The sequence below is a fragment of the Chelmon rostratus genome, chromosome 22 (assembly GCF_017976325.1).
Source record: "Chelmon rostratus isolate fCheRos1 chromosome 22, fCheRos1.pri, whole genome shotgun sequence".
Classification (NCBI taxonomy): domain Eukaryota; kingdom Metazoa; phylum Chordata; class Actinopteri; order Chaetodontiformes; family Chaetodontidae; genus Chelmon; species Chelmon rostratus.
The window spans coordinates 4,778,156-4,832,319 of NC_055679.1; the positions used below are offsets into that span (position 1 = coordinate 4,778,156).

The 54,164-nt window shown below is 41.9% G+C and overlaps 2 protein-coding genes across 3 annotated transcripts in view; both read right to left on the reverse strand.

Moving 5' to 3' along the window:
* The window catches only part of scaf11 (SR-related CTD-associated factor 11), a 17,035-nt gene extending 9,298 nt beyond the window's left edge, over window positions 1-7,737 (reverse strand). The window contains exons 1-9 of the mRNA XM_041964310.1: window positions 7,570-7,737; window positions 3,022-3,067; window positions 2,777-2,922; window positions 2,254-2,337; window positions 1,696-1,775; window positions 1,416-1,495; window positions 1,290-1,327; window positions 1,094-1,164; window positions 498-623 (exon numbers count right to left, since the gene is read on the reverse strand). Coding sequence (XP_041820244.1) covers window positions 498-623; window positions 1,094-1,164; window positions 1,290-1,327; window positions 1,416-1,495; window positions 1,696-1,775; window positions 2,254-2,337; window positions 2,777-2,922; window positions 3,022-3,040 — 644 coding nt within the window. The 5' untranslated portion in view covers window positions 3,041-3,067; window positions 7,570-7,737. The remainder of the gene's footprint in view (window positions 1-497; window positions 624-1,093; window positions 1,165-1,289; window positions 1,328-1,415; window positions 1,496-1,695; window positions 1,776-2,253; window positions 2,338-2,776; window positions 2,923-3,021; window positions 3,068-7,569) is intronic.
* Window positions 7,738-11,391: 3,654 nt separating this feature from the next.
* On the reverse strand, window positions 11,392-47,123 carry arid2 (AT rich interactive domain 2 (ARID, RFX-like)). Of its 2 annotated transcripts, XM_041963992.1 has the most exons (22): window positions 46,997-47,089; window positions 46,670-46,855; window positions 46,454-46,547; window positions 45,437-45,534; window positions 35,050-35,183; window positions 28,126-28,344; window positions 27,527-27,594; window positions 26,479-26,548; window positions 25,679-25,929; window positions 23,706-23,802; window positions 23,394-23,603; window positions 22,471-22,635; window positions 20,803-20,881; window positions 20,500-20,634; window positions 19,750-19,973; window positions 16,268-18,699; window positions 13,275-13,429; window positions 13,043-13,181; window positions 12,820-12,905; window positions 12,415-12,538; window positions 11,959-12,050; window positions 11,392-11,743 (listed from the first exon to the last, which is right to left on the reverse strand). In XM_041963992.1, the coding sequence occupies exons 2-22, from the start codon at window positions 46,759-46,761 to the stop codon at window positions 11,632-11,634; spliced, it is 5,076 nt and encodes a 1,691-aa protein (XP_041819926.1). In that variant the 5' UTR covers window positions 46,762-46,855; window positions 46,997-47,089; the 3' UTR covers window positions 11,392-11,631. The 2 variants fall into 2 exon arrangements, with proteins under 2 accessions (XP_041819926.1, XP_041819925.1); XM_041963991.1 differs by having other exon boundaries at window positions 46,670-47,123.
* Between the last annotated feature and the right edge of the window lie 7,041 nt (window positions 47,124-54,164).

Genomic DNA, 54,164 nt, shown 5'->3' on the forward strand with positions numbered 1-54,164 from the left:
TCATAGTGTGAAAATACCTAATGCTCACACACCAAAGTCATGTTTTGTTGGATATTTATTGCAATGTATGACAACTGCACAATGACAGCATTTCAAATCCATTGTGACCTCAATCAAAATAATATGTGCTACTTGGTGCAAGCATAACTACAGTCTGCTTCTTTGGGCTGAACCAAAGCATAAAAGTTCCTGTGACTTAAACTGAGAATAACTGACCTGTCTGTGCTCCAACACACAACGACTGAACTGAATGTGTGCAACAATACAGCCTTCATTTTCAAGTAAAGTATATTTTCCTGCAAGTGGTGCAACTCATATGTGAATGTATATATACTGTATGTTTGAACTTGATAGTGGAATAAAGACACAGGATGCTATATTGCACCTCTGTGCCCTTTTTTGCTTCCAACTTGTTTGAATGTGACCTTGGAAGTGTTATTTACAACAGCAACAGGGGCAGACAAAGCAGTATTCGTGCACAGTTGGGATTTCATTACCTTGAGGTGCCGTTAGCAGGGATGGGAGCAGCAGGAGAAAGCCACGGACAAGCTTGTGCCTGGGGTTTGCACTGGTTGAACCCGGTGTCATACGGTATGTCCTCTGTCACCCAAACAAGCTCTGAACTGCAGGAGGATGACAACAAGATGAGATTTATTTATGAAGCACTGCAAAATGTTAAAACTGAACTACTCACACCATACCTGTAAAAATACAGTCTACACATATCTTACATCCATCCTAGACAAGATGCTGAATGTTTACTCTGGCTACTTAAATCAAATGATGGGAAATACAATTAGTAGAAGCCTGTGGGGGAAAAAAATCAATATGCAATCTGTAATATGTTCAAATTAAAAATTGCGATCAACCATTTGAAGTAATTTGCCTTGTACTCCAGCAGGGGGCTTTCTTCAACTACACTGTCCTGCTGACTGGATGCTCACTCAGTATTTTGAGTTTCTGTAATTTTCTTTGATAAGATAAAAGCAGAGTGACTACTAGGACTAGGAAACAGAACCAGTGTGTTACTGTATTCGTCATAATTCTTCGCGGTAAAACATCATAAAACATCAAAGAAGGAAGCGTGACTTACATGTCCTGAGTCGATGTCGTTAATGAGACACATGAAGACGGTGACCATGTACAGCACTCTGTTCCTCTCACCTGGAGACGACACATTAAACATGGATGAGACTAAACACTGAAGAACACTGAGTTAACATTCCACCAAATGCTGAAACGAGACCATGGGACGACGTAGAGAAAAAACAAAAACAAATGAAAAGCACCTTTTTTCTGCTCAGTGACAAGGGGTCATCATCGTTACCTGGAAAACATTTGCAGACAGTTAGATCTTGCTGACAAAATGTGAGAGGCTCGTGCATTACCCTGGAGGAAGAGGGGTTTCAACGTACATTTCCTCACAAGTCCTTTTGTCTTGGCGTCTGCTGTCTGCTCCACCTTCTGTCGTCTCAACCTTCTTGCCGGCTTACTTCTGAAAAGAAAACGACACCTAAATTGTTCTCATGCAGTCAAAGAAAATCAAGATAATATCATGAAATTGGATCACTTTTCCCTGATTAATGACTGATCAAGAAGATATCATTTAATGATTTCTGTTATCTACAAAGTCATTTGAGACTGGTTTCAGTGCTAACCTTCTGATACAAATAAAAAAAACTGTCTCAAACTCACTTTAAACAGACTTTTTGTTCAGGTTTTCTACAACAGCAGCTTTCAGCTTCAGGTTGAGTCGCCCGCTTCCTCACAGGAACCTTAAGACAACAATGACAGGAGGACATTTAATTCTGGGGTGAAATATTACATTTTGTCTGACATAAAGGTCAGTCGAGGCTTTCTATGCTTAACAGACAGCGGACCCGGCTGGGGCACAGAAACAGAGTGTGAACAATCTTCGACTGGTAGCTGTAGCTTTCAAGCCAAGGCATTCAGCATTCAACGCAAACTGACATTTGCAGGTAGATTTCAAGCCGTTTGCTCCAAAGTGCAAACCAGTCAACTGGCAAATGTTGTTTAAAATGTAACGTTTTGATTGGCTTTATGTAAAGAGGCTCTGCCTACAGGGACAGATAAACAGGATGCAGACAGGTATACACACAGTCAGGGTACATCCACTTTCCAGAGCACGCAGTTTAGCTGAACTTTATATATACAGCTTTTGAGATTACTGTGTTGGATTACCAGCAACAGCATCCAATGGCATCTTCTGAAAGGCAGCACAGACTGACTGACCTGTACGCAGCTGAGATTCCCGTCCCATCTGTAAACATTCGTGAAAGGTCTTCTGTCCACCGGGCAGGAGGGAGCCAGCTGCAGCTTCAAAATGAATTCAAGAAACATTGTCAAGATTCAACTTTAAAAAGCATGCAACATAAAAAAAAACAGTTCACACTGGTCTAAATGCTTTACAAGCTTTTCCACTCTGAGATGAATATATGCTTGGGGGGATACTTCATGCTATTTTTGGATTTGATCAAAAGGATCAAATTTAATAATGCTTTTTTGGCACAAGGCCAATATCAGTAATTGGTGTGAATAGTTCACTACATTGGCTGAATCTCAAAAATAAACACTTGTTAATTGGGATGTTAGAATGAAAATAGAGTGTGTCTGTAGAAACTTTATAAGCCACCTAGAAAAGTTCTGACAGTCACACTCATTTAGATTGTGCTCTTCAGTCCAATTTGGATCAAAACCAATTCCCTACTGCTGATATCACCATTTCACAAGTACGTTATGAAGCACTGAGCGTCACCTCTGCCCATGTGAGGAGGCATCTCAGGCAGAAGACGTGGCAGCAGCTGTCGGGCACGGCGAGCTCGCCTCCGGCCAGGCGGCTCAGGCAGATCGGACACCTCTCCGCCTCCTCAGCATCCGTCCCGTCAGGCGGGCCCTGGCCACCTAAACGCACGGGAGAGGAGAGACACACGCGCACCTCAGACCCAGCGTGAAGAGGAAAAAAAGAAGCTCTAAGATAAAGGTTTTCAATGTGGGTCTCACCACTTCCAGCTCCAGTCATGTCCACCCCAGACTGTCTTGATCACCACTACAACACAGAGGATAAGAGAAAGTTAACTACTTATTTATTTTGTTTAGCCCACAGGGATATTACACGAAAATCTCATTATCTCAACACCAAGACATGAAAGAAAATACCCTAAAAGACAAATTTGTTTGAGTGATTTGGGAACCTGTTACACACCTGACTGGTGTGTTTACATTTCCAAGAGGGCTAAATGTTTAATGGCAATAACACCATGGTACTGCATGGCATTGGCACCACTCACAGTGCATCCGGAGAGTATTCACAGCGCTTCACTCTTTCCACTATTGTAATGTTACAGCCTTTGTACAGTTTATTCCCTGATATTATTACAACGTGAAAAAGTGTTATTGAAAATGTTAGCAAATTAGTGAAAAATAAAAAACTAACAAATGTACACAAGTATTCACAGCCTTTGCTCAATACTCTGTTGATCCACCTTTGGCAGCAATTACAACCTCAAGTCTTTTTTGAATATGATGCCACGAGCTTGGCACACTTTTCTTTGGGCAGCTTCACCTATTCCTCTTTGCAGCACCTCTCAAGCTCCATCAGGATGGATGGGAAGCGTGGGTGCACAGCCGTTTTCAGATTTCTCCAGAGATGTTCAATTGGACTCAAGTCTGGGCTCTGGCCAGGCCACTCCAGGACAGAGTTGTCCTGAAGCCACTCCTTTGATAGCTTGGCTGTGTGCTGAGGGTCGTTGTCCTGCTAAAAGGTGAACCGTTGCCCCAGTCTGAGGTCAAGAGCGCTCTGGAGTAGGTTTTCATCTGGGATGTCTCTGCACATCGCTGCATTCATCTTTCCCTCTATCCTGACAAGTCTCCCAGTTCCTGCTGCTGAAAAACATCCCCACAGTGTGATGCTGCCACCACCATGCTTCAGTGTAGTTATGGTATTGGCCTGGTGATGAGCAGCCCCTGTTTTCTTTCAAACCTGACGGCTGGCATTTACACCAAAGAGTTTAATCTTTGTCTTATTAGACCAGAGAATTTTGTTTCTCAAGGTCTGAGACTCCTTCGGGTGCATTGTGGCAAACTCCAGGCAGGCTGCCTTGTGCTTTTTAGTCAGGAGTGGCGTCCGTCTGGCCCCTCTACCATACCGGCATGATTGGTGGATTGCTGCAGAGATGGTTGTCCTTCTCGAAGGTTATCCTCTCTCCACAGAGGAACGCTGTAGCTCTGACAGAGTGACCATCAGGCTTTCGGTCACCTCCCTGACTAGGGCCCTTCTCTCCCGACCGCTCAGTTTAGACGGCTGTCAGGCTCCAGGAAGAGTCTTGGTGGTTCTGAACTTCTTTATCTTACGGATGATGGAGGCCACTGTGCTCATTGGGACCTTCAAAGACAGACATTTTTCTGTACCCTTCCCCAGATTTGTGCCTCAAGACAATCCTGTCTTGGAGATCTACAGACAATTAATCTGACTTCATGCTTGGTTTGTTCTCTGACATGCGCTGTCAAGTGTGGGACCTTTATATAGAACGGCGTGTGCCTTTCCAAATCATGTCCAATCAACTGAATTTACCACAGGTGGACTCCAATTAAGCTGTAGGAACATCTCAAGGATGATCAGTGGAAACAGGATGCACCTGAGCTCAATTTTGAGCTTCATGGCAAAGGCTGTGAATACTAATGCACATGTGATTTCTTAGTTTTTTATTTTTAATAAATTTGTAAAAATCTCAAATTCATCTCAAATCTCATGTTGTCATTATGGGGTATTGTGTGGAGAATTTTCAGGAAATAATTTAATCCATTTTAGAATAAGGCTGTAACATAACCAAATGTGGAAAAAGTGAAGCACGGTGAATACTTTCTGGGAGCACTGTACAAGCTTTTACAAAGCAATGGCATGAGTAGGCCTGTATTAAACAGGAGAGGTTGCACCACAATGAGTGCACTTACAGGAGTGACATGATACCACAGAACATATTAAAAAAAACAAACAAAAAGAAAACCACAGCTGTCGCCTGCACAGAGACATAAAAATGCTAAAAATTGGTTGGCAACACTTTGGCAGCTGGGCAGCCAGCCCAAGTAAAGTCTAAGTACAGTTGTGTGTGTGTGAGTGTTTGAGAGAGAGAGAGAGAGAGAGAGAGAGAGAGAGGCAGTTCAGAAAAGCATAATCAATCAATAAGTCAATATGTGGCACACTGCGTCCAATGGCAATCACAGAATTTGGAGGAAAAAAAAACAAATCTGGAAAAAAAGTGAATGAAGGTATGGAAAACCCTGCACCTTAGCGCATCTTAGCACTGACTTATTATAAATCTGCACCACCTCCAAATTTACTTTGTGTTCTGTTTGAACATAGACAACATCAAGTATCATAGACACGTTTTGGGATTCATGCATATTGATGAATTAAGTCTGCAATATTCTATACCAAAACTCTGTATCCTCATATTTGGCAATTTGACAATTTTCAATTGAAACGACCTTCAGCGCCGTACAATGCGACATATATAACATTTTTTTTTAAAAAAAAAGCAAAATAAGGACCTGGTCTGTGCAATTAATGTAATCACTGCAATAGCACCTGTGTGATGCCACTTTGCAATACATGTGTGTGAGACAGTCTGTGATTTATGCTGTATGATTATTTTTTATTTTTATAGGTTAATATAAATGACACATTGACATAAAGTTACATAGATTTGTTCTACTCATTTGAAGCATGATATGTGGATGATATGTCATATCTTTGTCTGAAAACATTATGGTTTGGATGGTGGCTTGTATGCAACATTAATGTCTTTTGCTAGTCACATCCCCGTTTAAGTGATGAACTGCACTACTTGTGGTTGTTTTTAGAAATGGCAACAACCATTTTATAGTTGCGCTACAATTTTGTGGCCTGAGTTACAAAACATTGTATAACCCGAGTTACTGACAAGTTTGTACTGAGCATTAACAAGAGAAAGACTGTGTGTGTTTGATTGTTGAAGCTCTGACCCAGAATTGAACCAAAGGGGCTGTTTGGGTGCCTGTAGTTTGTTTTGGTGCATTTAAAGTGTGTGTGTGTGTGTGTGTGTGTAGTGTGAGGCAGAAAGAATTAAAAATTGATTACCATATATGACTTCACATTACATTAATACTTTTTAATGGGGAAAATGTTTATCAGTCGTTTTCTTTTAAGCAAGACATGTGTTACACACAAATGTGCAATTACAAAGTGAGAGGCTGGTAAAATTTAAAAATCACCACCAAAAGAAAAGTTCATTTCCAACACTGAAGACAAATTTAAGGTTGTTGCAGAAAGCATTAGTAATCTTTCTCCATAACACACATCTAGCAAAGCAATCTCCAATGCAAATAATTATCCAACAGTGGTGAAATAAACAAATGACGACTATTTGAATATTTCAGAGAAACATGCTATTAGATTTTCATAAATATATAACATATACCTTGTTTTTAGAGAATTGTGACCGAGATATGTAGTGACCAAACAATTTACAGTTGAATAACAAACTTCTTCGTGCTCTCTTGTGGACAAAGTGTGCAGTGCTATGTAGTGCTACTAAGTAATAAAGTTTCTAAAATTAAATATTCCTGTGATGTTCCTATGCTGATACAACAAGTGTGCTGAGGTCATTTTTAGCCAGTATTATTGGCCTGGTCCGTTTATCAGTGGGGTTGTTGTGATGGGAATTTTCACTGCTTGAGATATTTATAAATTCAATTATTAATAGATTACACAAAAAATGTATTACACATGTATCGATAGACAAATCATTGCTAGTTACAGCCAGAATTTAAACTTTAAACCTTGTAATAATTAAGTTCACCTAGGAAGTGAAAGTGAAATATCATTCCGTTTGATTCTGAGTCACTCTGTTTAGCTACAACAGGGACACAAACCCAACGCAAAACACCTCGTTCAGCTTCGGTTCAAAGTAATTTTTGAACAAATCGAACGACAGAGTTCTGGGGGTGGGGGGGTTTAATTTCTAAACACTTAAAATGCAGCAAGTCAACACAGGCCATTATCCAATAGCCACTAGCTTTGACTTGGACATTTAACGCTGTCGTTTAATTTGGAAATCAAGCCTATGTTAACTTACATTAACTGGGGTGATTGATGAAGCCAACTACATAACAGTTGAGTTGACAGGCAGGTACTTGTGAAAGCTTGCTGCTGTTTTGAACCAGCACGGCCTGACTCACGAAGACACAAAATTAGCACCAACTTGATCAACCAGTGCCAACACGACGGTGACAACATGGTTGCTGTTGGTTAGCCAGACAGCTACTGCTAGCTAAAAACACAGCTACCTCAGAGCTAGCTAGTTGTTGTTAGCACAGCAGCAAACATGGCTAAATAGTGTCTAATATTAGCCACTATGATTACACTGAAGGTCATAAGTTAGCTAGCTAGCAGCGAGCGGATTTAGCAGAAAGCTAACCTGCTAGCTGCTTTGAACAACAGCACCTGCTTACGTCGCTTTTAGCTTCTTAGCAGTTAGCTCTAGTTAGCTAGCGGTAAGTGTCGTTACTCACCTTTAAGTGCTGCTGCGGCTGGTTTGCACCGAGTCAACCGTTTTTAGCGTCCAAATTCCTGCTTTGAAATGCTGACGAATCGCACTCTTCGGGGATTGTTTTTGGCTAAAAACGGAGCGTAGCTTTCAGAAAGTCCCAGCCACATGTCTCGCGGTCTGGCTTAGAGTTTTAGCAGCTGGCGCCTCCTACTGGAACCGCCGAGCATTACAGAGCCGAGTGGCTTTATCCCCGTGGTGCATTTACATGAAAAAACAGCAACAGGTGGTAAAGAAGCCCTAAACTAGATTCAACTTCCACTTCATTTAAGTCATGTGGACAGAATTGACATGCTTTGCTTATTGACTCCTATATTAAATCAAATATGTATGAACCAAGTAGCTATTAGGTTAGTTTCAAGTGAATACAAGTGATGCCAATATAAAACACCTTCTGTATCAAATGTGAGATCCACATCCAAGTCTATCCAGTCATATGATAACAGTACAATAGCACTACTGTCTATTGGCACACAGAAGTTGGTAAATCAGTATTAACCTACTGATTACAGTCCTACACAAGACATGACAAGGTATGTTCTTTCATTTTACCCAAGGAAGAATGTAGTTTGTAGTGTGTCTATGAGAAATTACTTAACTTACTTAAATTACTGTGCTGACACTTACTGTGTCAGCACAGCACTTACAGTAGAAAACAAAAATTAAGTGAAGTCAGTTTGGCAAATTGACATATGTATTCAGCAACATGAGTCTTCACTGCCCTCCAGTGGTCACAGAGGAGAACTGCAACACTACAAACATTTGTCGCTAACATAGTGTTAATGTCATTCAAATTGTGATTAATATCAATATGCCCAAGTAAAAGCGCTCAGAAATACAAAGCTGATTGTGTGCTCAAGGACCTCTCATGGTTGTAGTAATCTGAGGAATATGAACCCAATCGGCCAGATGGTGGTGCAGTTTTGGAAAGGCCTCGACGTGAAACACACAAGTTCGACTTAGTGCTCTATAAAAAAGCCTCTTGGACCATAAATTTCCACCTTTCTTGGATTTTTCCAGTTTGCACCATTGAAAAAACAGTAATGCAGTGGATAGAATTCCCTCACTTTAAGTGTGCATGCTCTGAGGCCAAGTATAAACCAAAATCTGTAGAGCAATATTGATTGGTGCAAGTGGCCTTGGCCTATCACACATTCGCTCATAACTCAAGATGCCTTTGCCCAATCATGATTTAACTCACTGGATACATCCTGTGCTATCTCCTGAATATACAAGCTGAGTTTGATTCAAATCAGACGACGGGGAGACAAACGGCGAAACTTTGTGAGTGCAATTATTGAAATGCTACAGGCTCTGCGGTGGTGAAACAACAACCGATGACGATCATAGGTCTCACTCCTTATTCACAGAAATAAATTAGCTGAATGCAGAAACACCACAACAATGAGCGCCAAGCAACAAATATGGAAGCAAAAATAAACCAGAGCTCCAGGATCTCACATTACGCGTTAAGCACTAACAAAATGTAACACTGTACAGTCTTTTGGTGAATCCAGCAAGTTCACAGTAATGTAAAATTAAACACAAAGTACGTTTTGGGAGCTGTGGGAAGTGGAGCGCTCAGCAAAGTCATTAACAATTCAATTATGTTGAAAGGAAGGAACCACAGGAAAGGAAAATGTCCAGTGGTTAAACAGAACAAAAGGACGAGCTTGCCAGCAAATTGAGCTTGTTAGGTTATATCAGACGAGAGGGCTGTTTGAAGTCCCAACTACCGACCATGAAAACGGAGCGCTGAATATTAAAAACACTGGCATCTGTTCAGACGCCTCACATTTAGCACACAACCAAGGGAGTAGTGATGAATCCAGGAAAATACTCACTTGGCGTTCTCCACACCAGTGCTTCTCCAACCGTTTTTGTCAGACCGCCTTGTTAGATTACGTGAAGCACCCCTTCATTCACATTTTATTCTAAAGCTGATGTTGCTGTTGATTATAGAAATGTGGTTGTTAGTACAGTCATGTCTTACGATTGAACTGTCAGTGCTTGCGTCAGTTTGGTCAAGAGTGTACAGCCGCCACTTGGTAGGTGGAAGTTTCACAGTTATCCATTATTTTTAGCCAACAACAGACCTCCAACTGTTCACTGATTGCATTTAGCCAAATTCAGTATGATAATTGTAAAGCCACTGGTCTTAGCCATTTCAAACATTTATCCACTGCTTTAAGCTAACTATTTCAACTGTTTATTCATGTCTTTTAGCCATCAACAGTATTATGACTGTTCATTACTTTTAGTTAAAAAAAAAATTTTTCCAAATAAGATGAGCTACACACCATTCTTTCCATGAACCTCATGGAATACAAGCAGCCCTGATTAGGAATCAGTGCTGTAAATTGACTGCTGCTTGCGCTTTGATAGACAGGAAAGTGGGAGAAATTGGTGGGGGAAGAAACCAAGAAATAAGCATAAAAACCAAAAACAAAATGTTCAGTGTTTTATTTAAAAACTATAAACAGTCACCAAAGTAAATAAAGCCAATCTCTAACAGACTGTTAGGTCTATGTATAGTCACACATCCTACTGACACCGCAGAAATGAGGATGGTTGGGTCGCCCCGCTCAGATGCTAATACGACAGGCAGTCATAAATGTTACACAACACACGGTAGAGAGGACAGTCTGAGGACGTGAGCCGGAATGTGGCATGGTATTAAGAATGAAAAAATAGTACAATAAAACTCCACACTATATTAAGATAGAAAAAAGTAGTGAAGAAAATATCATACCTGCACGTAAAGCAAAGAACACAGGAGAAAACCTGTATAAAAACTCCATGTATTTAAACCAATTTACAAATACAAAAAAATTTTGGTACGCGCACTGTGCCCGTACAATGACAAAACGCTTACAGTGGATATATGTTACTTGTGTGTTTGTGTGTGTGTGTGTGTGTGTGTGTGTGTGTGTGTTGAGGGAAGGGTGTGTGAGGGAAGAGGGAGGGAAGAGAATACCTTCAATATTTTTTTTTCTTCTACAAAATGACATGAGATATATTATTCCATACTCTTTCAGCCAGCAAAATGAGTTCTACAAGGTATTATAATACAAAAAATGTCACAGTTCCACAAAAAACTGTTTTTCCCCCTCCCTAAGCTTTACAGCATCAGTACCTTTGCAGAATTATTTACAGGTTTTTAAGTACATTCATCCACTGCTGAGTATAGAATCACATTAGATACAAGTGACCAGGGATCATAAAAAAGCAAAAAAAAAAAACAAAACAAACAAAAAAAAAAACATACTACTTTATTCAATCCTACCAAAGTAATGCTTCTATTACTCCACAGAGCAAGTTCTCCAGTGGCTGCATCGGCATGAAAGAGGATCTTCTTTATATATATTCACAACATATTTACAAGATTCTTTTTCATTAATTGTAATGGTATTCATTTCAATAATAAATAAGTGAAAATATATTGACTCAAGTAAGAAAACCAAGCTACCAAGTTTCTAAAGAAAAAAAAATTCTCTGCGCCAGTTGCCAGCTGAGTCCTCCTCCGCCCAACCCTGTGGGATACCTATAATAGCCCCGCCCCCCCTCCACGCCCACCCGTACTCTTCAGTCGACCGCCACTCACTCCAACGCACACATCTGTTCACGGGACGAAGAGAAGAATAAAAATAACAAAAAACTTAAACAAAATGTGCTCGTGTTTGGGGTTTCGTCGGTTGAGTCCCTTGGGGAAGCAGTCTTAAAGAGCTCCCCCTTGTGGGCAGCTGGTGGAAGACCCCGTGGCAGTTTTTTTTTTTTTTTTTTTTCCTTTTTCTGTGTGTGTGGGGGGGGGGTTGGGGAAGGGCGGGGGTATGAACACAGGTTGGCGAGGAAGGAGGTGAGGGATGAGAGGGGGGTTGAGGGTGCCAGGCGCGGCAGACGGAGGGTCTCTGTTCTGGTTCCCGACCTCTGCTCCCCCTGCAGACCCGCTACGGCTCACTGGTGGCTTCCTCCTCTCGTCTCAGGAGAGGACGGGGGTGGTGGGGTTTGAGAGGTTGTCCTTTTGGCGTTAAGCCTGGAGCGAGCGCGTCAGTTCGTAAAGGCATTTGGCGAGCGTGGTGGAAACCTCCATGTTACTTAGCGCGAGCACAGAGAGGTGCGTCTCATGCCTTTTTACCAACCTGAGAGACAAGGGAGCAAACACAAAGTTGATCAATGATCAATAACCGACAGCATGTCTGTTGTATTGGACTGCATGACACAGTCAGGTGTTTTTTTGTGTTTATCCATACTCGTGGAATATTCAGGACACCTTTCTGGTCTCAAGGCAAAGCAACAAACAGCAGCGAAACCAGAAAGTGCGCTCAGCGCTCCACAAAACCAACAGGATACTTACATGCGACCACAGTCAGAGTGCTTGGCGATGTTCTTTAACGTTAAGGCAGCAGTTAGTCGTATGTGTTTAGTCACTGGTCCCTCTTTCTCATCCTAGGAGAGGAAAGAAACATATATTCATGGGCTTTTATAGATGATCGAGGTTCAGTAGGAGTGGCAGTTAAAGACATACAGACAGGTAACGACGATGTATCACTCCTACCACTACAATGAGCGGTCTAAACCTGCAGAAATGTGTCTAATGAGATCATTTTGATCACATTCCAACCAAATGAAGACCTGAAAATTCTTTTGTCCCTGCATTTCAAGTCAACCCTGACCCCGTTTTTAAAAGCTTCAGTGAAGCTTAAGTTCACCTCTGCCAAACAAGAGCTTTATCAGTCATGCAAGTGTGTGTGTGTTTGATTTGTGGAAAATCAGGGAGAAATGTGGTATTGGTCAGTCTCATTCTACTCACAGTGAAGTCCCTGAAGACCAGGTTTCGAGAGCCTCTGCGAAGGGCCATGAGAGCTGCGCTCGGATGATTAACGATTGCTTTCGGTGCTCGCGGTGCCGGAGTACTGCCTGCTGCTGGCGGAGTCCTTTACAACACAACACGCACACACACACACACACAATACATCAGTGTCATTAGTCAAATACCACCGTCAGTATACTGATCAGTGCACTGATGGAGGGAAAATTCTTTTATCTAATATTTAAACTACATTTTGTTATCATGCCCATGTTGACACAGTGGACCCAAATGAAATCAGCTGGTCAACAGTTAAAAAAAAGTAGTTCTAGCACAAACAGGTATGAGTTGTATCAGTGTTTCATGCATCAATCATGTATAAGGATTAATAAAGAAAGGTGTATGTACTGGGAAGAAGTCTGATTGGGACTTTGCGCCTGCTGCTCCTCTAGCTTGAGTCCAGCCAGCAAAGCTTCTCGAGAACAGTGCTTATCCTGGGAAAGGAAGCACAGAACAAGACAAATCGTTTACAGTACTTCATTGGTTTTTGTTTAACGTTGAGAAGGAAATATTGATCTTTTTTAAAAAAGTCTTTCAGCACCAGGCACAGAAAAAGTGGAGGGAGTCTCACCTGTAGATGCGTAATGAAGGACAGTCTCTGCCGGGGGAAAGGTTCACATCCCTCCCAAAGACAATGACCTCCATACACAGCTTTTCCACCGTGCTGCGTTGCTGCGTGGTAAAACACCTGAGATGGCGTTTCGAACCACCTGCAGAAGAAACAGGAAGAAATCAGCAGAAGCTCGACAGCGATTCAGCTTAGGATAATTCTGAACAAGCGACAGCCTGTCTCCGACACGTACCGTTTACAGGACTGCCACAGACACTTGAAGTTCTGCCCTGCTTTCCTGCTTTGCTCTGGCGGTGCTGCGGGGGTTTGCTGTGCTGGGAGGTGAGGGCTGTGGTTACCTGCCAGTGCAGGCTGGGATACAGGGGGCGGGGACGGGGTGACGGTAGGCTGTGGAAGAGTTTGAAAAGTCCAAAATGTTAATAGAAGATAAATGAAAACACCATCAAGTGATGGCCCTCATTCCATTAAAAGATATTCACCGTTCCTGACAGATCAAGTTCTTAACAGGTTCAGATGAGTCAACACTTTTTGCTTATAAAAACAGAAGTAATTTAAGGAGACAGAATCACAAACAATTTTACATATTCACCAGTTGCAATTGTCATTTTTACCCAAAAATGAGTTACTAAATTTAGAATTTATACACAGATGAAAAAAGACACATCAGCATGGGTGTAATAATGTTGTTGTTGGTTTTTTTTTTGTTTTTTTTTTGGAATAATCACACCAACAGGACAGTTGTAAGTGAACACCTGTGAGAATCTGTAGAACAGAACCCAAAACTGAACTTGCACTACAGTGCATACAAAATCAAACATGCACATAGTACATTAAAGGAATGATGTGGGTTGCAGTTCTTTCTTAAATCGTCATGAGAAAGGTCTTGTTGGCTGAGATGTAACCCAGGCCTAGCTACTGGCAGAAGTTGCTCTCTCAGCTGCTTTGCTCTAGGAGGTGGGTATCAGTGAGAGCCACATGGTCTTAACTGGTCTCACCTTCTTAACCTCCATCAACTCATCACACCCAACCCCTTCCAGCCAACATGACAAGTGATGGTCCATAAGTACATATTTGTTGTTCCTGAGTTTGATATTGGATGAAAAAATGTTTTTCTTGCCCATCTTTGTTCTTAGAATCACTTTTCACACGCGTGTGACTGATTTAAAAAATTCAAACTTTTACGGTGAATATTAATGTGCCCTACAGGAGTACAGAATTACATAAATGCTCCTAAACAGAGTGCAATTTGAATACCAAACAAGCCCAGTTTCCTAACTGCACAACATTTGTAAGTTATTGTCAGATTTTAGTCTGTGGCCTGACTCTAAAGTACTACACCTCGAGTACACCATGTGCCACTTCAGTTCAGTTACATAACTGTATTTCAGAATCAAATACTGGATCCATATTAAAAACATACCCTGTGAAGTTCCTGACCATGAGTGGCTCTGCAGAGCAGGGTTTTGATGAGTTGCCCATGTTCTACCAGCAGGGCCATGAGGATACACAGTATAATGTTTTAGCCATAACTCTCATTTTAGTGTCTTTAATGGAATCTCACAGACCTGAAGTGAAAAATCTTAGGGATTGCCACACTGACAAAAAACAAATGTATTGCTGTTAGCCGTTCTTAGTGCTATAATGCCACTGGCCCTTCCTGGATTTTGTTGTGGATTTTGTAGCCTCCCTGTTGGCAGTTTAATTTAATCCTATTCCAAAGCTGAGGACATCCCCAACACATTAATGGTACCATGTGAAACCTTCAGAAAAGCATTGATATTGATGATACTGGTGGCCATTAGGTGAACTACAGCCAACTTCCTGTTTTTTCAGACTTTCTTGCACTCTGTAGGTATCAACAAGCATCAATCTGGGCATGGGCCAACATGACGTGACATACACAAGGCTAAACACTGAACTGAACAATGAATGCTGGAAAACAAATTATTCAATTGAATCAGATTTATAACAGTATTATCTGTAATGTTCCTATATTTTATTTTGACCATTGGTTCCACGATGCTAACTAGCTTGCTGAAGAAACCGACACCAGATCCTTGCCGCATAGCTAAGTTACAGGAAGCTCACTAACCTTAACTTTGGTTAGGTTACAGTTAACGAGTTGGCCTGCTCTGCCTTGCATCGCTCTTAGCTAGTAGAGTATAATCGTAAGTTAAACACCTTTGCTTTGTACCATTATTACATAATATATTGTCAGCTAAAATTAACACCATTTGTCATAATACATAAAGTAGTATAATGTATCACATTAGCTGGTAAAGCAGGCTAACAAACTCATTCACTCAGATAGTACTTTGCTTGCAAGCAGGCTAGCGAGCGAGTGAGGAAGCAAATTAAGGATAGCCAGCGAGCTTTAACTGTGGACTTTGTGTTGGACTCACATTAGCAGACTCCATTTCTAAACCAAATTTTAACTTGTGTGTCACAATGTTGGTTTTGTGGGGGATCGGAAAAGACTCAAGGCACTCAGGAGTGCCCATAAACGTTATATCCTTTCTCCTACTCATCTTAAGTACTTATAGATATCAGTCTACAGGCTGTTAGAGGCAGCTGAAAAAGTCAGGGAAGGTCTCATTTTTTAAGTTACGTTACAATTGTTCACACATTTGCAATACAAAGAAATTAATACATGAAAATTTGCTTTGGATTCTTAAATATTGTACCTTCAAGACAAAGGGAGGCACTGTATGGAAAATGTAAAAGGCAGGTTCTGCTCTTTCTTGGTGAAAAAATCTTAAGTCATAGCATCTTCTATCAAGTAAAGTACCCTACATAAAAAATGAGCGTAATTGCTGTATGTCAACTCCATAGATCAAGAACACAAACTACAGCTTACAGATAAAAGTACCAGAAGAACGCAAAAAAAAAAAAAAAAAAACAGCTTAGCATATGTTTTGCAGTAGAAGATGCCCTCAACCTGTCTGCTAGACTGTGAAGGGAACATAGAAAGTGTTCTGGTGAAACTAAATAAATCTGTTTGTTTACAATGAACATGCCACAGAATACCCTTATCCAAAAAGGTAGGTGGTAAATTAGACAAACACACAAGGCACAGACACCTTAGTAATGCAAATACTCACCCCTTACGTGTCTGTGACAGACACGCAAGACACATTCTGTCACAGACCTGACATCAAGTCACACAACGAGAAGACATTGTGGATAAATGTGGCTTACTGTGAGACTAACCCTATAATGACTCACCGTTGAGCCAGCTGCCTGTGTGGGTGAGCAGTTCCTCTGCTGAGTGGCATTCTCTATTGCTACTTTGGCTACTGTGCTTGGGTCTGTTCCTGCTGGCACTGCCACCATGGTGGCACTGCTGCCGGCATTGTTGGGGTCACTGATGGTGATGATCCGCACTCCCACTTTATTGGGGATCCCCGAGGATGCTGCCGCTGCACTGCGGTCCTCGTTCTCAGCCGATCTCTTGAGACCTCGAGCCTCAGAGGCCACTCCATTTGCAGGAGAGGCAGCAAGACTCTGGGAGGTAAGAGTAACAGTGGAGGGGAGGGTGGAATTGGGGAGCAGTTGCTGTCTTAGCACAGGCACAGAGTGGCCCGGCCCCACAGGTCCATTTGTTAATTCCGAGGGAGGCTTGTTGCCTGCTGTCTGGGGTCCGTTGGCCAGGCGCTCAGCCTGTTGGGCTTTGGCAGTGTCCTGCTGGGGGGGAGGAGGACTAGGGAGAGGGGGGTCTGACCCGTGACTCTTCTCAGAGGGACCCACCTCCCCGTTCCCCAAGTACTGTTTGGAAGCAATGTGATTTGGAATGTTTTTGTTAAAGTTGCCACCACTGTCACTCCGATCAAAGTCACACACCCCATTGACCAGAGTCTTTTTGGGGTCGGGGTTGCCCTCCAGAGGGGTGTTCAGACTGGGTGAGAGGGCCTGCTTCCCATTAGCAGGGTGACTCTCCGTAGCCGGGCCATTGAGTGCCCCCTGGCTGTTCCCTGAGTGGTATGGAGGTAGATTAGACTCCATGCACTTCCGACCATTTAGCAGCTTTGCACCTGCCGCAACATCGCCATTACTGGTTTTGCCATTGGAGGAGTCTCCTTCTGCCAAAGAGGAGTTCTCCATCACCTCTATCTTTCTCTCATGGATGTGCAGCCCCGTCGCATCCTTGGCCTCCTCCTCCTTTTGACAAATTATTTTGTCCCCTCTGAGAGGAGCTGGCAGTGGTGGCGGTGGAGCTGCTGGGGCATGGTGGGGCACTGTTCCAGTAGAGAATGGAGGAGGAGGAACCCCCGGAGCCACAGCACCCTGGCTGACAGCGGCAACAGCAGCAGTAGAGGTGGTGAAACCAGTGTTGGGGACCACGGTAAATGTGACTTGTCCAGCTGACGCAGGGCCCTGGATGATGGTAGCTGCCCCTGGGCTACTTGTGGAAATTAGCTGGCCTGGCAAGAGTTGGACCGTCTGGAGGGCTGGGGCTCCTGCAGCAGGAAGCTGACCAGGAACCAGCTGGACATTGAGCTGCTGGGGCTGAGGAGAGGGATTCTGGGTACTGTAGCTTGTCTGGTAGATGACTTGTGGACTCTGGGCTATCGTGCTGTTGGGAAGGGGCACCTGTGGAGCGGGTAGGATTAGCTTCCCTCCCGGAGTAGAAGGCCCTCGCTTTGGAAGCAGTAGCTGTTTGATCAAGCTGGACTCAGTGGAGGTAGGCTGAGGGGGAGGAGTCTGGGAAATTATTTGGAGCGGTGGCTGCTGTTGATGCTGTTGATGCCGTTTCATGGACAGTGTGTGGCTGACAGTTTGACTGGACTGGACCTGGGCGCTGGAGTGAGATGCTGGAGGTGGGCAGGGGCTAGAAGCAGCTCCAGGCTGCCCTGCTATCTGGACAGTCTGGGCACCGGGAATGGCGGAGGGGTTGGCAAGAACAATCTGGTGTATGGCAGGGGTGTAGGCTGGGCTCTGTTGAGGGCTGGGACTGACTATTACGACACTCTGGGGCTGCTGTTGAGGCTGAGGCTGCTGGTTGGGAGTTGCTATCGTGGCTCCTGGTCCACCTGACTGGTTTGGCGCTGGTTTGGGAGCGATATTCTGAAATGTGACGCGTGACCCTTGGGAATTGGGCACACCCGCAATACTCAATGCCTGAGCACCCCCAACCTGGATGGAAGGAGAGGGTGTCGATGCCGCAGTAACACACTGAGGCTCCACCTGGGGAGCTCCACCCTGAGGCCCACACAGGGGAGGGGTTTGAGCCAGGGGTGGGTGCTGGGTGATCGGTGGGCACACACCTTGTACCCTGGCGGTGAGGATGTGGCCCTGTGGTACCTGCTGAAATAGTGTGACAGGCGTCCCCGTGGGGAGCATTGGGGAGTGTTGCTGTTGTTGCTGAGTTGCAGGTTGAGCAGCAAGGTTCTGAGGACTGTGGTTCTGGGTGGCCGGCGCCGATGTCGGAATCTGGACCACTGGAACAGGGCGAACCTGTTGCTGCTGCACTGCTGCCAGAGGATTTGGTGGTAACTGCAGAGGCACCTGTGGGGGCACCAGGTGACGGGAAACAGTCGGGTGGCTTGCATGGGGAGGTTCCTGTGTAGACAAGGCCATGGATGGGGCGGCACCAGTGGAGCTGGGGCCCAGGGCACGGACAAACTGGGGTGCAAGACTGGGATGCCCGGGAGGTAAGCCTGGTCACACATTAAACACACAAACACAGACACAAAGAACAGCTTAGGTCCAAGATACAACTTAATCCTCAGTTTTCTCTGTTGATGTGATGGAATGTACAGCATGTGTCAACGGAGCTTTAACAGTAACAGAAGGGGCCAATAACCAGGATTATCTAAGGGTAGCACATCATGTAAGCTGGATACAGTTTTGCGTTTTAAACCCTGCTCAACACTTGCCAACATGATAGGCACGGGAGCCAAAAACATTGGAATATGACATGTTCTAAAAACAGAGAGAAGCTGGAGATTCACTGCTGTGCCAGTGACGCTTAATTGAAGACAAGAAAAATGGCAAGTCCAGCATCTCCCTGAACAAACCACACATGGTCAGCTAGGTTGACTTTGTTCAACAATACAAGCTATAATGACCACAATGTTCACATGAGTCTAATGTTTTTCTAATCATGTTTTTGATTTGGGATGCAGCAAAGAGAAAACACCTTTCAAGTGTTAAGTGTTACCTTGCTTAATTTCAGAATTATTTCAATTTCATAGACACAAAACACAAATAACATCACTGCCAAGTATCCTTTGTGTTCAGTTATATAAATAAGTGCAGTTAGATATCTTAAAAGCTTTCCTTTCAATTTCCCTAATAAGCTTCAAGTAACTTCTTTTCCTGCAAACATTTTCTCAAGATGTTTGTAATTAGTTCAGCCATCTTGGTCTCAGTGGTACCAGCTCCGCTCTCTCTGCATGACTGCCAGCATCCCTGTTCACAGTACCACTTTTCTGAAGTGCCTCTTCTTTTCCTCCATAGCTCTTTAGCTTCTGACATGGCCCTTGTCTCGCAGGTGTATTAATTGCAAAAGTATGTCAAAAGTAACAAAAGGGGGGACACATAAGAGTGAACATATTATAGTTGGCGAAACAAAGCCTGGTGCTTGTGAGTTTTATCTTCAGCATTTTTGACTTGGAGCTAGTACAGCATCTTGCAGTGTGAACCAACCCATTAGAGAGACAAAGCAGAAGAAAGAAGCTAAACATGCTTAATTCTAGTAGTTCTACCTGGAGGCGGGGCCTGAGGGTCTCCAGGAGCTTCGTGTCGGGCTGCTGGAGGTGGAGGAGCTGCTGTCGTGTTCTGCTGCTGTTGCTGCTGCTGAGGCTGCTGGTAGTACAGCTGGATGGGCAGGGGGATTGACCTTCGCCTTAGCCCTACCAGGAGAATCTGAACCTGACCATTGGCCTTGACCTCCTCTTGCCGCCGCATTGTGTGGTTGGGAAACACAGTCCTGTGGTGGCGGGAGGAAACGGAGAGAAAATAGTAAAGCTTAGGTACTAAAAGCAAAGGTGCTAAAAGGAATTTGCAGATTTAGATTTCTGTAAACATTTTTTTAAAAATTCAGCTTTTCAAAACTCCTGAAAAGAAGGTAGTACATTGTACAAATGTAAATTTTTTCTAAATGTCAAGTGACCTGTGACAATGTTGTGGTACACCCTAATTAAACTATTCAGGCTATGCATCATTTCCTGTAACGTACTCTGCACATTTTTTAATACTTTCTAAAGACACTTTACAAGCAACAAATGTCCTATGCAGTAAGAAGCAACAAAGAGAATTTTCCTAAAAAAATGAATGATGCTTTTCTTCAAAATTTGCTGATATCTTGCTGGGTCATTGTCACTATTAAAACTCAAAACAGCTATGCTTTGTTAAAGCTGCTCTACAGAGGCAAAGGGCAGTAACTGCTGTGTAGCAAACAAACTTGGTGGAGCATAAAAGCTGCAAAAAAAAGCAAAACATGAAACAGAACTAACCGCAGACATTTGAGGAAGCCAGTGGAGTTCAAGATGTTGCTTCGTCCCATTTTACTGCATGTGCCCAGGTACTCAGAGTACATTTCTGACCGAGAGACAGAGCCCTCAGCATTTGTCTCAAAGTGTGCGTTTAGCCTATTGAAACAAACCACAGACAGACAGAGTGGTTACTTTGGAAGCAAAAAAGATGCTCACATAAATGACAGTAATATCCTTAATTTGTTTTCTGACAAAGGACATCTTTGTCAGAAAACATGAAAGTCACATGATCAGAATTCATATCTATAGCTGAATTAATCTTACCACTGCAGTGTAAATTTTTCCCCATCTAGTTCAACAATGCCAGGTGGTGGCTGCGTGGATTGAACTGGGACCCTTGTTACTGAAAAGAAAAAGGAAAAAAGGAAATGAACAAAAAAACAACACCGTGTAACTGAGTTAATGCATGAAGACTTCACTGCAAAGCCAAAGAAGGACATGGTGAGTTTGTCCACTGAGTCAAACTTCAAGTTTGTAATAATCCACAGGCTGTCCACTAGATGTCAGCAAACTAATAACTTTGCAGCCCAGTGGAGCACATCAACAGCACAGGAATGACACTTCCAAGGTTGGGTGTGTTTAATTCCCACCAGGGTCACCCGTTAGATCACACACTGACTGTGACAAGTCTGGATAGGTGCTTTTGCATCTGCTTTTCATTCCTTTGTCTCAATGTCCCACCATGAAATGAGCAGGTGCCAAACAACAAGCAATTCTTAAAAAGTACAGACATCTAAGTCGGTAGGTATTAATTTTCTTGGTGGTCCTCCTCCTAGAAAAACTGCTCAGTGCTAATTGGATTAGTTTTGTACTTCAGACATGTTTTGAACAGTTGCAAATTGTTTCATCACAGACAGGAAAATGTCCAAATATGGAACGCTGCTGCACTCTGGCTGACCTTAATAGCCAGTAAGAATTAACAGATCAGAAACCTGCTAACCTCTGCTGTGCAATGTCACTCAATTTGACTGAATTTTTCAACATAAAAATCCCAAGAAACTCATTTCAAGTGACAAAGAAAAGTGACATGAATAATCAGACAGTGTTTCAGCCAGGACTGGGTACAAAACAAACTGGTCTGGTAAACACCCTGTGGTGGAGGATGTAGTGCAGTACTCCAATGGCTCAGCGACAGGTGAGTTCGCAACTGTAAGTGAAATAGTTGTCAACTGGCAGTGATTCTATGTTTGTTACCTACACACATTTTCACAGTTAAAAAATCAGTCGCTTTGGGCAAACATAAGATTAAATGTCTTTAGAGTCTAATACAAACATTATGGGGCTACTCATAGTGTTTTGTTGAACTGATCTGAACTGACTGATCGAGTCTCAGAGCTGACTACAAACAAACTTCCATTTGATCTCTAGTTGGGTTTATTGCAGTGAAGCTGCTCTGAAGTGGTTTTGTTCACACCTTTAAACCCTTATCTGGCTCAAACGTACAGTTTATGGCAATGGGATTCCTCTGTTACCTTCACTCTGCATGCCATGATTCACAAATTGTTGCAGCAACGTCACAAGCATTAACTGCTGCACATTGTCTTGTGCAGATTTGTATTATTTACACAAACAACTAACAACCTACATATATGTACAGATTTGAAAAAACTCGATTCTATGTCAAGTTTTGCGTAGCTTTAAAATATTATGCTTTGATGAAGGTAAATTATTCCTTGGTGAAGTGTATTCCACATTTCTAGGGGACCATGGCGATTTAGAAAAAATCCAAAAATGTGTTTGATTCGAGTAGGCTGTGGTCAGATGAAGATCAAACAAACAAAGTAAAACATTGTCATTTCACTCTCCTGGTAATTTGGTTCTTGTTAAGGCAGGAAACATTTGTCAAAAACTTTCTAATCAAGGGACAAAGGTTTCAGCCAACTCTTTCCTCTTTTGTGTGCCAAACAGACAGAGTACAGTACAGACACTCACCAGGTGCTGGTGCTCCCTGCACGGCTGCAGGTACTTGTTCTACTAGCTGTGGTCGAACCTCGGCTGCCTGGTCGGCACTGGCCTGATGCTCAATCAACCGCACTGCTGTTAGGGCATCGGGTCCAAATGTGTGAAGGTCGACTGACACTAACCGCACTAACAAGTCTGAGCACAGAGAATGAAAAAGAAGAAAACACAGAAGGTTAAACACAGCGGAGCCTCATCAAAACAAGCAATCGCATTTTCGCCATTCAGCGGATCAAAGAAAAGGTTTCATTCCTACAATGGGAATGCAATCCAAACCAGACCCTTAAGATAAAGACAAGGGTAGAAGGAAAGAGACATTGTCATTTGAGCCAGTTATTCATGAATGGAAAGAATAGCGTGATAAAACTTGGCAGGCAGACATGTTACCAAAACTCCACTAAGCCCATGTGGCATTAGATTTCAAGCTCTGGATTCACTTATTAAATGAAAGGAACTGGAATGAACCAACATGAAAAAGTCAACGCATGTACCATGGTATGATTTAGGGCTGTCAGTGCCAACAAAATCTTGGTCGACTGAAATTCTACCTGCTCTTCAACCAATTGACTGGTTAGTGGGGAGGGGGGTTATGTGTAATGCTATTTCTAGATGAACTAAAAATGCACTATTTTGGCTCTAATATAATGCAGCAATGTCTTATGAAGACATTACCCAGGAGAAAGGCAAGTGACAAACAGGCATTAGATGGACTTTACCCTGCTCGCTGATGTATTAAGAAACACTCTTTATGAAATTAAGACCAGAGATTGTCCGACCAATAAAAATGTGGTTGGACAAGTGCATATCGACCAACCAGTCGGAAGGTGTCAGCTCTAATATGACTCTTTTTTTTTTTTTCGAATGTTTAAAGACATAGGATAGAAGAGGATTCATACCTATGCTATGGTCGACGGAGGCGATCTTGCTGCAGGGAATCTCTCCGAGCTGGGCCAGCAGGTACAGCACCTCCAAAGAGGCCATGAGGAGCATGAGGTCAGGCAGGGTGAGGAGCATTATTACCTCCCTGTACGAGTCCTGGTCCACATACTCGCAGATCAACACACCGTTGTCCTCTGCCTTGCTGAGGTTGCCCAGAATCTCCATGGCTGAGAGGGACACGCACAGAAATACACAAACACATTTAACTTGAGCTGTTCCATACTGCATACTGGGTCTAAGAAGTCTGCATGGCCGACCAGAAAACTCACCTCTCATTTTGAGAAACCTATCCCTGGACATCAAGCATTTGGTGATGGTGTGAAAGATCAGATGAGTCGTCCGAAAGTCAACCGGATCCAGCTGGAGCTACAATAAGTCAGACAAGATTTGTTCAATGATTCCATCGTCGAGCAAGTCAACTGACAAGAACGGCAAAATTAATTATAAATATCACAACCCCCTTCTCACATTTAAACCACTATGACAAGCAGACACACTAACTTGAATAGTAACTGCACTGAACAAAACAAAAGCATGGCTTGTTGCTATATTTGTAAGTAGCTGGAAGCCAAACACGCTAATTTCATCAAGATATTCATGATTTGTGTTCTTGGTCACAACACATACACACACACGCAAAAAGATGGTCTGGTACTATTTATATTAATAACATTAAACAGATAATAAAAACATTGCAGTATCATATCTGAAGTTTAGTGTACTAAAACCGACCATCCAATTAATGGCATCAAAGGCTTAACTGATAATATCAGGGACCCCATGCACAGTTTCTAAAAATAGATGTCTCATACCAATAAATGTGATATTAAAGCTGAAGCAAGCCCATGTAATGTACTCACTGTGACTTACTAGTCAGCCATGATGTCACCAGCATTTTCAACATGTCCATTTAAAAAATTTAAGACTTTTTTTCTGTGTTGGACTAGAAGCTTTAATGTATGTCTGTGGCTAGAAAATATGATAATTTACCTTCACCAAATTAATATGTAGAAATTATGAAAAACAGACTGCTTGGAAGTGACACAACACACCATATGGCAGACATTTCTTAGGAAGCCATAGCCACTACTACAGCTGTTTATATACATACCACTGGTCTGTCTCTAATGAACCCAGCAGACATGTCGGTTTTTGAGCAGGAACTAATCATTTCATTATCAATTCATTGATACTGGAAGAGGATAATGCAAGCTTGTTAGCTAGCTAGCCATAGTGTTGTCAGCACATCTGATCTGCACAAATCCTAACCAATTTAGTAAAAGCTAAGAGTTAGTGGTGGCTAGTCAGCATGTTTTCATATTAACAGCAGATGCTCCCTAAACAGCTTAATAAGAGCAACTGCTTCCACCTCCCCCCTTAGTTACTGTTGCTGTGCCTTCAAGCTTTCTGTTCTGGCAGAGCACATGTGCAGTTTACAATAACAGTGGCACAGATTTCAGACAGATGTAGACAAAAGCATGCTAGAAGATTGCCTCTTGATTTTTGCCTGCCGAAATGATGCTGGCAGATTATATCTGCTACAGGCAATTAGTTAATTAAGCTAACAACAGATTCATTGAGAACTATGTGCTACTCCAAAACAGGCCTTTTTTCACATAAACTGCAACTCCACAAACTCTAGTTAGCTAATGATGTGCTCCTTGGAAATGGAAAAAACAGTTTCTAGTGTAGCTAGTGAGCTACTTAGCCAGACATGCGAGCATTTGCTGCTTACATGAGAGCCGATGAACACAGTTTAATTCATTCCAATTCATTCAAGCATCACTCTAATGCACACCACTTCAACAGGTGGAGAAATCCAAAGCTCGACAGGCTTGCCGTGCCTAGTTACTGTTGCTATGCTATGAGTGGACAGTCACTGTACGGGGGAGGGGTTTAGTGAACGGTCAATTAAATCTGTTCACACCACTGTGCTGAATAGTGTACTACAAAGTTTACAGGTTTTTTGGGCCTTCTCAGGCTCTAATTCAGACTGTTAGAAATAGAGATAATGCCTACAGACAAGCAGTTTACTCTGTCACAGTAACCTACATTTTGAAACAAATCTTCCTCACCACACCGGCACTTCACTCTTACTTCATTACTGAACTGATCCAAATCTCTAACATTAGTTTTTAAAAAGGTGGGGTTTTTTGAAGTCATGATGGTTATATTTGGCAAAGTGTTTTGGCACTGAACAGTTTTGACTCTGCCAAGCCCAGAATGAAAGCCCCTGACCAACCTCAGCAGCCACGTTGCCCAACGTGTCAAGTCCAAGCTGTCGGAGTGAGATGAGGTTACAGTGGGCACAGAGCAATAGGAAGCGCAGGCACGTTCGGTTGGCCGCCAGCAGCTTGACGTTGGCCTCCTCGAAGGAGAGGTTTCGCAGGATAACGGCAATCTGCAGCACCCGCTGGGCCTCCATGTCACTGATACCCGGGTTCCGTGGCGGGTGGAAGAGGCTCTGCCAGTGCTCCTCGCACGACGTACCATCTGCAAAGAAACAAAGCAGGAACAATTTAGAGCTCCGTGCCAGATGGGGGTGTGAGCTTGCATTGTAAGGATCTTCGAGGATCACATGCTACAAGAAAAGTTAACCTGCCATAATTCTAAAATAGTGTGTTGCTTTGCGTTCTCTTTTATGCACTTGAGCTTCCGAAAACTGTACAAGGATTTGTGTTCCTTTTGTTTGTCATGTGTATTACAAGAGCAGGTGTCAAGTGGTGCATCTCATTTATTCAATCCTGTGGTACCAGTGTTTTAATCCATGTGATCTTTGCTTTTAACTTAACTATGTGAAATAGTCAGTGTGCACAAGGTCGGGACTTTTAGTTCCAAGGAGAAAGCGCAGCTAAAAACCCAGAACACATCCCACTTCTCTCTCACAGGTATTACACAAGGAAAACTGAAAAGGAAGTCACAGTAAATAAAGTGCGTACACTTGAGGCTGTCGTGGCATTTTAGGTGTCAAACATACTGTGGGAGCACACAAGAGTGTGCCCTTTTATTGCTTTTTGTGGATTTTGCACCAAGCGTGTTTACCTTGTGCTGGACTGCTCTTGTCCCAGATCAGCTCCCTGACTTCAGCGTCCTCCACCACCTCTTTCCAGAACTGCAGAAGAATAGCAGCTGTTAGCAGTGCATTTAAACCGATACTAATAATTCAACTTCAAATAAATAAAGACAAGGCTACATGGCTGCAAATAAGCATAAGACTGACTTTCTGCCAGGTGAGTACTTTCAAACTATAACCTTACAAGCGTTCTCCACTGATTTAGCATTGCACTCCTATAATTTTGTCAAATTCACAGAGGAAAATTGAGGATCAAAATTAACGCAGCAGAACCAGAGGCATCATCTTTTTGGATTAATCAATGATAATCTACGTATTCCCATTCCTCCTCAAAAACTCGCGGCAGTTTGATCAGAGATTCAGATAGCTGTTGTGCTAGAAGCAGACAATGTATCCTTGAGCCACTGGCCTTCAGCAGAGATGAGGAGCGTGCCATGGGGATCTGGTAAACTCACTCAAAATACTTCGATGTGGCAGGGCTGCCCTTTAATCTCGCACTAGCACAATATATAGTTAACAACTGTTAACAAATCTTTGGGAATTCTTTCTTGCACTATGTTATTAAGACAATCTAGTCGGAGACCAGTACTCCCCTGGATAACACAGATCAAAGCATTTTTAATTGGATACAAATAGTCCTTGAGAAAGATCCTGGACTTCTACTGGCTGACTGCGATCTCTGACCTCTCTTAAGGACTAGTAGGTACAACAATGCACTCATGACTGAGGATAAATTAAATACATTTTTGAGTCATGACTTTACTTTTATGTATGTCTCTTAAATGGAGTAAGATCAAAGTGAATTGACCTCTATTTGGTTTTAAAGAAGCCTCAGAGAAATTGCTCTCTTGAGGTTCCTCTGTGGGGACGTACCACCGTATTTTCGTACTTTGAAGCGTGAAACAGACGCTCCACGGCTTCTTCATGAAAGCAGTGTTTAATATCTATAAATAATGGCCAAATCAAGAGACATACATTGAAGAAGATATAACAGGTCACACATAAAGATTTTTTTACCCTGACAAAGTCCCGGGAGGTTTTCTCCTTCCAGTCCATTCCGAATACCCCGGAGAAGCTGCCTAGCGCTACAAAGGCACAATGGAGGGTTAGAATAGAGCATGAGTGTTTCAGTTCAGTGTTATGTGTCTCTGTTCCCTTGTTCTTCCATGCCCCCCCTGATAAATTATAGTTAGGAGGTGCAGAACAGAGAACACTCCTAGAGCAAAGACGTGGAAAACAGAGGACAGAAAATTGTGAGTTTTCACCCCAGAATAATTGTTCTTCTGTCGGGCTGAACAATATGACAACTAGTTTGTCCTCAATAAAATTTGGATTACATTATGATACGAATATGATCGTAACTTCAAATTCTCTTTGGATATTCATTTTCAAATTAAAGCAGACATGCTACATCTTGCAGTTTTACCAATTTGCAGACATTCTACACTAATTAAATGGAGACAATCAACTGTCTTCATTTATGTGTACAAGGAAATAATTACTTTATTGGCTAAAGCTCTAATGTGTGCAACAGGTGAAGCGATAAAACCACGTTTCTACTCCGCTGTTCAAAATCCGAACTAAAGAGCACAATCTGAGTGAGGCTGGGAACGTACAGTCGTCGAAGACGCCGGCGTGGGCCAGCAGCAACGTGACCAGTTTGGGGTCCTTGTCCAGCTGCATGGCGTGCTTGCTCTCGTTGGAAAGCAGAGTGCAAACATTAACAGCAAAGTCCACTTCGTTAGGTAGGCCCGAAAGGAGAGAGAGCACCAGTTTGTTGTAGTCACACGGCGGAACGAAATCCGTAGACAGTCCATAGCTTTGGCGGAGATAGTCTAGAAAAGAAAAGATATCTCAGTGTTACTACATACAGTGTATTCCATAATAAAAACAGCCATTTAAATGCAAATGAGATGAGAGAAATGCCTTTAACTTTGTCATTGCTACAGGTCTCCATGTAATGGCGTTCATCCACTTAAACATTTACTCGACAAGTTCTAGCAAAGTAAAACAGTAACGACATAAACGGTTGCCAAAACATTGCTGAGAACCATTTTTACTTTAAATGACAAAAATCTATATACTCAAAAATTTAAGATTGGTTACATAATAATGCACTTCAGTTCTGGTGTAGAACAGCCCTTCAATAAATATCTTACAAAACAGGGAAAATACATATTGCACTGTTGTATTTAAAGAAGAAAGAAAGAAAATAAGCATTACAACACTGTCCACCACAGGAAGTAAACACACGGCTTTAATGTCGACAGCTCATGCTAATGATGCGAAATATAAACCACTGTCATGGCATTTGAGCTTAAGAAGTTTGTCTCTGATGCAGAAACAGAAGAAATGAAGCAGGACAAGACAATCATCAGTCAGACACTGACAGTAGAGGAGTTTAGATTTTAAACGTTATCATTGGAACATGTCATTATTGGAAGAAAACAGCTGCAGAATAAGAGGAAAGCCTTTGGTTGCGCTAGTTTGTGGAGCTGTTGCCTCTGCGTATCTCCAACCAGTTTAACTCAAATTTATTTTTCCTTAACTGAGTTTAAGCAAACCAAATGGGGCATTAAGCTGTTCAGTGGAAGCTGTCCCTAGTTCAGATTAGTTTGATGAGCCATGTCTTGTCTGACTAAGGAACGCTGATGTTCTCTAACTTTTAATTGTGTTTGTCTCTGACTCAGTCAACCTCCATGATGGGCTTTTTATAATTAAAAGACTTCTAATCCTGAATACTTGGGGAACCCTGTGTGTGGGGAAAGAATCATGACTTGAATGTTAGTCGGTAGCTCTAAATGACAGATGATCCCGTCTGTGAAAGTGCAATCATTGTGTCAACAAAAGACCGTAGCTTCCTCCCATCCTATGGTTTGATTTTCTGCCATCCATCATTTTGTGTGCAGAGGTGTCATTTTTCCATACAGTGAATATTTCAATTTGGTGCAGGATCTTTGTAGACTGCTGCCCCTGGAAACCAATCATAAAGCAGACAGGAGTCCTGCTGAGTGAATTTGATTTCCATGCTGAAAAGGTTTGTGCAGGCAAATGTAATTCTGCCGAGTTGCTATTAGAGCAGCAACAGCTCCTTTCAAAACCCGCCTGTGTCTGCTCATCCTCCAACACCTGCAGCGAGCCAGTACTGTATAGACGTGCAGCGGACTGATGTACGACATTCCATTTGACAGACGTGGCTTTCTCTGAGTAGAGTGAATTAAAAGCTGTCGCAGGCCCGTGACCAAATAATGACGAGACAACAGGGCAGACCAAAGCTCAGTGAGAGATTTCCAGACCAACTGTCAAATAATTAACCATCGCTGAGCCTGCCAAGACAACATCGCATGGTTTCAGCCTGCTTGTCCTGCAACATTACGGATACATTTAAATTCAGAGCCAGGGATGCAGAGATCACTCACGAAAGGCCTGTAGCTAGACCAACAAAATCGGCGAGGCAGATATATCAGCTGGTATTAGCTTAATGCAGACATGTCAATATTGTTGTATATTTCAGCAAATGTAGTGAAATGAAAATGTAGTACAGAAGTGTCAAAGTGGATTTCAGGTCCAGTGTCACCCTTAACACAGTTGCATGAAAGAATGCTGACAAGTTGATTTGTGAACTGTAAAAGGTCTCAATCAGTATGCATAATGTTCGCAATGCTGAAAAACCCAAACAAATCTAAGGGGTCTGTATCATCGCTGTTTATTTAAAAAGAAAAACTACTTGACATCATTCATTTTAAAGCAGATTTTCTAAACTCCCGTATAGTATTCATTTGAAGTCACGTGTGTATGGCCCCTCCAGTTACAGCCACAACAATTAGTGGATTAATCAATGATAATGAAAATTAATCAGTAAATATTCTGATAATTGTTTCAGCGTTCATGGTTTTGAGCAAAAATGACAAACATTCCTTGTTTCCAGCTTGTCAAATGTGAGGATTAGATGCTTCTGTTAGTCACTTATAACAGTAAACTGAATCTCTTTGGGTTTTGGACTGAATAAAACTAGCTATTTCACTGGGGCGTTTTTCATAACAGCCTTAGCTCCAATATGTTCACTAGCTAGCTGCTAACTGTTTGCTGTTTGGTACTGAGTAGGCTGTGATCAGTCAGTTTTTCGAATTTTATTGTTGACAACAGCTGCTTGCTGCTGCTGAAGACAACGTTATTAAAGTAAAAAGAACAAAACAAAACCAGCGACTAGTTCGGTCTGCCCCGTCTTGAACTGGTCGTTGTGCCCTAACGATAAAGTTGCAGATTCATTCATCAGATCAGATCTCATTCAAAATTACATTTGACTCAACAGACAAACAAACTCCGGTGTCCCAGTTACTCCGTCATCACACTGGACATCAAAAGCAGCATGGGATTCCTCCAACTCCGTAAATGTAGCAACTACTTTCATACTAATATGACAGCTTTAGACAAAAACAATTTCCGTTTCCAGACAAGCACATGCGACATATATGTCCCTCTGTACAGTCTTATGAAACTACGGTGTTGTCTGATGATGAAGTCTGATGATCCCCAGCAGTGAGGGAGAGTAATGACCTGGAGCAGAGATACACAGACCCGGGTCTTCAAATTACCAACACAACAGCACAGCTTTGGTTCCATGCTTCAAGTCACTGCTACACTTGGATCCTGACACTCACCTAAGAGTCTATGATGCTCTCACCAAAAAGAACAAAGGGTATTATTTATCATTTTTATTTTTTATTAATTATATGCATAACTGGTCATTTTATTTATTTTATTACGTTTTTTAAGTGAAATAATGTGACAACAAATATATTATTGTTGTTTATATTTCTTTTGGGCCGAGCCACAGGCACTCAGACAGTTGACTTGGAGCATTCAACAAGGACCAAGTCCGTCATTCAGAGCAGTGGACTGTGTTCCCCTGGACGTTCATCCACTAAAACTGTGAAAAACCCATAGGCACCTATACCAATACTCATATTGTCATGTTAGCATGGCATGTCTTGGCTGTGCCTGGGATCTCTGTGACTAGCAAAGGGGTTTTTCCACTGCAGGTGGTATATAGGGCACACCCCTATTTAAAATGAATGGTTTCAGCCCTAGTAAACAGGCTAAAGCCTGCTATAATAAGCTTTCCAAAAGAGTAAAATTGCAAAGTCAACTGTTGGGGGAACCACCGTATTCTATAATATCTGACTCATCTGGGTAGCGAATGAGAAAAACTTACAAACCACAGACAAAGTTCACCACTGTTGGTTATGTGCCTTTTCCCACCCCAGTCATGTTTTGGAGTCAATTAGCTCAGCAGGCAGAGGGCTGACTGGTAGAGGAAAGAGTCCGCCACTAAAAGGCTGGAGGCTCTAATCTAAACTGAGGTTGAGGGAAAACCAACAAGTGCTTCCTCCTTCCCTTCATCAATAACTGCTGTCAGGACAGTCAATTTACCTCAGGGAGCAGCTCAGCAGTCAACACTCCAGCACTGTGAGTCTAATGGACAGCTCACATTCACTGTGAGTAAGCGGGGTTGGACAATACAGACAAGAGGTTGGCCTTGGCAAGTTGTACAAAAACATTTACTATAAAGCATGTGGTAACTCAGATGCTGGCCTTTCATCATGAAAGCAGCAGCATGCTCGGGTTCAAAAGATTATTAGTCAGTGCTTAGGTGTGTGTGGGCAAGAAAAAAAGGCGCTGATAATTACTGCAAACGCAAGCTTCATAGCCTTGGTCCAAACACAGCAGTGCTTAGCAAGGTGAAAACTAAACTAAATGAGTCACTGGGTAATAAAAGTGATGAATGTGAAGTACAGTAAGTAGACTCATGACCTGGTCAAATGGCAGAGAGCTTGGCTATGACAGGGGTCTTGATATAGTCTGTAAAAGCCAAACACATCCCAGACATTCCTACTGCCTACAATTTAGCAGTAATTGCTGTGTGAAAAGCAAGTATTCTGGAGGTAGAATTAATCAAATGGCCTGATAAGGCAATTGGGATGTTCAATAGTTGGTGTTGGAGCTCAAAAGTGCTTGTGTCATGAGGTTATAAATAAAAATCACCATGGAGATTATGTGCTGAAACACCCAGTCAAAGAAATAGCAAGGGAATTTTTGAAAGCTTGAAATTAGCAGAGCAGAACAACCTGACCGAAAGGCAAAAGAAAAGAATATGTATAGACAGATGAAAAAAAAAAAAAATCACAAAAAGACCATCACTTTTGAGATGACATTTTGTATCAAATTGCTCAATTTGCAGATGACAAGCTAAAGAGATCATTTAAAATTTCAGGAGATTTGCTTATTTGCTTTCTTGCCAAGATTTAATGAGAAAATTGATACCACTCTCATGTCTGAAAAGAAAATATGTAGTTGCAGCTAGCAGCCGTTTATGTCTGTCCAAAGCAGGGCTGTATGTTAACCCTTTTTTTGCACATAGCACTGAAGAGACTGAAAGTTTTGCAGCAGAAGTAGAAAGCATCTGGTAATAATATTGCATATATGATGTATTTATAAAAGCCATTACAGCATCACTGGTACTGTTTTCACCTTGTTCGACTGCATGTGTGATAATGGCAAGGAGTGAGTTTGAAGCTGGGAGTGGTCTGACAATTACTAGCAAGTATTCATGTGATAATGGATAATGAATACTCATGGGTCAGTACGTCAACATGTCAATGGACGACGAGGCTGGTGTGATCCCATTGCAAGATGCCCTCTAGTTCCTAGTAAATTTATGTTGATTAGGGTTGAGCGGTGTGACAGTATGTATAATGCAATGGTAAAAAGGTGTCCACTGGTAGAGATATGGCAATACCATTTCCAACACTGGAGCTGTTCCTTAAGTCGTATTTACACACAGTCATTCACAGTGTAAGCACTACTACCCTGCTACAAAGCAAGTGAGTGGGTGTGTTGATCACACTGCACACAGTGTAGCTGCTTCTTACTCGTTTCTGTTTGCCTGTATGTTGCTTTCCACTTTTTTGCCGATGGATACATCCAAACACATGTAGTATTGACATGAACACAACAGCAGTCATCATTACGGAGTCGTCATCCTCCTCCTCCTGCGCGCTCTACAAGGCACCACCACTCGCCTAAACCAAAACCCAAACCAGGAAGTGAGAACACTTCTGACGCGGACAAATGTTCTACCTGTGTGAGAGGGCAACGTCCAGACCTGATTCTGCCGACATTGAGTTTATATGAGAAAGCTGCTTTAGTGTCTCTACTACACATTTAGAGCGGGCAGCGCAATGTAGAGATCCAGCTGTCTCACAAGGTCGTGTGGTTTGGGCAGAGGTGCGGTACGCTATGGTTATTTTAAACCATTTTGTAATTGAATTTACATAACAAATACTATTCCTTGATGTATTCTGTTACCATGACATAAAATTATATATACCGGGATAGAAGAGTTTGGCCACATCGCCCAGCCCTAATATTGGTCATAAAGTATAAATCTATGAGAGTTTAATCTGTGCAAAAACCTAAGCAATACATAATTTCAACATTTTACAAGAGGTTATGTGCACGACTATTTCTTGGTTGGGATGGTAACTTCCTGGAGTCGTTGCTAGTTGCCTATCAACTGCTTCCAGCCAAGTAATAGTCAAAAACTTAACCCCAGAAAAAATGGTGAATTGTCATCCTTACATTTTCTATTTTTTTGGATGAGATAAAATGAGACATGACATGTTTGTTTGTGTTTTTGAGGTACTAGTAGGTGGATTTTGTTACCTCTGGACAATGCCAGACAAGTCATTTCCTGTTTCCAGTCTTTGTGCTAAGCTAAGAGGTTGCTCGTTCCATCTTAACATGAGTGGTATCAATCTTCTCATTCAACCCTTATCAAAAAAGTGAACCAGTGACTTTCTCCAAATGTCAAACTATTCCTTTAATAATCCCTGATTTTTCACACACTAGCTCAGGCGCCATCATAGCAACAAAATGCAGCCTGCTTGACTCCAGCACATGAGGACCTGACACGTTTTTATTAACACACCACAGTGACTTTTCAAACAGTTAAACTGTAAACTGTTTCATAAAGGGAACAACAATCAGACGGGCCAAACTCTGCAGCTTCTAATACTATTGGAGGCATAAAATCTATCTGAACCCTGCTCAAAACATGCAATAAACATATTTCCTTCCTCATCGTATTCTTGTGAAATAAATTCAGCCCACTAGAAAATCCTCGAAACAAACAGCTTTTGTTGAGGCACATTTCTATGCATACGCTTGACCTGTGGGCTGACCAGTTTCCCATGCATCTCGCACACAGCTCTGATGAAGTGATGCTTTGCTGTAATCACATCTGCGTGAGGATTAAGTGTTTGAGTTGGCCAAGGGGCAGAGAGACGGAATGAACTTCAGAGAGAAAATGAGAAACTGAGTGAGAAAGAAAACAAGAGAGTATACAAATAGAAACTCAATCCATGTACCTGATACAGACGTGACCGAGACAGAGTGAACTTGTGACTATAGTCAAAGCAAGTAAAAATAAGAAAGCTTCAGCGTACTAAGTGTGGTGCACACAAGAAACAAGTTTCTACCTGATACAATATGTTGCTGGTAGTTGTAAGAGTTGGGAATTGCACCGATTGGAAGAGAGGCTTTGGGATTCCCTGGCTGCGCTTCTTCATCATCCTCGCCGAAGTGGTGGACTTTCTCATACTTCTCCAAGTATCTGCAGAGAAAGGACAAAAAAAGGAAAGAAAAAAAGACAGGCAATGAGCCAAGACGTGCTTGGTGTGAATTTTGCAGGGAATTTGTGCTCAGCTTTCTTTCCAAGACTTGAGTGACTTGAGATTTATTTTTTAATTATGCAGACACATTTCCCTGTGAGTGCAGAAGCCTTGAAGTGGATGAAGCATTCTGTCTCTGTGATACTGAGCACAAACTCCTTAACTAGTCACTGGCAGTCTCAGTATATGCTGAAGTGTAAGTGGGAACAGCTTCTATCAACTAAACCCTAAGATCCAGGACTAACAAATGCCCCCTATTACAGGGAATCTGTGTACTCTGTGATACACTCAACTGCTTCTCTCTCTAGTTTAGCATGACATAAACGTGAAAAAAACACAGATAAATCTAATGGTACTTGTGTCTAAAAAGGATTACAGTGTATCCTAAATCCTGATAACCCAGAGACAATTCATGTATGATTTTTTATTTTTAGCCCTTAGCTCTGAGTCAGGATGCTGCTGTCCTGTTTTCAAGCATACCCTCAACAAAAAGGTTATAAATTCACTTGACTTTATGGTTGAATCTTTTCCAATAAAATCTTTAAAGAAAACAATTGCCTCAATTATATTTCTAAATAATGAATCAAGAATAAAACATTCACAGTATAAAAGCGTAGCTACAATCTTCCACCTCCAATTTAAAAGCTACAGTATGGAAACATTTTTGACATGACAAAAGCTTGACAAAAACCATAAAGTATGCAAGTTGTGCTGTGTTCACCCGTGTTCGCAGGGAAAACAAGCTTTTGTTGATACCAGACGGAATACTCAAGTGTCACAGCCTTCAATATTTCAAAAAGGGTGAAATAAATCACCCTTTCTGTCGCAAGCTCTATCATAAAAGCTCTGCATGCATACATATTGTCAAGGAGACAACACAATTCAACCTCAAGCCGTTAAAACATGACAGAGAAATGAATTCATCCAGTAGCGTAATGTAACAGGACACTGAAAGTGACCTAAATGAAAAATCTTCCTTTACTGATTTAAAGTATAGACATGGATTTTTGGTACAAGAAGCCACTGTTTCTGTCGCCAAACTAGCTTAACAGCTGAAGGAATTTTAATGGTTCCACCTCAGCCCACTTAAACTAGGAACTACAAACAGATGATCAAGAGTATACATAGCACAAGTAATGCAAGCAGCCGTGGCTGAAAGAAAGAGTGTCACCTATAGACACTCAAACATCAACAACAGAGAAAAGACTTCACAGTACCTCTCATACTGTCTGCCTGGTCTGAGAAGCACAGACACACCACAGCAACAAGCACTTAGCCACAAAGTGGAGAAATCGAAAAAATAAGAATCAAGACGGTGTCTAGCAGAGGACACAATTAACCGTTAAACATCAAAAAATGACTTCAGAATGTATCTGCCATCACAACATTTTTTTTTTCAGACTCCTACCTGCTGAAAATCAAAGTGCTCCATACTGTGTTTATATCACATGAAGATTATTTGTCACAGCAACATATTTCAGGAGTATGAATTGCCAAAAAACTTTGCAAACAAATCAATGAATATTAGATGGACAGCCGATGAACAGCTCTTGTTGATTTTGGCTAATCAGGGAGGCGCAGGGGGCTAGGTTAGTAGTTCAAATGAATTTTAATGCAAATACATGAATGGAGTTTGAAGAACGCCACTTCTTTCAGAAACAAGTGAGCAGAACAAGTGAAAGCCAACAGCTGTGAGCCAAAATGAACAATTCATCTCTGACTGTAATGATTCTCCATTCTCACGTTCTTGAGAAGTTTGCACTTGGTGAAAAATACTCCCCGCGAGCATGCAACTCCCGCGTCAGGCTGTCTTGGGTTTGATAAACACCTCATAATAATGCGGAGAAGTCTTCCAGGCAAACAAAAACATACACACACGCAGCAAAATACCTCAGCAGTGATAGTGTGCTGAACCCTGCCTGTGTGGTAGTGAGTCACCGAGCGAGCGCCTGTTTCTGAATGAGGCCCCGCTTGTTCAACGCGGCCAAGGTAATCCCCCGTCCGCTGGCTGCTGGGTGACACGCTGGACTATAAATACACTCAGCCTTCATTTGGAGGGAGAGAGAGAGGGAGAGGGGGAGAGAGAGAGAGTGGAGAGTGCAAGAGAGCGGGAGAGATAGGCCCCAGTCCCGACTGCAGCGTCATCAACCGCTGTCTGGGCAAAAGCAAGAAAAAGGCTATGGGTAAAGACAGGTGGGGGCATGGGATTGACTGCAGCTGCTCATGTCTGCACTTCCCCTTTTTCATACATGCATGATGAGAGGAACATCAATTCCCTCCCACTTGAGTAACACGCAACCACCACAACCGTTTAGGGAAATGTGCGCGTTATCACCACTAAACCCGAGGTATGTTTTCCCTCCAAAATAAAACAACAAGCACAAAGGGTGGGAAACTGACAAGGCCTGAGAACTGATGAATAGACAGAGCGACAGCCACAGCTACTGCCATTAGTATTATGTTATTTACGGTCATCTGGGTCACACCAGAGCAGATACTCCTGGCTTGAATTACTCTCAGCTGCCTGGCTGCCCAAATGCCCTCAGTGTGTCTGTGTGTGTGGGAGTCGATTGCCCCCTGCTGGACGTGGACGTAGACATGCAAAACACATCCACTGCCAGTTTCTGGACAGAAATGTTTGCTGGAATTTAATGGAGCCAATGAAAAAAAGTCTGCTTCACCAATGTGGTCAATACATGTGTGCACACAGAAAGGTCAGCACACAAAAAGCTGCACAAATACAACGCAACACCTTGAGTGTAAGCATTTCCATTTCAGATATCTGCATGGTCAATCTCGATGGCACGGTAGCTCAGTGGTTAGGAGCATTTCCTGGGTTCATACCAAGCTTTTTGTTGGCCTCTGTGTGATTGTTTGAAGGTACAGCATCTTTGTGGAAATATACATGGTCACTCAAGTAAATTCTACCATGGACTGTCATAATTGAATACATTAGGTTAGAATATATCACATTAATTAAATTAATTTCCAATTTTTGTGTTACATATGTAAAATGTCGTCATCTGTGAAAATTAACTTATTACAACGTGTACAAAAGATGTATCTGTTGTCAGATGTGACAGCTGCCTACATTAGCTGTCAAATCACAACAGTCCCGCAAACTGCTACTTGAATAGTTAACACCCCGCACAGCAGTGACTTCAGGTGTTGCTGGACTCCTGGAAGCTAGCAGCTAGCTATCTATGGGTATCTCATACTGAATTTAACAGTCGGATCTCTGATAGGGACAACGTGAAGAAAGGTCTCCACACTGATATGTGCTCTCAGTTTGTTGAAGAGGTGTCTTCTCTTGTTACAAGAGAAAACACCCTGTGAAGCTACGGACATGGATAGAAAAGTGTTCGGATTCTACTTGATTCAGGCTGTCCCTGCCATGTAGCCATGTCGCTAGCCAGACTCTGCTTAGCTGAAGCCCTGGTCAGTCCACAGCTGTGTGTGATAACCTGCATCATGACAACTGTGTAGGCTTATAAATTGTAACTGGTGAAACAATAAACCTGACTGGGGATTTTCTACACAGAGTACAGCCTATACAATCTCCTCATATACACAGGGGTTTCTTCTTATGCTAAAATAAAGTAGTCCTGGACTTCTTCTGACTGATATACTGGTTCCTATTACTTGCAAGGACTGCATGCAAGAATAAACTCCAGTTTAGGGGTGGGTCATGATTTTTGAATATACCAACAGTCATTCAATTATAAACAAAATTTAAAATGTGACTCTTGTCTTGTCTTCGATATAGTTTCCCTTGTTATTACTGGTGCTTGGTAGTAATGCCTTACTAGGCGTTGTCAAAACGTGTGTGCCACATTCAGGTGGCTCTTTTTTGCACTACTGCTGTACAACGTTTGACATGGCACTGTGAGATGGGCTAGATGCTACTGTAAAAACAAGAGAAGCATGCAAAGACTACTCCAGCAGTCAAGAGGTTCTGTGTGAAACTACGACAAAAATTAATGAAAATGAGGTGCCGTGCAAACTCCGCCAGGTAAAGCTAGCATATCACAAGTCTACAGCAACTATGCACAGTCAACTGAGACTGAAGCACAAAGGAGAAGGCGAGGGCCCATTTACAGATCAACAATCAATGGCTAGGTTTGGCACCAGACAAGTTTCTGATGGTAGACGTGCAAAGCAAACAATAGCCCTCACCTCAAAGACGATAGCTAAAGACTTGTTTTCCATCAATTTGTTGAAGACCAGGGTTTTTGTGGTCTGTTGACAGAAGTTTACAGTCCCCTCCAGAAAAAACATTGCTGAAAAACTGAATGGCTCTCCCCCTCTCTCTTTTTGTGTTTGTGTGTGTGTATGCGTAGGGAGGGGTGAAATCTTGGAAGAATGGGCAAATAGTTCCCAGTAAACATTTAATAGTCATTTTGCTTGAAATGTCCACCCCCAGTAGTTATGTGCAAATTGTACAAAGCAAGTTCAGTGACTCTACTTTTACTAAAGAGCTGCAGTCTCCATAACACCCAGAGCAAACATTTTAACCATATCATCTAATGAAGTGGAACACCAGTTTCTAGTTCCACTGTCAAGTACAAGGCAGATCTGTCTACTCGCTAGTTAGCAAGGAGACTGAGAGAAGGAGATTAGGCTATCAGTGGTGGCCAACACTGCTGGAGGGCTGGTCAAATTACAGGCCAAAAACACAAAGTCTCAAGAGCCTTTAGATGTTATCTGTGATAGCAAGTTGTCTCTAGAGCTCTTATTTTGTCAAAAGTCTCTTATTATGCTGTATAAAAAGGCAGAAACAGACCAACACTAGCCAACACAGCCTCGTCTTTATTCATAACCGGTCGTCATCTGAGCATCTCTAAAGTCTGAGCAGCAGCTCGGATGAGGCGGGGGAATACAAACATGGCTAATGCAAGCCAGATCAAAGGCCACTTCATCCAGATGTTTCAGACAAGCAGGAGAGTCTATCGACATACACAGGAAGCAGGGTACGACCAACAAGCATGATGGTAACCAGAATAATCTCATAACCAGGTGTGAAAATGAATGGCTGCCGAACAGAAAAAGGTAGCGAAATGTGTCTGTGGTGTCAGGCTGGGACATAGTTCAAGTTTTGTTTTCCATTTTTCTTTTTCAGCACAAAACATCACATGTTGTCTTTTGCTTCATTAAATGACTGGTTCAGGTGAGAACTGCCTTCTGTATGTTTTCTGACTATCAAGACATTGACATTGCACGCAACATTAACCATGCAGCCATTAACTTCAAGTACTACTTAAGCACACAAATAGATGAGTGGATATATTAATACCGGTAGAGACAGAGGCCTCCCAATGATTTTCAATGCCTGTAAAACATTTTCATTTCAACTTTGTCGACGTCTCAATTCAGTCTAATTGAATGAGAGAAATGCCTTTGTATCAAACATGCCCCTGTTGGGTTCCCTGTGTTTTTTCCACACAAGTGGTGGCATTTGAACTCTGGTGTTCAACATGGCATTGCTTGATATACAGCAGTGTCTCAGATCTTTAGGATTATACTTGACATTTTTTCATTAAAGCAAACAAATTCAATCATAATTTGAAGAATCAACTTGCAGCTGGCTGGAAAAAAGAGGGGAAAGTATGTCATGCTCAAATTCACGTGACAACTAAAACACTATCTAATTGCTGGGATCGTGAGAATTTGGGGCCCTGAAAGTGGGGTCATGAGCTAGAATCAGTTGAGAAACACGTGCAACTAGTCTGGCGTCAGCAGACGAGTAATATCAAAAAGTGAAACATTCTAATATCGACTGAGATGAGTTAACCTGTCAATCTGATTGGAGTGTGGAAAAGCAGGTGCAAACAGCAAAGGTGGCAGATGAAAGTGTGGTATATATTCTGCTGTACAGGAAGCAGCATTTTCAACAGATAAATTATTTGGTGGTGGTTGATACAGTAGATAGAGGTTTAGTATAGAGCTGGTTTCTTTTTCTATTATCACTGTAGACAGTAAAATCTGTCCTTGGCAGCAGTACTAATTGCCTAACTTGCTCATAATGTGGCATGGGTCAAAAGGTGAAATCTGATCTGTACTTTACGATTGCAACGGAACACTGAAGAAAACAAAATACCTAAAATAGATCACTGCAAGGTTTGATTTTAAAATCCCAAACGCCCTCTGGATGAATATTATTCCTCACAACAAATGCCATATGACATGACATCACAGAGCAACATTCTCCCCATTTAAACTGTTAAACAAGGTTGAAAAAACAACAACATTTGGTCTTTTAAGCATTTTCAACTATGTGTACACACCGCATTATGACAACTGATATAATGGATGTGAGCTAACACAGAGGATCAAGTGAGCGGTTCCTAGATGTCAGTGCCTCCTGGGCCTAATTTCCTCCAAATGAGGATGCAGTGGAGAGGTCAAACAAAGGTTGAACCAGGGTCTCTGTCACCTGACTTGGCAGCTGTGTTAAGTGTGCTACAGCTCGGAAAAGTCAAAGACTGCAGCAACACCAGCGGCCTTACTTCAAAACACCTTTCGTTCGCTCTCAAATTACAGTGCTCGTCTTGACCAAGTGGATTGTGTATTGTGCCTGGTGCAAAGTAAAGAATTTTTAAATCTGAACTGATTTTTTTTTAAAAGTGGGAGACCACAAACACAATGGCAGATTTCATCTATTTCTTAATATTTTTACATTTCAAGAATGCACACATCAGGCAGTTTGGTCAAGACACAGGACTATTCACTTCAAACTAAACAATTTACAAGTGGTGATTCCCGGGACTTGGGAGGTGACAAACAACAAGACAAAAAAAAAAAAAGGAAACAAGCGTGGAGGTAGACGGACATCAGCGTGTGTGCTATGTTTTGCACCAAAACACCAATAAACTAAATGAAACCTGTCGATAAAGTATGGATGAGAAAATGCAATCAGCATTCCTCATACATTTTGCAGCGCAAGCTGGATGTGAGTTGGAACTAAAGTTTTGTTAGTCTTAAACAGGATGCAAGCTACACAAGTGGACAACATCTGGTTGGTGATGATTGCCGGTCAGCTCACTCTCATTGGCTGTTGTGGGTTTTACATCACAAGTCATTAACATTTAGGATTTGAAATTAGGGGAGAATTTTGATCCAGTCAGTAACCTGATGTCTGTCAAGCCCTTACACTTGGGAACACCCCCGCAATTGTCGGGAGGGCGAATCAGACCCAAAATCTACCCAATTATCCTCTCGTGTGGTGCCAGCATTACTGAAAAATCAGGACTCTGTTGCCCCACAAGGGTTGAGAGCTTAGTGCCTACCACTGCCAAATCATATGAAACTAGTAATGGAAGAGGAAAACCATGGAGATGTGAAATAGTATTGGCTGAGAATCATCCAAATCCATGTAGCCACAAGTAAACTAGAAGCAGCCGTGAGTAACTCCAACCCAATCCACTGACACACAGTGCACAGATGTACAACATAAATGTATGTCAAATTATGGAAATGTAAAAGGTAAAAGAAAATAGGAAAAGAATTTTAGTGCTATACAAGATCTTGGAAAATGTTCCTAAAATCTTCAAATGTTCAAACATTTCCATGGCTGTGGAAGCACTGGCCAAGACATTTTTGCAGTGTTGATTATTTTATTTCACACTTGCCTTTATATCAGTAATTCTGTTTGACAACATCTTACTGTATGTTTTAATGATCAATAATTCTCTCACTCTCACACCTGAACGCCTCATTTATTTTTTTATATTTTGCTTCAATCTTGCTAATGAAGTGAGCCAAAAACAAAGCTGCATCTCCACTGTGACCTTAGTGTGTCAGTGTGGTGTGATGCCAACGCTTTGATCCAGAGTGAATCCTTCCTCCCCTGAAGTTGAAATGAAATCAGCGCCATTGGTAGGACTGATGTCAAAGCACCGCTTCAACAAGTTGAAAACGAGCTGGAAAAATGTTTCTGGCAAGCATCGCTCACTTATTACCGAGTGACATTCAGATATCAAATAGACGGCAGCAGGAGCTGGCACTGAACTTCAGTGCTGCTTATTACTGTGCTCTGAGTGGGAAGTGCTGACCAGAGGGAGCCACATCATGATCGTCCGTTTCATTCAGACAGGGAAACTTGGTCAACAGACAGACCATCCTGTACTTGAAAAGCTTGATCTCTGCAGCCACGGGATATCCGTCGACCCTTACTACCGATTAGATATCTAATCATCACCAAGGAATCCCATCGACAAATGATTTCAATCTTCAGACTTGAGTCTTAAAAATGCACACGCATAAAAAAATGCCAGGGCAGCCAGTAGTTACTGATGGTCATTCAACTGGATAATCAAGATTAACACCTGATATTAGCAAACATCCACCCCACTTATGTGTCCTTGAGCGAGACACTGAATCTAAAGCCAGCCCAGCGAGCACACATCCACTGTGTAACTGGCTATGACCCCTGATCTACCTGGATGGTGGCAATGATTACATTATAAGCCAAATTTTGCATAGAAAACTGGAGGGGGGGGGGGCTTAAGTTTCTCTATTGTGCTCTGTCAGCAAAAAGCAGCATGAGGGAGGCAAGAGAGTCTCTCTATTATCAGTCTTGGTTGAGGCGAGGCAAGACAAGTCTAGCTGCCTGCTGCCTCTGACATCCACTGCACCGAACTGCCTTAGATAAACTTAAAGTAGCTCCAATGACTATCGCGACACAAACTGATAGTCAGCATGTCAGTAGGCTCAGCTGTCGGGCCTCCACTGCTCATCCAATATTGTACAAGTAATCCTGAGTAACACAAACATTTTAGAGGTAAAACAAATCATCCATCTTAAAAAAAACATTAATGATGTTAACGGTTCCATATGACTTTCTGCTTTATCACCTGCAGAACAAGGCATCAGCCTACTGGTATTTATAAACCACTCTCTGACATACGATAACAGATACATTAGCTGGCCTAACTGTGTCCTCTGAAAAGTATTAGAGACTCAACAAATCAGATCATCAGTTGCCTCTCTGTGACAGGTACTTCAGGCATACTCAAAACTAAGCCTGTTAGACAAAGACAAAAGCAGATTTCTGAATGTTAGTGTTTTACTGAGCCGTTGAGAATAAGTTCCCACATAAATCAGATCACAGAAACTCAACACCTTTGTGCAAAAGCTACTTCAACTCAAACAACAGGCCTAAACAACTGTCTAGTCAGCCGCCTGAGCTTCCAAGACCTTTAGAGAAAATTACCTGATCGCTTGCTTTAGAAAAAAATGCTTTATAAAGTATTGTCAAATGTGAAACTGGTTAATCGATTACAGTAATCAGAAAGACCTCGACAAACTTCTGCAGCGCTGCAAACCTACATGTGCCTGAGGTGTCTCTCTCCTGCAGAGAAACAATTGATATCTATGAACTTTTTAGGAGCTGCAAGTCTCATCAGCTGTGCACAGTTGGTGCTTCAATTGACTGCTTCACTTCCAACTTGCCACAGCTTGAATCAAAGGCCAACTTAGATATACAAAATACAAAATACAGATAATTAGCTATCAACTAAGTGACCTGCAGTTACCTGTAAAATATCCATGAGAAGATACAAGCATTTTTCTACTACAGAGGTGTAATCCCCTGCAGGCAGGTGCTAGTGATGGGAACGATCGTTACATGAGGTGGTGGGGAGAAGAAAAGGAGCGCAGAGAAAGCAGTAACACCAAAAACCACAAATGCCAGCTGTTGGGGAGAGCTGCATTTGCACCAGACTCCCATCACTGGCAGCTGACTGTGCTAAGGCTGAATGCAACACATGTTACAGCACCCAGAGCTGCTCAATCATTAGTGCTATATCAAAAGCAAACGCCCTGTGGCTACATCATTTTCAGAAAGGAATAACCATCATTAGTTTATGGTTAGGGCCGTTACAGACAAAATGCTCGTCAAGTAGGTTCTCAAAAACTATGTCCCAGACTAAATACAGAGGACATGACTGGCCAGATTTCTTTTTTGTAAAGACAGATGAATTATTTTTTTTTATGTGGAAGTGAGTACATATCTACCATGTCATGACTAATGCACACAACATACAGACCTTGCTTTGTTTGCCACAGTATTGTACTGGTGCTGCTTCCTAGCAGAGGGGAGTGGAGAGGCTAGATCCTGCTGACTGCATCTTAACATTTGTAAACACTTCCCACATGCTACCTGAGAGGAAGAGAGCTGCATGGCCATGCTACTTACCGAAGGTAGTACTGTTTTAAAGCAAATGCAGCGTTGGAACAACTCCTGGGAAAGTTAAACTCTTCTCCAAGTTCAATCCATTGGTTTTTGTCGGAGACCTGAAAGGGGGAAATGAGTTCGTTAGATAAAAACAGTGGCGACAAAAAGAGCGGTTACACTGCGGCCATCTGGTCTGCTAACGTTTCACGTTCCCCCAATGATCACAATCACTAATCAATAACTTTGTCAAACTGTTGAAAATATGTAAAAAATATAGTGGAAATTGTTACATCAACTAGCAGGATATTAGGTATTTTTGCGTTTAATTAGCAAGCTAATGCTTGTTATCCGACCATATTTACATCTGATACATCAGTAAGTAACTGTTACAACTGCCTGACTCCCTTTAGGATACTATCGTTACTGTTGAGGCTAGTTAGCACTATAGCTAACAAGCTAACTTGACTTTTCCATTTTGGCGTTAAAACCTAACGAGGCTAAACTGCAACAAACTGCCCGCGTCAAAAAACAAACGCTTTAGCTCGCGGCGATCCCTTTGAATATGGACTGGGTTTGCTACCGTTTACTGTATTCACTACATGGGCCTGTGAGGCCTACATTTTGTGATCAGCCATGAAGCCGAAGAAAGATGGCTATGGCGAGAAAGAAAAAATCCAGCTTCCCCTGCGTGAAAACTACCGGTAAAAGCCCGGGCGAAACGCTATGTCCTAAGCGGTGTTTCCCGAGGCCGGGCTCCGTGCCGATAATCGATGTTAAACGTGCCCGCTAATTTTGAGTCGCTCCAACTGCACTCTGACTCCGAGCGGTTGGACTCTCAATTCAAACCACACAACAACACAAGCCACCACATTGCATAGAGATACATGGCAAACTAGCACAAGGCCAACACCGACCCACTAACGTTTTTCCAGAGGGTTACACTTGTCCCGGGTTGCCCACACGGAGTTGTGGAGTGGTCCACCGAGGAGTCCACAGACAGCAGAGTGTGGAGAAAATCCACTTTTAGTTCCCACTCACCTTAGCAAATCCACCTAAAGAGACGACTCTGATATAGAGAGCATTCAGATCCAGCTCTTTCCCACCCACGAAAGGAATCTTCTTGAACGGCGATCTGAAGGAATAACATAAGAAATAAATGCACATATGTTTAATAACAGTTTCGCTTCACTCGCAGTCACATGCAATGAAGATTTAAAGTTGCAATTCTTGGGAATAAAGACGCCCCAATCTCACCCTCTGCTTTGGTGAAATTGCCGCAGCTCGTCCAGGAAAGCCTGTCCTTTCCTTCGCTGATCTAGTAGATTTTTCCCCGTCGAATTTGCCATTGTTTTTGCATGCAAAAACGGTTAAACCCCACTTCAGTCGCTTCTTAAGACACCAAGGATCCCATACTCCGCCGGCGCTCAGTCATTCGCGAAGCTGAGTGTTTAAAAAGTTAAAGAAATAGCTGATAGCAAGAAGAGCGGCAGCTCGCTAATAAAGACTGATGCACACAGAAAGCAAGCCCGATTCAAGCCCGGACTAAGTTCCAACGAACAGTCACAAATACGACCGATTTACCGGCAGATTAGAAACGCCATGGCAGAATGTGTAGAATAAATGCTTTTGGTCGCGGTTGTATTCGTTTGGAGTGGTTTGACAGTGTGGTACGGACGCAGCTCCGAGGCTATCGCACACACTGTAGAGCGGCAGAGGGATCCAGTTCTCAGACAAAAAGATGTGAAGGCCGCGGAGCCCGGCCTGCCATGCGTGCAGCGCCCTCTGCGGCCACAGCCGGCACTGCATCGTCCAGAGCTGAGCGGGTGCTGGAACAATAGAGACTGTTTTCTTTTTTAGGGACCGTCTGACAACTCGTCTCTGTTTGGAAAACGGGTCAGGAGGTACTTGGAAATGTCCCGTGGGGGGAGGGGATAACACTAATTAACATAGCTCCCTTGTTATCCCAACCAGGCGTGTAATGGAGGGCAACCCCACATTTTATTGGTAAAATACTATTTTTCCACACTGTCATAAAACCTGAGTATATTTATAACTGCCTTCAAAATGAATTAAATGAAATCTCATCCCACTGATATTAGGTAAGCGAGGATAAGGTATTTAAGTTGGGAAATTAAAAACTACAACAAAAATTAACAATTATTTACATAAATACCACAGCGATATTCAAAAATACCATGCAACTACTCACAACCAACACTGCAAGAAGTCACAGTCCACTGACAATTATTAAAACTATTCTACAACAACACGAGGTACAAGGGCACACTATTTCCATAAGACATAATTCTTTGTCCAATATTTAAGAAATAACATCAAATTAGTACTCCTATGAATACAGGAGTCATTATTGTTTACTAGCAGTCATGTGCTTTTTCCTGATTAATGTCTGTACACTAAACAAACTGTTCACCGCTACACTGACTATATCTGAAGATAAACATTTATTTCTGAAAATATTTTTTTTGCATTAATGATTTTGGTCTTATAGTGACATTACTTAAATTTTTTTAACGATATCTGTGTCTAATGTGAAATGAAACAGTAATACAGTGCAACGGGGATGGGAAATGTTAATTGACAACATGACACAAATTGATTGATTTTATATATTTAGCATTATATGCTGAGTTTGATTTGGCTGAGCTTTTTTTTTTTGCTAATATTGCAATCTTGTTGATTTGGGGGAAATAAATAAACAGGTATAATTTCATTACACACTGTGATCTTTATCTTCTGTTAGATCTATGGTGTTCGTTGTAATTTTTTGTTGGTTCATATATGATCACCACAGTGCTAGCTTTTTTTCATGGAGCAATTTGTTGCTGGAAACTTGTGAACCTTGCGGTAAGCAGCCCCTATCCCTTGCTGACCACTTCAAAACGACTTTTATCTCACGGGATGGTTGAAAATTACTCCTGATCCCTTCTCCCTGTAACTGCCAAGCGGATATCTTCTTGATGGGGTTACATTCAACCATTACACGTACCCCTTTGCTCAATGAAAAACCTGTCACAAAATGGCGGAGACGTACGTTAGCAGACCCCATTTTGAGGAATTGACACTAGACAGCGGAAAAGTGCGTGTCCTTGCGTGTGGTTTTCAAAATAGTGCTCTTCTTTGCAAACAAACTGCGGCACACCCGAGTTCACCTCACGCCTGTTTGGACTCCCCACTCGTCAACCGAATTCTGGGCTAACGAGGCGGTCGTGCGCTAGCGTGTTAGCTTAGCGAGCATTAGCTAACTTAGCAAAATGACCACGAACCTGTTCTGAGAGGTTTGTGTTAATCCAATTACCCATTGGCATCTCAAGTTAACACCGCTTTTGTGTGCTGTTTCGTGCTGTTACCAGTCAGCAGCAACACGCTGTATTCCATGTTCTCAGTGAATCGAGCGCTAGCTATACCGACGTCTTACATTAGCGTGTCAGATACCAGTCCCTCATTAACACTGCTAATATTGCTAACTAGGTAACCTCCGGATACCAGCCGCTCACCTAGACTCTACCAGAGCAAACATACTGCCGCAGTTGTCATCATTCAGCTATTTATATAGTCAAACGGTGAGCAATTCTCTCTCGAGATACCTGTCCAACTAATTCAGGTTGCTCTGATACTCGTTAAAGGCACGCTGGTGTTGTACGTTAGCTCGCGGGCTAGTTAGCCGCCGTATGTGCGTAAGTTACCTTCGCTTTGCATTTGTCATTACTCGGTATGTTTTCAGGTTTACGCACTCAACGTTGTGAACAATAACGTCTTGCTAGTCGGTGAAACGAATTTATATCGTCGTATTTATTGTTGGTCGACTGTATCCGCGTCGCTGTATGTGTGTGTGTGCAGTGTATGTACTGGATAGTGATGCGTTTAAGGTGAAACCCATGTTCGCGTTAGCGGATCAGGGAGTTCAGCCTGACAAGTGCATAAATACTAAAAACTGTAATGCGAAACGGAGAAAGCGTGAACAAATGTTGTGAATCTTACAATAAATCGTCATCTGTTTCCTGGTTTGTCCTGTCATGATACAGTGAAAGTCATAGCTTCGTTTTTACTACTACTGTCATTATTATTGCTATAACGCTACTGACAGAAGAGCTGCGTGTACCTCTACATTATAAATGATTGTAAGAAGGACATCGGTTTCATATTTTGTTGAATATATTGGATTAAAACACTGCTCTTTCCTGAAGGCTTTGCGAGAAAATGGCCTACTTATTCTGGTGCATAAAGGAATTTCCTATAGCAGGCGTCAGGTGCATTTGGGGATTATTAAATTATTTCAATGCTGCTGTTCCGTTTTGCGTAAAAATGTGCATGTTTTGAGAACGAAGATTTCTGTCCATTCTAAATGTTCATGTAATTATATTTAGTTTATGTTTCAATGAACAGTATATATTAAGTAGAAATATCTGCAGTGATACACTTAACAAATGAATTGCATTTGTTTTATCTCGCATTATTTACCCTTTAGTGTTAGAGACCTAGGTGACAAAGTAAAACCTGTACATGTACTTATCTCAGCCAGTAAATTCAAACTTTTTGGCACAATCTAAGGGTTTTCTGGTTGGATTGACTGTGTAATATTGATGGATGATGTTGCCTAAGCAAAACACTGCTCTGAAAACATGTTAATGTCAGCAATAATCATAGTTTTAAAAAAAAACAAACAAACACATATGAGCTGACTTTCAGCAGATTATTATAATGGGCGCCAAAGGCATGAAGTCAGTATCAGATATCTTTCCAGACAAATTCATTAATGCACTTATCCTTGAAAGGTCATATTCGTTAAATTAATTTGACACCCATCAAATTAAATCATGAGCTCATGCCATAAAGGTACATATTCGTGGAAATGTCACCATAATATCTGTAAACAAAAAGCAGATTGAGCTTCAGTGCTCTTCACATCTCTGCATCCACCACGTTCAAACTGCATTTCAGAAGTGACGGATGCTGTGCAGCAACTGTGACTGCACGGTCAGTGAGGGGCTATGCCATCACACGGAGGTCCTCATGTGATGTGACAGCCAAGCCTCTCACGGCATATGGCGCAAATGGGGCCAGTGAGCTCAAGCTGCCTCCAAGCACCCAGACAAAAGATCCCAGTGGGAAGCTAACTGCTCGTAACGTCCTTACACCTCCCCGCACCCTGCGGCCTCCACGCCTGAGGTGTGCCGCTGAAGTCTTGTGGAGGCATCTGGTGGAAAATGGCGCCATCTTCTGGCAGCCGAGCGTCACGTCCGAATGGTGGCGTGGATTCGCCTCGTTGCGTTTGGAACATATTGTACTTGGAGGGATCAGTCGAGAGATTTTAAACTGGATACAGTCACAGTTGGAGCATGATGCATGCTGGGAGCTCAGGGGAGGGCGCTGTGGGTGGTGGTGAGTGATCCAGATGCAGCCGGAAGTCGTGCAGTGCAGTGCACTTTGCACAATATAAGTTTGGTATAAGTTTTTTGTGTATTTGAATTTTTGTTGGATGGCTTGTGGTTAAGCTTATCGTGTCTTAAATATTCACAAATTTTACAGTCTAGTGCACATTAATATCATGTTTATTAAGAGAAAGCAAAGGACCAATGCCCACATGCAACAGAATTTATAACCTGATTATTACTATTTGATAAATTTCAGTTGTTTTGTATGTTCAGTAAAATATTAGATTGTGATACCAGAGTATGTCTTTTGTAAAATAACACAGAACACATTTTATCCATCATATTGTTTCAGTAAGGATTGAGCTAAACAGTAATATATTAACTCAACCCAGCAGTTTGGAAACTAGGAAAACACGTGAATGTCATTTATTAAAGTCACTGAAGTGAGTCAGGGCAGGATACAGTCTTCACTTTCTTCATCACTCAGTCACAGTCGTAGCTGCATTTTAATGGCCTATACAACTAATTGTTTCATCTTTAATGATGTCAAATGTATTTATTCGTTAAATTATTTCACAGGGACAATACAGATGAACATTGTTCAATAAGGAGAAGCTATGGGATAGATATAAATACGTTCATGCAGAATTTCACAAATGTGCTTTTTCGTTGGTCTGATCCACTAGCTTTACTCCATTCACTAGAAATGTTTGTGTTTCACTGTGCAGAATGACCCAAGTACAGAGTCTGATGTTCATTTGCTGAAGGGGAAAGTCTGTCTGTGCTTGCCTGAAAATCTCAGTTCAATAGATAGATAGATAAAAGATAATAAAGTAAAATAAAGATACTAGAATAAAATAAACTAACAGACACAAATTATTATTTAAAGCAGTGTATCATGTCTTTAAATATGTCTTGATGGGATCTTTGAGCATTGTATTAAATGCTGATTTAATGTCCTGGATTTGAGTGGCAGTAAATTCCCTGGAACCATTATGATTACACTGGAGGCTGGCAGCCTGTCCTGGCTGCGCTGTGGTCATGGTGACCTTTATGTGACATCTCCATGTTTCCATATCCCCTCACAGCTTGAGCACAGTGTCTGTATCGCCTTTCTATTAAATGTGGAGGAGGTTGCAGAACAAATCTTAATCCGAGTCCTCTGCAGAGGACAGTGTGGATCAGCAGCACCACCGTCTGTTGGTTCTGTGTTCATTTAAAAAGTCACACTGGAAGTTAATTAGTCATGTTTGCAAAAAGTTTAATTGTGAATGAGACAAATCAGAATCTAAAATTGTTTGTTAGATGTCTGTACTCAGTGTATGTATAGTCTAGAGTCTAGTCTTTCCCCTGCTGTCATTTTAAAAATTCTTTTTAACGGTAATGTTAATAAAGTGGTCAGAAAGTAGTGGACCTCATTCAGTTTGTTGTTTGTACTCGAATTTTCGAGCTGTGTTTGTCCATTTTCATCGCTAGGTGGCGGTAGTGTAAAGGTTGGGAGTTGGTCAGAGAAGGGGTGTGTTGAACGTGAATGTGTTGTTCATGAAACATGTCAATCTTTCCCTCTTTGTTTAATATTCAGTATATTTTTATCGATTGTCTACACTTTTGACATAATTATTGACTTTTTTTTGCCAGTGTTTCACCACCCTGGCCTCTTACACCACGTCCCTTCATTTTATTTTCCCATGGTGATCCAGCCCATATACACATCATAAACACTGTTGCAATTCAAGACATTTATTACATGATAACATGGCATAGAAGCTGCAATTTTCCAGAGATTTGGACATTTGTACCATTTCTGTGGTTCATAAATCTTTCCCAGAAGGCACTGTAATAAACAGAGCATCTTTGTTTCCAAAGATCACTGAATGGAAGTGATTTTGCTGCACTTCCAACACACCCCTTTCACTATCGTTTTTCCCCAAATGTCTGCCATTTGTCATTACAGTATGTACTTACTTTCAGGATACTTTTAGGGCACAAATGAACAATGTTTTGTACTATAAACCTCCAGCAATGGATGTCAATGAAACCACAACTATGAAAAACTCGAGAGAAGGCTGAATGTTCTCCAACCTTTTAACACTTCACTACATATTTATTTGTTTTAAATGTTGTTTTCTGACATGAACTGTCCACCATTTGTTCAGATCTGGTTCCAGCTGTGAGAACCTTCCTTTGTATACTGTATTGAATCATGTGAATTTAGAATTCATACTCACACCTTTTGTTCATTGCTCTAGTTTTATCTAGAAAACATATTACTTATTTAAAAGGCACAGTTTTTTATTCTTTCCTTTTCAGGACTTTTTATACTATATTGAAGTGTGTTGATGCAAGTTGTTGATTTGAGTCCTACTACTATGAACTGTCATGAAATCTTTTGCAGATATTGACTCGACAGTGTCCACATGTTCCCCGGGTGCCTGAAATCCAGCAGGAAGTTTTCCTTGACATTTTGACTTGTTTTAACAGGAAACGCATAGGTGTAACTAATGACATTAACAATAGCTCCACTTATTCAAGAGCACAATGGCAGGGACCTGCCACTGGCACACTCAAATAGAGTGCAGCCATTATTAATGGTATTGATTACACCTGTGCTATGTATCCCATGAAATGTCCAAATATGTGCTGTTAAATTGACCATATCCTAATTAAAGACTGAGAAGTGTCACATTTTCAGTGTCTGAGAGCTCTTTCTTTCATCTGAAGTAATGGATTCTATTTTTCAGGCTTGTGGGTAAAAAAATAAAAATAAAAAAATAAGAGTATTGGCCACAAGCAGTAATAAAAATGCCATCTGAATGCACCAAGAAAAGCAAATCACCCACAGAAACTTATCAGTAGAAAATTCAAGGAACAAGTCACAGCACCACCCACTCTGTTTGATTGGTGGGCAAGCTCTTCCATTTAGCTGCTTCAGTTTCAGGGTGCTGGTATTGTGTGTGCAGGCTCACTGTCACACTGCCATGCCGGACTGAACATCATTGTTAATACTATTCATAACACCTCACACCAAGTCAAGATGTCTGCTGTGAAAAAGGACTATGAAAGATGCTGCACTGCTGCATTCATGTCATATGGGATGGATGGTAGATATTCCCATGTTAACGACTTGCAAGTGTTCATGTAATCGGAGCTCAAAAGTGTGAATGTACTATATGTTGTATTGAACTATATTCATAAAATTTAGGGTCAATTACAGTCAATGACAGACTTAGGCTGAAATGTCGTCCATTATTGTTTGCTTTTACGGCACTTCTGTATAATTAACTGCAAAGTTGGGTACATGAAAGCCTTCAGAAAACTTTTCCAGTCATAATAATAACCTGGATGTTAATGTGAAC

Coding starts and splice junctions, on each gene's coding strand:
- arid2 (XM_041963991.1), bottom strand. CDS start 46,761: ATGGCAAATTCGACGGGGAAAAATCTACTAGATCAGCGAAGGAAAGGA. Junction 23,803..25,678: donor TGGGCAACGTGGCTGCTGAG/GTTGGTCAGGGG, acceptor GACTTATTGTAG/CTCCAGCTGGATCCGGTTGA. Junction 23,604..23,705: donor TAGGTTTCTCAAAATGAGAG/GTGAGTTTTCTG, acceptor TGTCCCTCTCAG/CCATGGAGATTCTGGGCAAC.